Source organism: Capricornis sumatraensis, chromosome 22, assembly GCF_032405125.1.
Source record: "Capricornis sumatraensis isolate serow.1 chromosome 22, serow.2, whole genome shotgun sequence".
In the NCBI taxonomy this organism is placed as follows: domain Eukaryota; kingdom Metazoa; phylum Chordata; class Mammalia; order Artiodactyla; family Bovidae; genus Capricornis; species Capricornis sumatraensis.
This window is the reverse complement of record NC_091090.1, coordinates 53,051,967-53,124,055: the sequence shown is the minus strand read 5'-3', so window position 1 is coordinate 53,124,055 and position 72,089 is coordinate 53,051,967.

The following is a 72,089-nucleotide window of genomic DNA, read 5'->3' as shown; positions in this document are numbered from 1 at the left end:
TTGAATTTAGATTGTCCAGATTTTAAATTTTTCAGTTATTTATTTAAATTATAATTTACGATAATTACAGTTGTGACTTGTTTGAAGACTAAAGAATAAACTGAGAAAATATACTATAACATCAGAGGTTCCATTCGGTAGTTACCTGAACTATACCTTTGGCACACTGTTCAGACTTATCAACATCGATTTGTTACAGAATATTTTTAAAGGATTTCTGTGACTATTTCCATATCTGCCAGTTCACATGAAAGGAAGATTTGAAATTGAAATTAACAAAAATATTTTCAACCGATCATTAGAGAAGATGGATTTTAAAATGCGGCTACACTATCTTGAACATCGGTATACTGAAATCAGTTTGGACAGGCATTGACAAATCTGTGGAAGGACTGAAAACGGGTGGTGGGAAAGGGTGGTCTTTCCTACAAATGATGCCTCCCCTGTCGGAGCACGTTTGCCTGCCCGCCCCCCTTTGTGCCTAGAACTTACCACCTCCCAACACTCCAGATAATGGGCTCGTTATAGTCACTGTTGGCTGCCTTAACTCCCCCATGAGAATGTGATCTTTCTCTCCGAAGGCAGGCGTCTTAGTCCACGTGGTTCACCTGTGTGTCCTGAACACCTGGAACAGGGCTTGGCACTGTGTAAGGCCTCAGTGAATGCCTTTGACACAAATGAGCGAGCGAGCGGATGAGTCGTGAGTGTGAGACAAGCTGTAGGGCAGTCCTGTGAGGCCCCAGTTGAGAGCTGTTTGTGCGGAGTCCTGTGAGACGAGGAGTCCCTTTGAGCAGGGGACCAGGTCTCGAGAACTCTGGCCACGAAGTGACTGCATCCACGCTGGGCCACCGCTGAGCCATGAAGTGCCTTCTGAGTGAATTAGAAAGTGCGGCCCTTCTTCCCAGCTGTGCGCTGTTGAGGGGTCGTAAAATGGTGTAGCTGCGGTGGAAAACGGTATGGCCGGCCCTCAAAACATTAAAAACAGGATTACCTTGCGATCCAGCGGGTCCACTTCCAGATGTACAGCTGAAAACTCTGGACGCAGGGTCCCGGAGAGGTGTTTGCACACCCGAGTCCGCAGCAGCATTATTCCCAGTAGCCCAGAGGGGTCCCCCAACAAACGAACGGACAGACAAAGCGTGCGCAGCGCACGCCGTGAAGCATTGCATTGCAGCCCTTAAAGAGGAAGGAAATTCTCAACACAGAGAAGCCTTGAAGACACAATGCTCAGTGAAACAGGTCAGTCTCAAAAGGACACATACAGCGTGATTCCGCTTACAGGAGGCTGCTAGAATATTCAGATCCTTGGACAGAAGGCAGAATGGGGCTGGCAGGGGCTGAGGGGAGTGAGGAGTTCATGCTGAGGGGAGTGAGGAGTTCATGTCTAATGAGGATGGAGTCTGGGTTTGAGAAGATGGAAGAGGGTGATGGACGGTGGGGATGGCTGCAGAGTGAGATGCACGTCACTACTGAGCTGCCTTAAAAAAAGTTGAGATGGATAATTTCATGGTATGTGTAGTTTACCAGAACAAAACAAAACCGGAGCGAAAATGACCCTCTGACTGAAAGAAGACAGCTCTGGCCTGGGAGAAAAGGGAGGTGAGTGCACTCCAGTTTGGCTTCATTTTGATGAGAAGCAAATATTTTCAAAACCTAGTCTTCAGTGTCACAAAGAGGTGAAGAAACCCAAGGCCGGCAGTGTGTCCGCTGTGATTTCCTTCCTGGAGGACAGCTAGGAGATCCTGATGAAAGGCGTCTCACACGAGCATGCCCTCGGATACGATAATTGCACTTTTAGGCATTTCACCTCAAGAAATAATCCTAGGTATTCACTAGATGTATCTGTAAGGATGAGCATTTGTTTACAATATCAAACGACTAGAAATCACTTAAAAAGCGAGGCACAGTAAAACAAACGAGCGTGTTGCACTGTCCCTACAATTAATAAAAACCCTGCTGCCAAAGAATGGCTAGTGGCATGGGGAAATGCTCTCAATAAACCACTAAATGTGAAAAGTTTACGGAACAGTAAGACCGCTATGCATATACTTTTGCTGAAAAACTTTACTCAAGACAGGTAAAGAGGAAGCGTTATAGCACGGCTGATTTGTCTTCATCTTTCCACTTTTATTTATTTTCTAAATTCTTCATACTGTACGTGTATTCTTTATGTGACTGGAGATAAAAACGCTGTGTAAATATTTTCAAGTTAAATCTGAGTCTCTTTGTTTCTAATTGGTTAACACTGGGACCAATTTGGAACTGTGGTGCTGGAGAAGACTCTTGAGAGTCCCTTGGACTTCAAGGAGATCCAAGCAGTCCATTCTAAAGGAGGTCAGTCCTGGGTGTTCTTTGGAAGGACTGATGCTAAAGCTGAAACTCCAATACTTTGACCACCTCATGCGAAGAGTTGACTCATTGGAAAAGGCTCTGATGCTGGGAGGGATTGGGGGCAGGAGGAGAAGGGGGAAACAGCTGAGATGGCTGGATGGCATCACCGACTCGATGGACGTGAGTCTGAGTGAACTCTGGGAGTTGGTGATGGACAGGGAGGCCTGGCGTGCTGCGATTCATGGGGTCACAAAGAGTCGGACACGACTGAGCAACTGAAATGAACTGAACTGGACTGGACTGGACTGGACTGAACTGGACTGGGACCAATTTAGGTTGAAATTTACCTTTGTCAGATGAGAAAGAAAAGGAGAAAAAGAATGCCTCCTTTTTTTTTTTTTTATTGCCCTGTGTCAGGTTTTACTGTCAAAAACCAGACTGTAAAAGAAGGTTTAAAATATTTAAGGGAATAAATTCTGTAATCACTCAAAAAGCACCTGTTTGCGTGAAATCCATTGGTATGCAAATCGCCAATCACTCCTGTCTTATTCATCAAAACCAGTCACCCAAGTCTCTTACCAATCAATAACTGATGGGGGTGGGGAGGGCAGAGGGGGAGAGAAAGGCGAGGCTCCAGAACCTGGACGTAGAGCTCCGCTTCTTCTACACCAGCCCTGTGCCTGAGACTTTCAGATTCTCACTTCCACGATTCCATCATCCACGGTGTTCACACCGTAGCTTTTCCGAAGTCATCTGTTTGGACGTCTGCTGGTGCTATGCGTTTTTTTCTTCTAATTTCTATTGGAGTTTAGTTGCTTTACCATGTTGTGTTAGTTTCTCTGTGCAGTAAAGAGAAAGCCTCACACACACCTACATCGCCTCTTTTTGGGATTTCCTTCCCATCGAGGTCACCACAGCGCTTAAGCGGAGTTTCCTATGGTAAACAGTAGGTGCTCATCAGCTGTCTATTTTACGCGTAGTATCAGTAATGTATAGCGTCAGTGCCAGCCTCCCAACTCATCCCACACACCCCACCTCCCCCCGGGTAACTTTGTTTTCTACCTCTGTGTCTCTATTTCTGCTTTGCAAATAAAGCCATCCGTACCGTTCCTCTAGAGTCCACGTATAGGCACTAATGTGTATTTGCTTCTCTCTTTTCTAGCTTCCTTCGCTCTGTGACGGTCCATGTCTCTGCAAAGGGCACGGTTCCATCCGTGGATGACTAAGTAATATTCCGTTGCACAGACGCCCCACTTCTTTACCCACCCCTCTGTTGCTTCTTCCCCCCCGCCTCTGTTGCTGGATGCCTAGGTCACTCCTGTGCCCCGGCTATTGTGGACAGTGCTGTAGTGAACACAGGGTGCACTGGGCATGTTCCATTTGTCACAACCCCAGTGTGGACTGGATCTGGGAGCTTCATTCCACTGCGCCTTGCCAGACAGTACCTGGATGTTGAACTTCGGTCCCTGCAAGAGGGACGAGGCAGAGAGGAGGCACAGAGACTCAGCGACGCTTTGCAGCTGAAGGCATACTGTCACTGACTCCATTACCCAATTTTGAAGAATTTCAGTCTTTCTGTCTTCCAGTGTATCCAACTTAATGGATTTAGGTTTGTAAAGGAACAAGCCTTGATAAGGCCGTGTTCTTTCAGGGGCTTTGCTTCATCTGTTCTGTGCAGCCTGGGCTCCAGAATTTTGTCAGAAGTTGTCCCTTAGACACAGCCTGACCAGGTATCCATGCTTAACAACATCCAGAAAGGTCCAGCTATGAGTTGAATTATGTTCCCCCAAATTCATGTGTTGGTCCTAACCCCATCACTTCAAACTGTAACAGGAGACGAGATCTTTAGAGGAGTCCTTAAGCCACAGTGAGGTCAGCTGGGCTGTGTCCTCATAAGAGAGGAAATAGGACGCACACACAGAGGGACAGCCCCATGACGACACAGCCCGGAGGCCGAGTCTGCAGGCCGAGGAGGAAGACCTCGGGAGAAGCCAGCCCTGAGACACCTGGTGTGACCTCAGCCTCAGACCGGGAGAACGCCCGCGTCTGCGGTCTAAACTCCCAGCCTGTGGTCTGTCCAGCAGCTCGAGCAGACCAATACAGTTTCTCTCCCAAAATAAATCACTGAGGGGTGATTGAATCTATGCAGGAGAAGCAGGAGAAAAGCATGCGATTGACTAAGCATAATTTTTCACCTATCGAGCCACGATGCACACACAGGAGTTCTGTGACCGATTGCTAATGTTCCTCTCTGGGAAACTGGACCCGGCTGGGGTAGACACCTCTGCCTTGGTTTGGCTCAGATACATCAATCCTTTCCTACTGTCTGGCGTTTCTCACAGTCGGGATTCCTAACAACTGTCACAGGGCACCTTTCGTTTCATCGTCTACCATGCTTCAAAGCTCTGGTTTTAAGGGCCCAGTTTCCATCACTATCCGTCTAGGTTCTGGTGAAAGCAAGACCCATGCGATGTTGAAATGCCCAATGTGCTGAGATCGCTTCTCCTCCTTCAAGGGGTCGGATCCTCCCCGATGTAACCAACGCAGTCACAGCTGCTTGTTCCCTGGGAGACTGAGCCTCTATTCACATGCTTTGCTTGGTCCTGTGATTTGGGGGTGGGGTGGGTGTTGATATCCGACTCCTGAGTTTTGGTGGGAAGGAAGAAACGTCCCCTTTGGTTTCTGTCGCTGACAACTAGACAACTTCCCACCGTACCCCAGGCTTCCTTGACTCAGTCGTGTGTCTTGCTTGTCACCTCACTCCGCCTCCAGTCTGCTCCCCCGCTGGGGTGTTTAACTGTTTACACCCCCTCTGCGCAGGCTGCGGGGACTTTGCCAGACCATCCTTGCTGCTTGTTTTAGAATCAAAGCATTTGAAGAAGAAAAGAAGGAGAATTCGGTGAAGGAGGGTGGGGGAGCCTGGCACAGCTGTTGAGGGGTGGTCTGCAACAGTGACCAGACACCCCCACCTGCCTCCTGCACAAAGCCTGGAGCTCTCACTCATCAATGAGGGGGACGTCGTTTAAATAAAAGGGTCATAATTACCAAAAAGAATACATTAGAAAGATAAGAATATATTTTGTTTATAAAATAAACTGTCATGGATAAAAATCTACAAAGTTCAAAAAGTAATAACTGGATAGCTTCCCCGGTGCCTCAGAGGAAAAGAATCCGCCTGCAGCGCAGGTGACTCAGGAGATGTGGGTTCTATCCCTGGGTTGGGAAGATCCCCTGGAGAAGGAAATGGTAACCCATCCCAGTATTCTTGCCTGGAGAATCCCATGGACAGAGGAGCCTGGCGAGCTATGGTCCATGGGGCTTCAAAGAGTCGGACAGGACTGAAGTGACTCAGCTGCATATGCTGAAGCATCTTCTCCAAAGGATAAAACAGAGTAATTTCATCCTTTTAGATACAATGTTTGCTTAAGGAGGAAGAAGTGGCAAATACAAGACAAGGGGGGCACCCAAGGGCCTGGGGCTGGAAAAACCCCTCCTGGGGGACCCGAGGGGCTGCCTCCCTGGGACATGTCTGAGGCCCAGACGCCCAAAGGCAGCAGCAGCATCCAAGGGGCATCATCCCCGTGGGCTGAGGAGTCTGGTGAGCCCGGGGCTGTTCCAAAAGCTTTCCCTGGGGCCCAGCTTGCATGCCAATCCGACACGCCATTGGCAGGCAGGATGCTTCCTCCGCACACAGACAGGACTCCCACCCGAAAGGGGTGAGCCCCCCGAGGGGCTCACGGGGGAGCTGTAAAATCTGCTGTCGGGGCTGGTCCAGGAGAGAGACACGTGGACGGTCCGGGAGCAGGGACAGGCCTGTGATTCGGGAAGCACTCAGGCTTCAGGAAGCAGGGCTCACGGCCGCGGGTCTGGGCAGGCTTCTGGTCCAGCGCTGTCCCTGGCCGTGGAGCTCTGGGAACCCCGCTGCTGCCTGTGTGTCGCCGTGTCCTCTAAGACTGAGGGTGAACCATGGGGCTCTGAGCTCACCCCTGAGTGCCCTGGTGTCGGGCCACTCCAAGTGCTTTCCTCTGGTCCGGGCCACCCCCATGCAGAGCAGGCCTGCGTCCCGCCCTTGGGCCCCGGTCCCTCGCAGAGCAAAGCCCAGAGCCTGTCCAGTCCGCCCAGCGGGGCAGCCTCACCGCCGGCACCAAGGAGCGAGGCAGGATCCGCAGCAGCTGAGGTCAAGTCCCCGGAGGAGGCGGTGGGAAGGCCCAGACCTGGCCAAGGAGGCCAAGCAGAAAGGAGCTTGGGTGGGACTCAGCAAGGAACCTGCGGGGCCAGGCCGAGGATGGGGTCTGGAGGTGAGGCTGTGCTCAGGAATGGGCGGGCCCTGCGAGGGACAGGGCGCTTCCAGAGATGCCGTGGACTGGATCGGGCCGTCGGGGCCCCGGCTGCAGGATGAACCCTGCACGCACACTCTGACCTGGGTGCCCCTGGACATGATCACCGCCGCCGAGAAGCCTGCCTGGCCCTCCCTTTGAAGAAGGACGTGCCGCTGGGCGGGCGGGCACTGGGTCGGCGGAAAGGCCTCCCCGACCCTCAGCCTGTCGGCAGCTTCAGGGCTGGTCCTGAGGCTGACCCAGCCCGGCTGTCGGTCAGCCCGGGACACAGGGCAACCCTGAGGGCAACAGGCTCCTCCCTCCGCCCAGCACGGCCTCCCCACCTGCTCCGCCCCTGTGTCCTGAGAACCCGCTCTGCCTCTGAACGGCCCCCAGCTAGCGGGCTGCATCGCCTGGGACCCCCTCCACGAGAGGTCTCAGACAGAGATGAGCTTCAGCCTGCGCACACCCGCTCTCCAGCCGCATTTCTTCCAACTCTGCTCTGTGATGGAGGCTGGGAGCCTGGCAGTGGTGGTGGGAGCAATCACACGGTGGAAGCTGGCAAACACTGCAGATCAGGGCTCTCTCTTTTTTTTTGTTTCTGGAAAGCTGGTTGTTAACCATTCAGCAGCACACCACTACTCTTGAATAATAGCAGGGCTAGACTCTTCACGGGCTTCCCTGGTGGCCGAGACAGTAAAGAATCTGCTTGCAATGCAAGAGACCCGGGTTAGGTCCCTGGATTGGGAAGATCTCCTGGAGAAAGAAATGGGAACCCACTCCAGCATTCATGCCTGGGGAATCCCACGGACAGAGGGAGCTTGCGGGCTAGAGTCCACGGTACAGAGACTCACATTACTCCATGGCGTGACGGGCGGAGAGCGGAAAGGGGCACTAGAGGAGACGCCGGAGAAAGCTGCAGATGAGTTCCTCCAAGAGCTGACTTTCTGAGGGGCACCCCTGCGTGCCCGGTTCTTATGGGGGTGGTGCTGATCTGGCAGCAGGTCGGAGCCCCGAATGTGGTATGTCCGCCACCTAGAAGAAGTCTGTCCAGGTTCCTGGCATCCTGAGTGCAGCCGGGCAAGACTGACTCTGGCTCGGAGGACTGAAGACCCCAGCGCAAACCTCAAAGGTCGCTTGCGAGACCGTGTCCCCAGCGCAGAGCCAGCCAGCCGCCAGCACACTGAACACCCTTCTGCTGTCTTGCGAATCACCGTCTGGCCTCCCCATCCTGCTAGAAGGTGGACACACTGGCTCCTTCCCGGTTTTCCAATCCCTAGCAGTTTCAGGAGTCCTTCCTGTGTGACTAGGGAAGCTGGGTCTCCAACTTGACATCTTATTTGTAAAGTGTTGCTGACCTAATATACTCTAATATGAGCGTGCTGAGCACAACTTGTAGAAAGAAAGTCAATCTTTTTAAAGTCTTTTCAGTGAGGAATACATGTTTATTTGACACATATATATCCAGTGCCCACTGCAAGGCATTTTCGCTAACACACATTATGTGAAGGGTGATGAGAGCTGGCCTACGGAGGGCTCTAACTGGCTGGGTCCAGATGCACAGAAGACAATGAACCTCTGGGCACTGGCCAAAGGGCAGATATTTGCACATACATTTGCTGTCCTTTAAATAACTGTGGAAGTGAAGTGAAGTGAAGTCACTTAGTCGTGTCCGACTCTTTGCGACCCCGTGGACTGTAGCCCGCCAGGCTCCTCTGTCCATGGGATTCTCCAGGCAAGAATACTGGAGTGGGTTTCCATTTCCTTCTCCAGAGGATCTTCCCAACCCAGGGATAGAACCCGGGTCTCCCACATTGCAGGCAGACACTTTATCCTCTGAGCCACCAAGAGTTGGCCCATAAATAAGGCTGAGAGCCGAAGAACTGATGCTTCCAAATCGTGGTGCTGGAGAAGACTCCTGAGAGTCCCTTGGACTGCAAGGAGATCCAACCAGTCCATCCTAAAGGAAATCAGTCCTGAATATTCACTGGACAGACTGATGCCGAAGGTGAAGCTCCAATACTTTGGCCACCAGATGCGAAGAGCCGACTCATTGTACAAGACCCTGATGCTGGGAAAAACTGAAGACAGGAGAAGGGGTGACGGGGGGTGCGATCATTGGACAGCATCACTGACTCAATGGACATAAGCTTGAGCAAACTGAGGAGACAACGAAGGACAGGGAAGCCTGGTGTGCTGCAGCCCACGGGCTGCAAAGAGTTGGATATGATTTACTGAGCTCAAATGGTAAAGGCTACCCACTCCAGTATTCTGGCCTAGAGAATTCCATGGGCTGTATAGTCCATGGGGTTGCAAAGAGTTGGACACGACTGAGTGACTTTCAGTTTCACTATCAACTGAACAACAAGAAGAAGAACAACGTGGTCGTGTGGCACAGTGTAGCAGGTGAGTGCACAGGCTCTGGGGCCAGGTAACCTGGGCTGGAGCCTGGTCTGTGCCATTAGGACCTATGAGAGCTTGGGCAGGTGGAGGGGCTTCTCTGAGCCTCAGTTCTCTTATCTTCAAAATGAGGATAATAATAGTACCTTCTGCAAGCTTCGTTTGTGTTAAGTGAGTAAATATTTGCAAAATGCCAGGTCCAGAGCAAGGGCTACCTACTGCTGCTGCTGCGTCGCGTCAGTCGTGTCCAACTCTGTGCAGCCCCATAGACGGCAGCCCAACAGGCTCCTCCGTCCCTGGGATTCTCCAGGCAAGAACACTGGAGTGGGTTGCCATTGCCTTCTCCGAGGGCTACCTAAGTTCTAGATTAAGATACGTACATAAGACACAGGGCTTTCCCTCATGGCCAAGTCATCCCACCCTGTCCACCATGAGCAGTCTAGTAGCCATCTGTATCTTTGGTCCAGACTTTCCCCAGAGCCCAGCTGTTTGTTTCCAACTGTCTGTCAGTTACCTTGACTTGTCCCACCAACGCCTCAAGCACAGTACGTCCAAAACTAAACCACCCGGCCCCACCAGTCTGCTTCTCGCCTGTGCTTCCTTCTTGGCCATGAGCATCACTGTCCGCCCCAAGAGAAGCCCGGAGGTCAGAGCCCATGTTTCACCAAACCTCCCCAGCCCCCAGCTCCCTGGGTGTTGGTAACCAGGTAACCCGAGTTGCAGGTCCTCTGACACACAGCTCCCCCTCCCAGCAAGACCAAACCTTGACTACCCTTCCCGCTTCTGCACCACCCTCTGCTTTCCACCTCCTCCACCACTCACTGCCTGGGTCCCAGCCCTCTTCGAGTTCCTCAGGAAGGACGAGGTGAGGCTGGACGCTAAGTGAGCAGTAACAGTGTGCACTGAGGCGCAGTGCAAACACGTCCCGTCACGGAAAACAAACAGCTCTCAGCCCAGCAACCGCATCCAACCGACGGCAGGCCTCTTGCATCGTCTTTCCCTCGATGCGAAGCACAGCTCCTTGGTGCTGGAGCCAAAGGACGACGTAGTCTGACTGCTGAGAAAAGACGGATAAAATAAACAGCCGCCGTGAGCAGACTATGGGAACGAGGCTTTTGGAGTCGGGCCCGGGGCTTACGTCAGGGCAGGGTAAATTTATTCTGAAATCACCACCTATCTCAGTCCCCCTTCTGTTTGCTCTTTCCCATATAATGATTCGAGTTAAAATGTATGTCAGTTTAAAGTGCTAAAGATGTCAACAAATTCCTATATCAAAGTGACAGATTTTTCACTCCCACCAAAATCTTGACAGATTCAAGTTTCTCCAAACCTGAGCCAACACTGGGTATCACTGGACTTAAAAATCTTGCCAATCTGATATGTATAATTGGCACACTTTTTTGTTTTGATTTGCATTTCTTTAATTGCAAATAAAGTTGAACACCTTTTTGTACAGTTAAGTCATTTTCACTTTTTCTATGAATGCTTATTTACGCCTTCTGTCCACTTTCACTCGTTGAATTGGTTGATCTCTTTCTTACTGATTTGTAAGAGCTCTTTGTATATTGAGACAATTAACTCTTTGTAATATGAATTGCAAATATTTTTTTTCATCTTGTCTCTCCGCCCCGCCTACCTTTTTTGTGGTAGATTTTTCCAGAGAATACTTTTTTGCTCCTTTGTTATAAAATATAGTAATTTCTTCTTTACAGTGCATTGGTTTTATGTTTTACTTGCTGAGGGCTTTGAAGATCTGAAGAATTAAAGTCTGTCATCTGCTGACTCAGTTGGTAAAGAATCCGCCTGCAATGCAAGAGACCCAGCTTTGATCCCTGGGTCGGGAAGATCTCCTGGAGAAGGGAATGGATACCCACTCCTGGAGAATCCCATGGACAGAGGAGCCTGGGGGGCCACAGTCCATGGGATCCAAGAGTTCACACGACTGAGTGACTGAACCAGCATCACAGAGAACGGAGCTGTAACAGCTGCCCTTCCGGCTCCCCTGCCCGCCCCAGCAGGCTGGCTCCCATCCCCGTGATCCGCACTTCCTCCAGCAGGGCTGACACTCCGCTGAGGTCCTGGGTGATTATTCCTGGGAATTCCCTGGCAGCTCAGTGGTTAGGACTCCATGCTCTCACTGGCAGCGGCCTGGGTTCGATTCGTGGTCAGGGAACTCAGAGTCTGCAAGCCACACAGTACAGCTAACAGAGAGAGAGAGTATTCCTTTGTCGTAAACTGAGAGTCTGTCAAATGCCAGGTAATTTTTGACTCGGACAGGATAGGAAGATTCAGAGATGAGTTACAACTCTGTGGTGTTGTTTTCGAATTGGAGGCAGTGTGAACTCATGGAGACTGATATAGATTCAGAGAAAAATACAGATAAAGATGTGAGCATAGAAGTTCAATAAATACAGATATAAATTCAGGTATACAATCCACGGTCGGGGAACTAGATCCCACGTGCCACAGCTAAGACCCAGTGCAGCCGAATAAATACTTTAAAAACAGTATCGGAAACAGAATATTTTAAAGAGATACTTACCTGCACATTGTTTGCAGTAGCAGGAAGCTGGTCTCCCGGGCATCCTTCTCTAAGGGAGTCCATGAGTTCGTTTTTATAAATACATACTGTGGAATACAATGCTGTCCATCAGAAGCAACTTACTGATGTGCATAGAACTAGGATAAATCCTTACAATACAGCATAAAGGGGAAGATAAATGTTATAGCACAATGCCATTAAAATATGTATTAAAGCACATACATATATATTCATATACACATACATGTACATGGAGAGGGCAATGGCACCCCACTCCAGCACTCTTGCCTGGAAAATCCCATGGACGGAGGAGCCTGGTGGGCTGCCGTCCATGGGGTCACGAAGAGTTGGACACGACTGAACGACTTCTCTTTCACTTTTCACTTTTATGCATTGGAGAAGGAAATGGCAACCCACTCCAGTGTTCTTGCCTGGAGAATCCCAGGGACGGGGGAGCCTGGTGGGCTGCCGTCTTTGGGTCGCACAGGGTCAGACACGACTGAAGCGACTTAGCAGCAGCAGGAGCATACACCCCAGGATACAGCCCTCGCTCTGCCCGCTGAGAGAATCTAGAAGCTATGACACCCAGCAGCAGTAAGAGTACTTAGCATCCAGATCTCGATCCTAAATATCATTCTGGACTAAACAGAACCAGGGATTCTTGGAGAAATGGCCAATTCAATGACCCAAGCAGAGAAAGAATAATATGAGTCTGGAACATCTTATTCTATCAGAAAGTAAGAAAGTACCCCCGAGTTAGGAGACATTTCAAAAAGATACAGAAAATAAATTAAAGGGGTTCCTACTGACCAAACCAGGGATAATCTGATCATCAAAACAAACAACGATAGTTACGGATCACAGGGGATTGCGAAAAACAGAAATTCATGACTTCATATTGATATACATATACAGATAAATAACTATTAAAATTTTGATGACGTGGTATATAATCACACTGTCTCAATATTCTTCCTACAAAATACTTATTCATTACAAAAGAAAGTAAAGTACCTCCGCGGCAGCAAAGTCTGGCAGACACAACTTTAATCCAGTGATCAAAATAAACACCTCCAATGATTAAACAAACAGAGACCACGCAGCCGGTGACCGGGCAGATGAAGAGACCAGCACCGCAGCCGTGCGATGCTCATCAAGGACGCAAGGCCTGAATCCAACGAGGAGACGCCGAAGAAACCCAGGGTGAGGCGCCTCCTGTAAAACGCTGGTCTGTTCACTTTGAAAATGTCAAAGTCAAAAAAGTCAGGAATTCTACAAAGGACATTATTGGGACTAATAGCAAAACCTGGATAGAGTCTGTGCATGAGAATTTGCAGGACAGCGTGTTTGTTCATAGGAAATATACACTAAATTATTCTGGTGAATGGAACCTCAGGGTTTGTTTGTTTTTTTCCTGTATTTATTTAGCTCTCCTATAACTTTTTTAAAAATTAAAATTTTAATTTTGAGATAAGTATAAATTCATACGCAGTTGTAAGAAATAATGCAGAAAGACCCTGTGTTCCCTTTATCCAGTTCCTCCCAATGGAGCATTTTGCAAAGCTATCACACAGCATCACTCTCAGGATACCGGCATGGATACAGTCGAGACACAGAACATTTCCATCACCACAAGGACCCTTGTGTTGCCAATTTATAAACACCCCCACCCCCAACCTTCTCTTCCTTCCCTCCCTCTCTCTCTTCTTTTTTCTTGGAGTTGATTCACAGTGTTGTGTTCATTTCTGCTGTACAGCAAAGTGATTCAGTTATACATCTAGGGGCTTCCCAGGTGGCGCTAGTGGTAAAGAATCCGCCAGCCAGCGCCGGGGACTCAAGAGACGCGGGTTTGATCCCTGGGTCAGGAAGATCCCCTGGAGGAGGAAATGGTAACCCACTCCAGCATTCTTGCCCGGTAAATCCCACGGACAGGAGAGCCTGGCGGGTTATAGTCTGTGGGGTCGCAAAGAGTCAGACACGACTTAGGGCTAAACCACCACCAGTTCAAAGAAGAAAAGGGTTTTATACTGTTTGTTTGGTTTTTTTTTTGCAGATTTTCGGAGAGTCTGTTTGTTTCAAAACAAACAAAGAAAAAAAGAAGTATAAGGAAAGAAATAAAAGTTTCTTTCTTAAGATACTAGGAGACAGGAAACCTTCAGTAAAGTTCTCTCGTCTCCTGCGGAGATTCTGGAAAACAGTTTTCTCTCTCTTCTGGGCTCTGTGCGGCATTGAGGTGGGATCCCGAGCAGCGTGGTCATGTCCGCACGAGGCTGAGAGGAAGCAGAGCCCAGAGGATCGCACGCCCATGGGCCGGAGCCCCTGCATTAAGTCAGCCTGGGACCCTGCCTCCCTCTGACCTCCCAGCTGCAGGCGTCGTTACAATTCCTCGTTAGTCTTAAGCTAGTCACGCTGGGTTTTCAATTATTTGCCACCAAAAGCTTCCTGAATGATTCAGTCATTGAAAAAGGATACCAGGGCCCTCTCACAATGAATCCCACTCCAAGCATAACAAATGTTATTGCTCCTGGGTGAACAAAATGTCTCTTGTTTACCAGCATGGACTGTGGGGAAATACACACACGCGGTGTCTTCTAGAGATGGTTCACTGTGACCTTCAGATTCCAGGTAAAAGGCTGACCAGGGAGTGAAGGAATGTGCTCAGTTTATCACAGAGGGAGCCCAGTAGGCCAGGAACCAGAGGCGAGAGAGCAATTGTGCAACAAAGTCCCGATTCAAGAGAGCTTTTATGAGTCTGCAAAAATTACCCCTGGTCTTCCCTTTTCTACCTAAAATCGTATGTATTTCTATTTACGTTTCGATTAGTTTTTCTCTTCTGGTTAAATCTTATTCTTTCCTCAGTGACCTTGAATAACTCAACAGTACCTGAAAGAGAAGTCTTTCATCTCATCCTAATACTCAAGGTGCTTCCTTGGCAGAACCACCGTGCACGTCTGTGCTGTCTCTCAACATACCGCGTTCTCCAGCCTTACTGTCCCCCCGGGGCTATGCTGCAGGCTGAGGGTCTGTGTCCCCCACCCAACCCTAAGATGCATGTGCCGAAGCCCAATCCCCAGCGTGACAGGCTCGGGAAGTGGGCCTTTGGGGGTGATTAGGTCATGAGGGTGGAGCCCCCATGCAGGGGTTGAAGCTCTTATAAAAGAGGTCCCACGTGTAAAGCTCCTCACTCCCTTTTGCCATGCGGGGACCTGGTGGCATGACTGTCTGTGAACCAGGAAGTGAGCTCTCAGCAGACCCCGAATTGCGCCGGTGCCCTGAGCTTGGACTTCCAGCCTCTGGGACAGTGGGAAATAGACATCTTGCCGATCAGCCGCCCAGAGTGGTGTAACCACCGCGCAGGTGGTGGTGTGACAGCAGCCGGAACAGACCAAACAGACTCCATCGCACCGCTGCAGAAGGGAGTCACGAATACACTGAGCCCTGAGGGGCTGGTTGGGATCGGAAGACAGGAGCAAACGTGACGATTTCAGAACGTGCAGATGGACAGACACAGAGGCGCAGACGTGAATGCAGGGCTCCGTCAGGAGCCCCTCCCCGTCCACTGAGGGACCGAGAGGCAGTGATCCTCCAGCCGTCGAGAGAACACCTCCTTCACAGGCGGCCTCTACTCTCGGGCGCTTCTCTGTGCCTAACCATAGTTTCCTACCTTAAAGCCTCTTCATCATGCTCTATCAGAACTCCCCTGACACGGAATCACGGCATGTAAGCACCACGTGTCTATCATCACAGGACAAGGACGAGGCATAGCACGCAGGACTCAAACGCCTTGTGGGTGAACCAAGTCTGAATATAGACATAATGATGTCCAAAAGTGAGAATGAATGTCGCTCAGTCGTGTCTGGTTCTTTGTGACCCCATGGACTATACAGTCCATGGAATTCTCCAGGCGAGAATACTGGAGTGGGTAGCCTATCCCTTCTCCAGGGGATCTTTCCAACCCAGGGATCGAACCCAGGTCTCCCGCATTGCAGGCGGATTCTTTACCAGCTGAGCCACCAGGAAGCCCCTGATGCCAAGGTCGGGCTCAGATGTCGTCTCTCCCGTGAAGCCTCCTGGGATGTGCGGCAGAGAAACACCCCGTCTCTGCACGGGGGGATCTTCCACACCTTCCCGTAGCACTGGTTCATCCTTCCTTCCTCTCGGGCTCATCTCCCTACTCCACTGTGAATATCTGTGGGCAGGATCTGACTGTTTTTCTTGGTCCCCAGCCCTCGGTTAAGGCATTTTGGATTTGATGGCGTCTCTCCATGGACCACACCGGCCTGCCTGCAGAGCTAATCCCTGCCATTGGCATCGTCGGCTCTAGGCTCCGCCGGTGGAAGCCAACCATTCACAGGAAATCCAGGATGAAAGTAGCAGAGCCCTTTGTTCCAGCCCTATTTCTGCAGAAGACGGTTGCCCTTGGCTAAGCAGGAGGCAGTCTTCAGAGAGCTGACTCACCTGCTTGACAGGTCTGTCTCAGAAACGTTTGACTTGATGCTTTGCCCTTAGTGCGAAAGAAGCCCGGCTCTACTTTTCAGCGGGAGGTGGCAGGCTCATGAAATGAGTGTTTGCCTGTTTCTGACGGCTTCCCTGGAGGCTGGCTGGGCAAGCTCCCACGGGGCGATGAAATGGTGATGATCCGGTGCACCAGGAAGGCTGCAGAGCTCCCGACACGCTGCTCGAGGAGGCGCCCACGCTGGCAGAAAGCCGCTGCGAGAGAGACGGAAACCCCGAGCTGTAGGCTCAGAAGTTTCCTCACTAACCACGCAGACCGGGGCGAGCTACAGAGAGGCGCTTTGCCGCTGAGAAACTTGGATAGAACAGGAAGCAGCAGATCTTCCCAAAGGCTCCGACCTCGACAAAGCCCGGCGTTCGTTTTTATTGCTGCCAGGACAAATCACCGCACACTGAGTAGCTTGAAACCACACCATTCCTCATTTCACAGCTCTGCAGCTCGGCAGTCGGTGCGGCTCGGCTCCACTGGGCCCCCTTTCAGAGGCTGCGGGCTGGAATCAGCAAGGCTGCAGTCCCGATCAGGGCTCTGAGCGGAGAGTCTGCGGCCAAGCTCGCTCAGGCTGCTGGCCAGGTGGTTGTGCAAGTGGGGGCCTGCTCTATTGCTGGCTGTCAGCTGGGGGCAGCCTTAGCTCCCAGAGGCCTCCCTGGAATCCTGGCACAAGGCTCTGACTTCTCAGAACCAGCAAAGGAGCCCTGAATCCCTCCCGGGACTCGAATCTCCCTGAGTCCCCTTTCTGCTGCCTTCCCTCTAACCCCATCCAGAGAAAGGTCCTTGCTTTTTTAAGGGCTCAGGTAATTAGATGGATAATCACGGCCTTCCCTGGTGACTCAGCCGGTAAAGAATCCGCCTGCAATGTGGGAGACCTGGGTTCGATCCCTGGATTGGGAAGGTCCCCTGGAAAAGGGAAAGGCTACCCACTCCAGTATTCTGGCCTGGAGAATTCCATGGACAGAGGAGCCTGGTGGGCTACGGTCCATGAGGTCACAACAAGTCGGACATGACTGAGCGACTAACACGTATATGGGCACTGTGGCCCAGCCAAAGTGACATATAAAATTAAATATCACAGCTTCTGATTAGGACGTCCTCTTTCCCGTCATTGTCAAAGGCTTCGGGACCCCTGGCTTTCCTCCTCTCTCTGTGACTGTCCCACTTCTTGGTCCATTCGAGCCCTTCCGCCCCCAGGCCTGGCTGAAGGAGGCCCAGGCTCCTCTGCTCGCTATGCTGAGCACAGACATTCAGGCTTACTTTGCAGGCATGGTTTTCCCAACCGATCATGACAGAAACAAACCAGGTGTAAGAAAAACTACAAATGAGAAAGTTCAAGGCTTAGAAAATTATGCTTTCTTCCCATCCAGCACCCAGGTACTGATCTCCTTTCTGAGATGGAAATTGGAAATGTCAGGCTCTTTTGTCTATATATATACTGTTGAAAGTAGATCTCACCCAACCCCTGGTCTTTGAACACCTGAAGTTCCAACAAAGCGAAATAGAAGGCTCTTGCAAAGGCCTTTAATCTGAAGAGGATTGTTTGCATTTCTGAGGAAGTTTTAACTCTCCGCTCTGGCCCTATTTTTCAAGAAGGAATATTCCCTTGGGCATAGCCTCCCTGGAGGCTTATCCCTAGAGAGGAATTTATAAGATCTTCAGAACACTGTGTAACCATTTCAAAAAGCCCAAGTGGTCAAGGTTTTTAACTGGGCAGGGAATAAAAAGTTATTATTTTTCCTCCTTCCTCCTCTTCTACCTCTCACTTCCCTGATGGTAAAGTGTCTGCCTACAATGTGGGAGGCCTGGGTTCGATCCCTGGGTCGGGAAGATCCCCTGGAGAAGGAAATGGCAACCCACTCCAATACCCTTGCTTGGAAAATCTCATGGACAGAGGAGCCTGGTAGGCTACAGTCCACAGGGTCACAAAGAGTCGGACACGACTGAGCGACTTCATCTTCCTCTTCTACCTCTCAGCCCGCATCAGAAAAACCGGGAAGCCCTGCCTTTTCCAAAGGAAAGAATCATGTGGCCGTGGTGCCAAGGCCCTGTCTGTGCCCTGGGCCAGCCTGCTCACCGGCCGCGGCCTGTGCCCCCAAAGCCCTGCCCCTCCTGACTTCCCACCAGCTACTCCACAGCCAAGCCGGGCGGTCAGAGGGGAGCTGCGGCCTTTTCTCTTCTACACTGTTTGGAAACTGTTAAGGACTTTTGCTATTGTTATTCTGGAGAAGGAAAATATTGGCCGAATCTTTTTTTAACTGTATATTCCGATTGTACTTTTTTTGGGGGGAGGGGAGGTGGCCTTAGTTACAGCACACAGGACCTTTGGTAGTGATGTGCAGGCTTCTCTCTGGTTGTGGCTTGCAGGCTCCAGAGCTTGGACGGGCTCAGCAGTTGCCCTGCACAGGCTGAGTTGCCCCAGCGGCATGCAGGATCTTAGCTCCCCAACCAGGGATCGAACCTGCATCCACTGTGTTGGAAGGCGGATTCTTAACCACTGGACCACCAGGAAAGTCCTTAGGCAGAATCTTAAGAATTACCAAGAGCATCAGAAGTGGCCACAAGGTGAAAATGTCTGTGGAGCATCTGTTTAATTCAATCCACCTGACCGTGCCCATCTCGGTGCCACCGGTGGCAGATGAGCCTAGAACTACATCGTCTGATGCCTTCACGACCCCGGTTGCCTCCTCGGTGGCCTGCATCTGACTTATAAATCCTGTACCCTTCAACCATCCTCCCTAGGGCTCTCAGGCTACTCCTTCCTAAAATACCCCCCTTCACACAGACACGTTCCCCCTTCGAAATGTTCGGTGGGTTCCCAGTTCTTGCCCAGACCCTCCACAATCTGAACATAACCTGCCATTCCCAAGACATCCACCCACTCCCCCATTCATTCACGCACCTGATGGACACACTGAGCATCTATTTCGTGCAGGCCCTAGAGACACAGGTCAGGCTGAGCTAACTTGGACAGTCTCTGCTCTCAGGGGCTCATCACCCACCTGGGGAACAGAAGCCTCGACAAGGCGTTCCAGTGAGCGTGACGAGATGAGGAGGAGGAAGACCCAGTGCCAGCGTGCCCGCCCACGTCCACCTGGGCCGACCCTCGGTTCCCACTTGCCGGCTTCCTCGCTGACCACGGAACACACATGTTCCCTCCCCCGCGCACTGGCTCAACCACCCTATGAAACTCCCCCCAGACCCCTCTGTCCTCCAAGGGCCCAGTCGTGTCCCGCCTTCCCTGTTTTCCTGATCCATGCAGCCTGTGAGGAACTTGCCCTTGTCTCCGCGACGGGGTCCCAGGCAGCATCTTCTAAGCCCTACCGACTCCGCCTTCTGCATTCGTTTGTCGTGAGAGGGATACTTGGCATCCTCTCAACCCTGGTAGCTCACATCAGGGACACAAGAGACCCCACAACCCCACCCGCCCCTCGTCCAGCCCTCAACACTCCAGCTCTGTGCAAATGCTGCCTGGGGTCTTCAGAGCTGCCCTGCGGGGATCTATCATCCCTGCTTTCATGGTGGGATGGTGGGATGGTGGGGGGCGGGGCGGGGCGGGTGGTACTAAGTCTGCCAGGGTAAGGTAACTTGCAGAGCTCACCAGGCAGTCTCTTGGCCTGCTGTAGGACGGGACCCCACCTGTCCCCCCGACCCCTCCCAGCAGCTCCCCTTCCTACTCGGCACCCCTGAGGGTTAGGGGCTGGTTCCCCTCCCGGGGCAGGAGCACAGGAGGATCCCAGGGCCCCAGCTTGCTGCCTCTCTCTCTGGCCTGTGAGAAGGCGCGGCTTTCAATGACCCCTCCAGCCCCTGGGCTGCAAGAGACAGGCCAGGTTCTCATGTCGGGAGGGTGAAGGCTCAGGACCGCTACTCAGGCTCCCCTGCCCCTGGGATCTAGCCTGCATTGTCACTTATCTCGATTCAGACACACGCAGCACAGCCTGGGGCATGGCCGCGGGGCCCCCAGAGGGTGAAAAGGAGCGGCGGCCCGGGGTGGACCAGGGCACAGGCCAGTGGGGATGTGGCACAAGGGTCAGGCTCGGGTTCCAGCCCGTCTCCTGCGTGCTAAGAGCCGCCCTGTACGAAGGGCTGGAGTGTCAGCGCTGAGCTCACCTCTTCACACGCCCTGCCTTGTTCAGTCCACTCGCCACTGGAGTCTGGCGTGAGATGAGGAAGCCGGCACCTCCAGCAACATCCTACTCCACCCGGGGCCTGGACGAGCATTTCTCAGCCTCCCTGCAGAGCCCCGGGATCAGGCCGCCAGGTGCCTGCCCAGCCCCAAGTCAAGGGAGAAGAAAAGACCGTCACTGAAGGTGAACTGCTGTCCAGGGGCTCCAACCCATGACAGAGGAATTCTCTCCTCCTCTTTCTAAAAATACACACGCGTGCCACCAACGTCGCCTGCGTCCTCCACTCGCTCTTACAGCTCCTTAGCTGCTTCCACATCTTCTTCCTTATTCTGCAAGGCCCCGGAGAAGGTGGGGATTCCACCCTATGTCTACACGTGCACAGGCATCACGTGGACGCACACGCGCACACACACAGTTCATCTCTCAGAACAGCAGAATGGGCACACCGGTGGGACCTTTAGAGACGCTCTAATGGGAGCCACACCAAAACACTCTTCCTATCAAGAAGTATTTCTCCTGGACACTGAGTAAGTAGTAAGTAAGTAAAGTCGCTCAGTCGTGTCCAACTCTTTGCGACCCCATGGACTGTAGCCTTCCAGGCTCCTCCCTCCATGGGATTCTCCAGGCAAGAGTACTAGCGTGGGTTGCCATTTCCTTCTCCAGGGGATCTTCCCAACCCAGGGATCGAACCCGGGTCTCCCGCATTCCAGGCAGACGCTTTAACCTCTGAGCCACCATCTGCAAAAATAAAACTGGGAGTTTGCACTGGCCTGCCCTAAGGCTGTCTCTCCTACACTATAATCTCTATCTCCCAGCGAGTCTCTGAAGGCGGGACAATGGTTTCTGCTTCTTGCTAAAGCGTTCTAATCTGGGCTTCCCTAGTGGTCCAGTGGTTGAGAGTCCACCTGCCAGTGCAGGGGACGCGGGTTCAGTCCGTAGTCCAGGAAGATTCGGCACACTCTGGAGCAGCTGAGTCAGCGCGCCTCCCTGAGAGGTGCAACCGCTGAAAGCCTCCCGCCCTGGAGCCTGTCCTCTGCAACGAGGAGCCTCCACAGCGAGAAGCGCAAGTGCCGCACAAGGGTAGTTCCCAGTCGTCGCAGTTAGAGAGAGCCCAGGCACGCAGCCGAAATAAATACATTTTTAAAAAGCGGTGTAATCTACTTTTCACACCCGTCATCTAACGCTCGAGGACTAGCCCGGCCCAGGAGGGCTTCGCCAGTGGAAGGTGGGTCCGGGGGGGACGGGAAGCCCACCCCAGGTACCGCCCTGCCTCTCGCTGCCTCTGGATTCAGGATCGGCTTTTACTTTTTCCAGTTTTATTGAGATGTAAGTCACAAATAAAATTGTATATTTATTGTACACAGTACATTGTGACATGATCACCCCGGTTAAGACGCCTGACACATCTATCAGGTCACACAGTCCCCATTGTTTGTGTGTCTGGGGGTGATGATGCTTCAACTCTACTCTGCTCGGTTCAGTTCAGCTCAGTCACTCAGCCGTGTCCGACTCTTGCAACCCCACAGACGGCAGCACATCCGGCTTCCCTGTCCATCACCAACTCCCAGAGTTTACTCAGACTCATATCCATTGAGTTGGTGATGCCATCCAACCATCTCATCCTCTGTCATCCCCTTCTCCTCCTGCCTTCAGTCTTTCTCAGCATCAGGGTCTTTTCCAATGAGTCAGTTCTTCTCATCAAGTGGTCAAAGTACTGGAGTTTCAGCTTCAGCATCAGTCCTTCCAATGAACACTTAGGACTGATCTCCTTTAGGATGGACTGGTTGGATCTCCTTGCAGTCCAAGGGACTCTCAAGAGCCTTCTCCAACACCACAGTTCACAAGCATCAATTCTTTGGTGCTTATCTTTCTTTATGGTCCAACTCTCACATCCATACATGACCACTGGAAAAACCATAGCCCAAGAATACTGGAGTGGGTAGCCTATCCTTTCTCCAGGGCATCTTCTCAATTCAGGAATCAAACTGGCGTCTCCTGCATTGCAGGCAGATTCTTTACCAGCTGAACTACCAGGGAAACCCATAGCTTTGACTAGACAGATCCTTGTTGGCAAAGTAACGTCTTTGCTTTTAAATATGCTATCTAGGTTGGTTATAACTTTTCTTCCAAGGAGCAAGTATCTTTTAATTTCATGGCTGCAATCACCATCTGCAGTGATTTTGGAGCCAAGAAAATAAAGTCTGACACTGTCTCCATTGTTTCCCCATTTATTTGCCATGAAGTGATGGGACCTGATGCTGTGATCTTCGTTTTCAGAGTTGAGTTTTAAGCCAGCTTTTTCACTCTCCTCTCTCACTTTCATCAGGAGGCTCTTCAGTTCTTCACTTTCTGCCATAAGGGTGGTGTCATCTGCATATCTGAGGTTATTGATATTTCTCCTGGCAATCTTGATTCCAGGTTATGCGTCATCCAGCCCAGCATTTCACATGATGTACTCTGCATGTAAGTTAAATAAGCGGGGTGACAATATACAGCCTTGACGCACTCCTTTCCCAGTTTGGCTCCAGTCTGTTGTTCCATGTCCGGTTCTAACTGTTGCTTCTTGACCTGCATACAGATTTCTGCATACAGGAGACAGGTGAGGTGGTCTGGTATTCCCACCTCTTTAAGAATTTTCCACAGCTTGCTGTGATCCACACAGGCAAAGGCTTTGGTGTCTCTATGAAACAGAAGCAGCAAATCTCGAATGCCCAACAGTGCTGTTAGCTACAGTCACCATGCTGTCCATCAGATCCCAGAACTCACTCGTTTCGTAGCTACAGTTTGTACAGGTTGAGCAACATCTCCCCATTTTCACCCCCTAGCTCCTGTCAATCTTCATGCTACTATTTCTACAACCTTGACATTTTTATTAATAAATTTATTTTTAACTGGAGGATGATTGCTTCTCAATATTGTGTTGGTCTCTGCCATACACCAGCATGAATCAGCCATAGGTACACACATGTCCCCTCCCTCTAACCCTCCCTCCCACCCCCACCCACCCCAGCCCTCTAGGTTGTCAGAGAGCACCGGGGTTGAGCTCCCGGCGTCATACAGCAAATCCCCACTGGCCGTCTGTCTCACAAGCAGTAACGTACGTGTTTCAGTGCTGCCCTCTCAATCCGTTCCAGCCTCTCCTTCCTCCACTGTCTCCACGGTCTGTTCTCTATGTCTGTGTCTCCTTTGTTGCCTGCAAATAGGTTTCTAGATGCCATATATATGCATTAATATACAGTATTGGTTTTCCTCTGACTCACTTCACTCTGTATAATAGGCTCTAGGCTCTTCCACCTCATTAAAACGGACTCATATGTGTTCCTTTCTCACGGCTGAGTAACATTCCATTGTATGTACGTACCACAACTTCTTCATCCATTCACCTGTCAGATGGTTCCCATGTCCCATCTACTGTAAATAATGCTGCAATGAACATCGGGGTACATGTGTCTTTTTCAGTTACAATTTCCTTAGGGGATATGCCCGGTAGTGGGGCAGTTGGGTCTACAGCCTCAACTTTTTTCAGTTCAGTTCAGTCACTCAGTCAGGTCTGACTCTTTGCAACCCCATGGACTATAGCACGCCAGACTTCCCTGTCCATCACCAACTCTCGGAACGTGCTCAAACTCATGTCCATCGAGTCGGTGACGACAACTTTTTTAGAAAGTCTATATAATTATTTATTTGGCGGCAGGTGGGGTCTCCGTGGCGGTGCACCGATTCTCCAGTTGTGGCGAGTGGGCTCGCGGACTCAGGAGTCGCAGCTCGGGGGCTTTTACTTTCCCGGAGGCAAGTGGGATCCTAGTTCCCCAAGCAGGGATTGGCCTGGTGTTCCCTGCATTTCAAGGCAGATTCTTAGCCACTGGACCAGCAGGGAAGTCCTTAAACTCCAACTTTTTTTAAGATTCCACATGTAAGTGAGATGCTACAGTGTTTGCCTGGCTTACTTCACTGAGCACATCGACCTCCAGGTTGTAGACTGTGTCAGAACCTCTTCCTCTTGCGTGCTGAATAGCACCCCATTGTGCGCACACACCACTTGTTTCCATTCATCCTTCGATGGGCGTTGGGGTTGTTGCCACCTGTGGGCTGTTGTGAATACTGCTGCTGTGGACTTTGCTATGCAATTGTCTAAAATTCTGCTTACAAATCTTTTGGGTGTACAGCCAGAAGTGGAATTTCTGGATCCTGTGATACTTGTATGTTTCATTTTTTCAAGCATGCCATACTTTGGTATTTGGTTTTCATATGAAGATTGTATAATTTCAGAAAACCTGTAAGCCCCCAGTCGTGTGTGCCATACTGTTCCTTGGGTTCCTTAGAAACTGGTCTCAGATCCTAGAGGGACCTGATGCCAAGCAGGGAAAGGCCCTGGAGGGTACCAGGCCCCTCACCTCACTGCATGGCCCAGAGGGGACATGCGACTTGCCTACAGGCATGGCCTCTCAGGAAGACAGCCTGGGCAGAGCCTGGACCCAGACAGTACAGCTGAGGAAGGGTTCCGAAGCCTCCATCATCACCAGGGGTGTGGAGCCCCGTGGAAGGCCACGCTTTGCATTGAGCCTGCCTCACCCAGCCCGGCTGCAAGGCTAAGGTCTCGCCCCTTGCACAAGTCAGCTTCCCAAGGCCTGGGTGCTCTGCCCCATCAGGCACACACCCAGGGCCACCCGAAACGCCTGGTACCAGCCAGCCCGTCCACCCGAGGAGCCAGCCCAGCTCGAACCTGTTTCCTTGTTTTCCTTCTGGGCGTCTCCTGCCTTGCCGGCGGGTCTGTGTTATTCTTGTTGGTGGCCCATCCTCCTGCCGAGTTGGGAGCAGGCACACGGGGGCTGGCGGATGGTTTGCTGTTCTTCACCACCCATCTTGGGGCTGGCTGAGCTGGCTTCTGGCAAAACTTAGGAGAAGTGAAGCCTGCCTTTCCCACCTGGTGGTCTCTCCTCTGCACTCACCTACCCTCTCCAGATTCCCACGCCCCGGGCTCGCCCTCACGACCCCAGTAGCTTCACTGCAGCACTTTTCTCCTCCAAACTCTGCCCCTCACCGCCCGCCCGCTGCAGGAGAGGAAAGCAGGCCCACACGTTTTCCTCCAGGAACAGGAATGAAACTGCTCACACCGTGTCAAATGGGCTTCTCTGTACAAAAATCGACTTCTCGCCTGTCATTGCCAATGATCCCAACCGCAGTCCTGTAGAATTACTTGGGGAAAAGATGGAAGTCTTCGCTTCTTTGATGAGAACACTGATCCTCGGGAAGGTGAGTGACCTTCCCAAGGGCATACAAAGTGCAAGTCCAGACCTCAGAGCACATTCTCGCTTTACCTGGGGGCTCTGCAAGCGGTCCTATGCAAAGTTTAAAGTTCACGGCCAGAAAAGGGACACTGAGAAATCTGGGGTGCAGTGCCTTCAAAACACTGCTCCTCCAAAGCAGCCGCACCAGAAGCGTCTCTGCTCCATCCGTTTGGGGACCAGTCTCCAGCAGTTCATAAGAGCACCTCACAATCAGAAGGGAGACAGCAGATAGCACTACCCCGTTCTGTCTGCTGCTGCAGAAGCATGTGGTCCTGTGTCCCTGCAGGGTGGCGGACCCTCCTGCCTGCAGCCCCCACTTGGAGCCCTTCCACCCCAGGGGGAGGCACGGCCCGACTTCACTCCAGATGGTGGGAAGCCTGGCGAGTGGCGCGAGGCTCCGGCTTCCGCTGAGCCGGGAAAATGAATGACCCTAATGTGAGTCTCTTTAGCCACTTGGCTCTCTGCCCCTTCCTTCATTCTTGACGTCCGGCCAAGATACCCTCCTGACTCTCCAACCATCCTTCTGTAACAGCCTAGGAAGTCAGCTGTCTCTCACTCACCAGAGCGCATGCAAGTTTATGCCTGATGAGTGGAAATGAGTGCTGATTTCATTCCCTTTTCAGGGAAAATGTGCAGGAATGAGGAGCCAGTTAGACCTGCTGAAAACCCTTGCAGGCTGGTCATTTCTGAGTCATACGTACCTGACACAGAATTGCCTGGTTGGGGTTTAATTGCACAGTTTGGCCTGCAGCCTCTACAGTTGGCTCCGTTTGATGATGGAGGCCACGAAAATAATGATCAGTAGCCACTGGAGATCAGACCCAGGGGCAGCAACACGAAGGGGAAAGCAAGCGGCCACGGTAATCACCAAAATGGCCAGCTTGATGCTGTGTGGGAAACGCAACCTGTAGAAAATCCGGGAGATCGACTCGCTTGAAACACAAAATTGTTCATATTTGACTGCTTGACACTCTTTAAAAATGGAGCGTTTGCATCGTTCAACCTCACAGCTCCGTCTCCTCGATCGTCACGTCATCACTCGCTGGACTTCTCAGGACTGCTCGGCTGGGAGTCAGGAGAAGGAACCAGTCTGTCTCTTACCGTGGTCCTGACATGTTCTTCTTCTCAAGTACAGTTTAGAGGAAAAAACACTTTGGACTAGGAGTCGGGAGACCTATATTTCAGCCCCAGTTGACTTCGATATGGCCATGAACAAGCCTTTCTCCTCTAAGCCTCATTCTTGCCAACTGAAGCTATCCCATAAACATCCTCATGACACCCAAACGAGCTGATGGATGGGAACACGGTTTTTTTAACGTGAAAATTACGCCATAGATCATTTATAAAGGCTGCACATACTAACCCTATTGATATGTGTGTGTGCACTCCCTCCAGAGAGAATACATTTTGAAGGCAATCGTAGCCGATCACCCTGTTGCTCCAGTGTCATTTCTGATCGCAAACAATGCCAAGATGGTAACAGCTTGCCATTGTATTTTCCATTAGTCATCAGAGTGTAAGGATTTGATTAATAGTGAGAAAACCCACGGACTCTCGGGGAGGGGGGAAATCTGAGTTATTGACAGCAGCAAATTACGTTTCTTTGAAAAGGACGGTGTCACAGTTCTTAGGGATTATTTGCTTGACATGAGGAGACCCCGAGCGGCTTCTGGAGGCCCCGCCTGCAAGATGAGCTACCCGGCGTCCCCTCCTGTCCCCTGGTTCCAGTGTTTGACGACACAGCTGGGCAGCTCCTTGGGATGGTCTGGGCCAGTGTTGGGGGGCAGGAGAGGAGGTTCAGGGTGTTGGCTCCGCGTCCTCCGCTCCTGCCCCCGATTCTTCGTCTCTGCAGCTGCCTCCGGTCCTCCCGCTGTGGAGACAGCCCGGGCAGATGGCCCCTCGGAGCGGCTGCCAGCCCCACTCCACTGGCAGCTGCTGCACAGCCCCGGGGGAGCGGCGTGACCACGGGCACCCACCCGTGAGCAGACACATGTGCGGCACGTCCTGCCCCTGGCGCCAGGCCTGCGGGTGCAGCTCCCTGCCATCCGGAGGCCTCCAGCTGGCTCAGCGTAACACGGCCCCCTCCCTTCACCAGGGAGACGTGGGCCTGCGAGCATCCAGCTCTTAGATGTCCGTCTCTGTGGTGAGCAATGCAGTGTTGCGCAGATACATACGTGTCTTTAAAACATCCATATTAGAGAATACGTTTTAAAATTCTCTTGAGGACCTTTCCAAAGCTTAAGCAGATTAACCCTCAGATGTTAAGAGGAAATGTTATTTTAAAGATGGAATAAAAGGATACCAAATCTTTGAGGACATCACGCTCGGTGGAATAAACCGGTCACTAAGAGAGAAGCAAGGGGTGACTCCGCCTCCGTGAGGCTCCTGCGGTTGGAGACGGAAGGTAGACAGTGTCTGCCCGGGGCTGGGGAAGGCAGGGGGGGCTTTCATCTTACAAGAGATAAGAGTTCTGGAAACTGGTTACACAACAATGTAAATACGCCTGACTCTACTGCACTGCACACTTAGAAATAGTTAATGTGGCCAATTTCATGCACATGATTCAATTTCTAAAAAACTTTTTACAGAATCCTAATGCTAAAGCTGAAACTCCAGTACTTTGGCCACCTCATGAGAAGAATTGACTCATTGGAAAAGTCTCTGATGTTGGGAGGGATTGGGGGCAGGAGGAGAAGGGGACGACAGAGGATGAGATGGCTGGATGGCATCACTGACTCGATGGACGTGAGTCTGAGTGAACTCCGGGAGTTGGTGATGGACAGGGAGGCCTGGCGTGCTGCAATTCAAGGGGTCGCAAAGAGTCGGACACAATTGAGCGACTGAACTGAACTGAACTGACATGTGAAGCAATGAAGTTCTCGGAGTTACATATCCCAGAATGGCTAGAATCCACAAGATGTAAAAAATAAATAAAAACAAAACCTTCAAATAGAAATGTCCATTATCATCCACAATAAGAAGTTCCATTGTTACCCACTGGAAATTTTTTCTAGGAAATCTGCTATTTCTAATTGCATTAATAAAAACTGTTATAAATACACAAAGTCAAAAAGTAGGTGGATGTGGGACTTCCCGGGTGGTCCAGTGGAATTAAGCATTCGCCTTGCAGTGCAGGGATGCGGGTTCGATCCCTGGCTGGGGAACTAAGATCTCACGTGCTGTACCGAGCCCACGCCACAACAAAAGATCCGCCACAATGCATTGAAGGTTCTGCACGCCACGAGTAAGACCCGACGCAGCCAAACAAATATTAAAAAAAAAAAAAAAACCAGTAAGTAGATGCCGTGGTCTGAATGCTCGTTGCGTGTGGAAATCCTAACCCTCAGAGATGACGGCGTTGGCAGGCAGAGACTCTGGGAAGTGATGAGGTCATGGGAGTGAAGGCCTGGTGGTGGGATTAGCGTCCTTATTAAAGAGACCTCCCCAGGGCCCACAGCTGCTCCACCAAGTGAGGACACTGACCCCACAGGGGCCCCCCAGGCTCAGAATTCCCACCTGCAGAGCTGTGGGAAGTGTCTGTCGCTCACAAGCTCTCAGTAGCAGCCCAGACAGCCTAAGAAGGCATCTCCTTCCATCAGCGGACACCTGGAAGGGGAAGCACTGGTCTCTTCTCCACGGCTGCTTCTCCTCCTTTCGCGGGGCGCAGATTAAGAGATGGGCTCCAGGAGTCTGACTCTCGATCATTGTTCAACTTGTACCAGGAAGCAGCTCCTCAGTCACAGGCCAGATTAAAGGGGGGCCTCGCTTCTCATCTAGCTCTGCTTCCCTCGGGATCAAAATTACAGCTCTTCTCAATGCTGGGTCCAGTCCTTTCATCTCAGTCTTGACCAAAATGGAAACCAGGATCACGAGAATTCCTCAGGGCCAGTGTTGAAAGGAATTTCCCCTGCTCTTCTTGCCAGAGTCTCGAGGGGGGCACCCTTCCCTGGGTGAGTAATCGCAATTCCACGTGACGGAACAAACAGCATCTCCTCTTCAAAAGGGAAGGACATGCAAGGAAATCAGCCAAAGGAAGTGGAGATGAAAGCCCGTCTGGACGCAGCATCCGGATGAGATGTTGCCTCTCCGACATGCAGCGCTCTCTCAGAAGTGACTCCAAAGCCGCGAGTCCCCTCGGAAGTTAGGAGGACTTCTCTGAATCCACGCTCCAGGAAACAAACTAAACAAAACCCCAGGAAAGGCTCAGACTCCACCCAGACGAGTGCCGGGCCTTTGCTGTAAACTCCTCACCGAGCTAAGCCCTGTCCAGGGCCCAGCTGCCGCCCCTGGTGACCTGTGTTTCCAGATGCCTCTGCCCGGCAGTGAGAGCACGTGGGGCCGCCTAACCGGGCCAGGAGGCCGCTCTGTGTCCACGAGTCTTCCTGGAGGACCGGACACTTCTCTGCCTGCTTCTGCTCCTCTCCACCCCCGCAGACCTCCACGGCCCTCACTTTGGCCCACGACCAGCTCTGTGCCCGACCGCACGCCATCTCTGGAACCCGGCAATCAGGCTTCCATATTTCCAGACTCAATCCTCCCCCTGCCTTTTCTGAAGCCCCTGCCTTGCTATGATGGACTTGGTCCCGATTCTATGGACTAACTGAAAATATGGCTCATGGCTTCATGTCACACAGAGACAAGAAAAATGAAGAGAGAGGAAAGAGAAGAGAAAGAGGCCCCGCGACCAAGTGTTTCTCCAAATCCACAGCTCCTGTTGGAAGCTACTATGTGCAAACAGAGAAGGAGCAACCAAGACTTAGTTCCAACGAGCCACACCCCTCATCCCGCCCCTGCAGTGAGCATCACCCAGAGCTCCCAGCCACACTGCGCTCTTGTCCCGTGATCACCGGTTAACCGTCGGGCTCTGCAGTCCTCCCGATCAACCACCTCCTGGTGAGCCCAGCATTTCCGCAGAAGGTGACACGGAGGAGCCGTTCATCCAACACTTGTCAGCACGGCTGCCGCGGGCAGACCGCGGGCCCAGGACATGTCAATGCCGAGCTGCTTCCATCAGAGCAGGGCCTCGGGGTCCCGCATCCTAGACCATGAGTCCAGGCCACCGGCAGATTTTGCAGCCACCGTTTTCTAGTGAACAGACCGAGTGCCTGCCTGCCGTCCTCTTCCTCTCTGATCTCACCCCACACTCGCTCCGTTCTGCCCGCGTTCACTGTGTTAACTCAAGAGGATGGTTTATAAAGTGGGATTCTTCTCCAAGCACAGAGCAGACTCTGGGCCTGTTGCTTCGATGAATGTCATTCATGAAACACTCCTTGGGTCACACTGTCTGATGAGAGGAGACCATTAGCTGCTAGACGGGGCTGTTCAGACTCACAGGGGAGGCTCGCGATGTAATCAGTCCCTGATAAACGACCACGCTGCTCGACACCCTCTGCAAGAGGAAGCCACCCGCATAGAGTCAGGGATGGTGAGAGGCAGGGGGCTGAGGCCCTTTCCCCTGTTCTTTCCATTGTGAACACTCACTTTCAGAAGTTTTCTGTTCATCCAGGTTGGGGTTTTGGAGGCAGTGCGTTGTTCATCCGCTTTAGCGATCTCTTGCACAGGACCGGGCGTTTTCACAGCCCCGCTCTGGGGGTGCAATGGAAGGCGGGGGTGGGGGTTGTGGCTTAGATGCTGCCATGGGCTAAAGCGCATCTCCTTTCTTTCAGAAGGAGCTGCCAGAGGAAGGAGGACTCAGAAAAGGAACTGTGACCTCGTAGTGACGGCATCTTAGAATCATCGCTCTAGAGAACACGGAGGGAGCACATAACTTCTCATGGATTTTGTACCCCATGCAAATGAGTACTCGGATCACCTGCTCAGTGACCCTGAGACCTCCCACGGTGGACTTCTCATGGACTGCACCCCACGCAAATGAGTACTCGGATCACCTGCTCGGTGACCCTGAGACCTCCCACGGTGGACTTCTCATGGGTTGCACCCCATGCAAATGAGTACTCGGATCACCTGCTCAGTGACCCTGAGACCTCCCACGGTGGACTTCTCATGGATTGATTGCACCCCACGCAAATGAGTACTCGGATCACCTGCTCAGTGACCCTGAGACCTCCCACGGTGGACTTCTCATGGATTGCACCCCACGCAAATGAGTACTCGGATCACCTGCTCAGTGACCCTGAGACCTCCCACGGTGGACTTCTCATGGATTGCACCCCACGCAAATGAGTACTCGGATCACCTGCTCAGTGACCCTGAGACCTCCCACGGTGGACTTCTCATGGACTGCACCCCACGCAAATGAGTACTCGGATCACCTGCTCAGTGACCCTGAGACCTCCCACGGTGGAGCGCAGGAGTGAGTCGGCATCGCAGTGAACACGGACTCACCATCTGAGTTCAAGTCCTCCAGGCACTTTCTGCAGACTCACCACCTAAGCCAGGCAACCAGCTGGAAAACACTGTGGCACCACAAACGTGCATCCCGAAGCTCCACCCTCTGCGGCTCAGCGCAGGGCATCCAGCTGAGTCAGAAAGACGCAGGAAGGCTCGGGGCTGTGGAGCCCTGTCTTCCCAGAACGGAGCCTCTGCCCAGCAGACAGCAGAGCAGCCAGTGCTCCCCCCACAGCCACGAGCTGGCCCCCTGCTGGGAATCTCGGCCTGACCTGAAGCTTATCTCCCTCTCCTCCCCCGTCACCCAAACCGTGGCCCAATGCCTCTCTCATTCTTCCTGTGGCTGCCCTAGAATGCTGATGTTTGAATCCAAGCAGAGCAAGGTACCTGCCAAGAATCAGCTTCGGGGGCAAGGGATGGATGCCCAGCAATGCTTAGTCCCGGGCCCAGTCTCGAGGGCAGGCTCTGGGTTGTGGTCACATCCCCTGGCTTCAGGGAGTGGCACTGTGGGGACACCAAGGCTTGTGCGCATTTTGTTAAAATTCCGGTTCCATGGTGTTTCCCCCACGGTTGCTGTTCACTCACTCAGGTATGTCTGACTCTTTGCGACCCCATGGACTATAGCACACCAGGCTTCCCGGTCCTGCTTGGTCTCCCACAGTTTGCTCAAACTCACATCCATCGAGTCGATGATGCCATCCAACCTTCTCATCCTCTGTCGTCCCCTTCTCCTCCTGCCTTCAATCTTTCCCAGCATCAAGGTCTTTTCCAAAGAGTCAGCTCTTAGCATCAGGTGGCCAAAGTATTGGAGCTTCAGCTTCAGCATCAGTCCTTCCAATGAATCTTCAGGGCTAATTTCCTTTAGGATGGACTGGTTGGATCTTGCTGTCCAAGGGACTCTCATTAGTACTCTACAGCACCACGGTTTGAAGGCATCACTATCCCCTTATCCTAGAATGTTCTGAAAATGGAGTCCTTGACTGATTACCTTAGGGGCATGGGGTCACAAAGAGTCAGACACAACTGTGTGACTGAACTGAACTGAAAGACAGTCTTCAGGGAAGACGTTCTGTGTCCAGAAAGCATTAAATCATGCCAAAATCTAGTAATGCTGGGCTGGATGAAGCACAAGCTGGAATCAAGATTGCCAGGAGAAATATCAATAACCTCAGATATGCAGATGACACCACCCTTATGGCAGAAAGCAAAAAAGAACTAAAGAGCCTCTTGATAAATGTGAAAGAGGAGAGTGAAAAAGTTGGCTTAAAGCTCAACATTCAGAAAACTAAGATCATGGCATCTGGTCCCATCACTTCATGGGAAATAGATGGGTAAATAATGGAAACCGTGACATACTTTATTTTTAGGGCCTCCAAAATCATTGTAGATGGTGAGTACAGATGTAAAATTAAAAGACACTTGCTCCTTGGAAGAAAAGCTATGACCAACTTAGACAGCATATTCAAAAGCAGAGACATTACTTTGCCAACAAAGGTACATCTAGTCAAGGCTATGGTTTTTCCAGTGGTCAGGTATGGATGTGAGAGTTGGACCATAAAGAAAACTGAGCACTGAAGAACTGATGCTTTTGAACTGTGGTGTTGGAGAAGACTCCTGAGAGTCCCTTGGACTGCAAGGAGGTCCAACCAGTCCATCCTAAAGGAAATCAGTCATGAATATTCATTGGAAGGACTGATGCTGAAGCTGAAACTCCAATACTTTGGCCACCTGATGCAAAGAGCTGACTCACTTGAAAAGACCTTGATGTTGGGAAAGATTGAGGGCAGGAGGAGAAGGGGACGACAGAGGATGAGGTGGTTGAATGGCATCACCGACTCAACAGACACGAGTTTGAGTAAACTCTGAGAGATAGTGGAGGACAGGTAACCTGGCATGCTGCAGTCCATGGGGTTGCAAAGTGTCAGACATGACTGAGCGACTGAACTGAACTGAATTGAATTCTGCCATAACAAAGCACCACAGACCAAATGGCTTAAACATGAGAAACTTTACTGTCTCACAGTTTGGGAGGCTAGAAGTCCAAGATCAAGGTGTTTGTACGGTCAGTTTCTCCCAAGGGCTACAAGGGAAAACCTATTCCCTGCTCCCTCCTGGGCCCTAACGGTTTGCTGGCGGTCTTGGCATTCCTCGGTTTGCAGGTGCATCTCTGTGATCACTCTTCTTCTTCACATGACGTTCCCTGTGCATGTCCGTGTCCAAATCTTTCCCTTTTATAAGAACACCAGTCATATTGGATTAGGGCCCACCCCACTCCAGTATCAACTCATCTCAACTGATTACTTCTGCAATCACTCTGTTTCTGAATAAGGTAGCATTCCGAAGTCCTTCGAGTTAGGTCTTCAACACGTGAGTTTGGAGGAGACGCAATTAACAGCCCACCCTCTGCATAATTAATGCACATCCTTCTCACAGGCAAAATATATTCACTTCATCCCCAGATTTTGAGAAGTCTTAAATCATTACAGCATCAACTTGAAGTCCAAAATCTCATCTAAATACCATCTGAATCAGATACGGGTGAACCAGTGGGATGTGAGTCACCCTGGGGCAAAACTCCCTTTATCTGTGAACCCATGAAACAGGCAAGGCATCTACTTGCAGAATACAACCGTGAGGTAGGCCGAGGATAGACATTCTCATTCTGAAAAGGAAAAACAGACAGAAAAAAGAATCATGGGTCCCAAGAAAGTCTGAAACCTAGCAGAGTGAATTCCATTAAATTTTACAGCTTGAGAATAATCCCCTTCGGCTTGATGCTCTGTGGTTGATCCCAATACTGAGCAAGGCCGTTTCCCTTAACAACACACTCTGTTAACCTATCAGGAAAATCTCAGGTTTTCCAAGCATTCACAGATCTTTTGTTGGGCAGCTGAGGAATCTCAACATATAACCAATGCTTTTGACACTTCCAGAGAATTCTTTCTTTCACCTCCAGAATCAGAGTGGGAACACTGGCCTTCTGAAGAAGCAGGTTACTATTTTTTTTTTTTTAATTACCTTTATTCTTTGAAACCACTGGATCGCCGGGGAAGCCCCATTTACTATTTTAAATGGTGTGAAGTAGATCTGTGCTCTGCTTCTCTTAAACTCACATTCAAAGATGTCAGGGCCTCTCTGAGATGAAATGGATGCATTTCCACGGACATAACATCCCGCTCTACACTGATCACCGAGCCCGATAACTGTGGTTCAGAAGCAGCTGAATGTACTGACCGTATGCTGCCAAGTGGAAGGGGAAACCGTTCATCCCCTGCTGGTCTAGCCTGGAGTTACCAAAGCGTGTTCCACGAAACAGCTGCAGCAGAATCTCCTGAGCCACACACGAACTAGTGGAAAGTGTTCATCACTCGGTCGTGTCTGACTCTTTGCAACTCCACAGACTGTAGCCTACCAGGCTCCTCTGTCCACAGAATTTCCCAGGCAAGAACACTAGAATTGTCTGCCATTTCCTTCTCCAGGGGATGTTCCCAACCCAGGGAGCAAATACAGGTCTTCTGTGTTGCCAGGCAGATTCTTTACCGTCTGAGCTACCAGGGAAGCCCAACTGCATATGGAAAATGCATATTCCCAGGCCCTCCCCCAGATCAACTGGAGCAGAATCTCTAGAGTCAGTGCCCATTTTAAACCAGTTCCCAAACAACTAGAGAGCTCATGCTAAGTCGCTTTCAGTCATGTCTGACTCTTTGCAACCCCATGGACTATAACCCACCAGGCTCCTCTGTCCTTGGGATTCTCCAGGCAAAAACAGTGGAGTGGGCTGCCGTTTCCATCTCCAGGGGATCTTCCCGACCCAGCGATCAAACCCCCGTCTCTCATGTCTCCTACATTGGCAGGTGGGTTCTTTACCACTATTGCCACCTGGGATGCCACCTGGGATGCCCTAAATACCTAAATAAAATAAACTAGCTCCCACTGACTGGTGATCCTTATGGGTAAATCAGCTTGAGAACCACGGGTCTTTTAACAGTCCAGCCTTTAGTATCAAACCAGCTGAGGCCTCTGAACCAGCTCTGCCTGTAAGTAACTATATACCCTTGAGAAAATTATGTAACATTTGCAAGCTTCAAGTTTTTTTCAGCTGAAAAACAGGAATAATAATATGTGGCCCAGAATTCTCAAGACAGTTAAATGAGATAATGCATGTGAATGATAAAGAAATACGTTGTCAAGAGCATCTGAGAGTCATCAGACCATGGTTTTATAGACTGTTTCACAGGGCTGTTTTCAGAAAGGGAGATGAGGCGCGTGCAGCATTTCAGGGCTGCAGGGATGGAGTTTTGCAGAACCTATCCCAGGGGACTGTTCCGAGAAGTAAGCGAGGCACGGCCGGCAGAGCTCTGACGCAGCACCTGGCACACTCTTAGGTGACACTGGCTCGGTCGTGTCCAACTCTGTGCGACCCCATGGACTGTAGCCCGCCAGGCTCCTCTCTCCACGGGATTCTCCAGCAGGAATACTGGAGTGGGTTGCCATTTCCTTCTCCGGGGAAAGTTAGCTGTCGGTGCTCCAGCTGCCAGCACTGTGAGGCCAGGACACCAGCGAGGGCCCTGCGGGGGCAGAGGCAGCTTGGCCACGCATGGGGCGGGCCAGACCAGGAGACTGCAGGCCAGGCGTGGCGAGTGCAACAGGGCCCGACCCGGAGGAGGCTAGGAGATCATCGTGAGAGTGTTCGGAATCCACTGGCGTTTTTGAGCATAGGAATGATGAGATTAATCTGGCAGAAGGAGATATGAGGAAAAACTCCGAGGTAGAAAAGCTAGGCTAGGAGACCGGTGTATAAGCCAGAGAAGTTTGGAGCTAAGCAGTCAGTCCAGGCACAGCTGGACACCCGTGTATGAACTCAGAAAAAGACTGCCCCCTCCAGGTGACGTCCCCTGGAGGTGTGCAGGCCATGCTAAGCACAGGGCCTGGAAAGGACAGCAAAGCTGAGCCTCTGCCCAGCTGCCCTGCTGGCCAGGGCCCTACTGCAGCGATGAACAAACATGACTACACAGTGCGGCCTCAGCGCTAGAAAGACCAGAGCGAAGGAGCAAGCAAGTATTATCATGCTGATCCATAAGCCCTTCACTCTTACACTCCCAGAGCTACCAGAACTGCCTCAGGGACCTCCCTGGGGGTCCAGTGGCTAAGAACTCTATGCTCCCAAGGCAGGTGGCCCTGGTTCAATCCCCGATCAGGGAACCACATGCTGCTACTAAGCGTTCAAATGCCGCAGCTAAAGATCCTGCTCCTGCAATGGAGACCCCGAGCAGCCAAATAAATAAATATTTTAAAACGTGTCTTAAATTCTCATCTTCAGCTCTGGCATACTGACATACAAACTCTGACATTTTAAATGACTGGACGTTGTCCTCCAGAGGAATATGCATGAACTAGCTCCTTCCTAAGGAGCCTGACACACTGTAAGGGCGCTCCCCTAGCATAAGATGAAGTTAGCCAATCAACAAGCACTGTATTTCCCCAGTTATAAGTAACCACCTTTCACATCCTGCACAAGGACACAGAATACTCATGAAGCTCCTGCCGTGGCTCTAATGTGCCGGATGCTACAAATTCATTGCGGGTGGGAGGCGAGAGCCCCTGCCTTCAGGCTTGCAGGGAAGACAGTGAGCAAAACCATCAGTAACCACAGAAGTGCAGGAGCCAGGCAGACACCTGGTGGGAGAGTCGCTGTGCCGTGGGCTGTATGGCCGCCAAAGCCGAAGGTCTTTACTCCCTGTCCCCTACGGGAAAAGTGTGCCCACCCCTGATTTAGAGGGTACCTTTTCTTGGAGAAAGTTGGTAATTAATTAGCCATCTGTCTTCCATGTGCTTTAGGTAGACAGCAAACTTTACCAAAAGGACATAGTTTGGAAGGTTGACTTTTTTCCCTCCCTGTGACAAGGTCATTGTTACATGCAGATATACAACGGATCCATCGGATACTACTTAATACAAGTTTTCCCATTTCTAAGCAAATTATTTGCAAATATTCACATGCAAATACATAAATGATTCCACTTGGAATACATTTAAGATTTCTAATCATGGCTTCCATGTCTCAGCAAGACTCACTCTTCTCTTATTAGTTCATCCATTGATTACAGGAGTCAGCCTTCTGGTTTCTTGACTCTCAGACTCCTGCGTGCTTTCTGACTTCTGAATCTGCTGTTCCCTTTCCCTGGACTGCTTCCTCATCAAGCCCTTTAATGATCGACTCCCTTTTATCATGCAAAATTCAACTCAAGGGTCATCTCCTTAGAGAAACCTTCACTGATCATGGTAGGTAGAGAGGTTGACTTTTTAAAAAATGAATATGTGAAAGCAAAGTGTAGTATATGCATACAATGGAACATTCAGTTCAGTTCAGCCGCTAAGTCGTGTCTGACTCTTTGCGACCCCATGAATCGCAGCACGCCAGGCCTTATTGTCCATCACCATCTCCCAGAGTTCACCCAAACTCATGTCCATTGAGTTGGTGATGCCATCCAGCCATCTCATCCTCTGTTATCCCCTTCTCCTCCTGCCCCCAATCCCTCCCAGCATCAGAGTCTTTTCCAATGAGTCAGCTCTTCGCATGAGGTGGCCAAAGTACTGGAGTTTCAGCTTTAGCATCAGTCCTTCCAAAGAACACCCAGGACTGATCTCCTTTAGAATGGACTGGTTGGATCTCCTTGCAGTCCAAGGGACTCTCAGGAGTCTTCTCCAACACCACAGTTCAAAAGCATCAATTCTTCGGTGCTCAGCTTTCTTCACAGTCCAACTTTCACATCCATACATGACCACAGGAAAAACCATAGCCTTGACTAGACGAACCTTTGTTGGCAAAGTAATGTCTCTGCTTTTGAATATGCTATCTAGGTTGGTCATAACTTTCCTTCCAAGGAGTAAGCATCTTTTAATTTCATGGCTGCAATTATTCAGCCTTAAAAAGGAAGGAAGTCTTGGGGAAATGGAGCAGGACCCTGTGGTCCTTGCCCCCTCAGTGTCCTCTGCTTGCCTTTTGCTGTTGAAAACTTTCAAGAGTAAGTTTAATCGGAGAAATGTGAAGGGCAGAAACAAAGGAAAACACTCAAAGGAGACCAAATAATAAAGTAGTCATTGAGCATAGTCAAGGACCTTCAGTTCCTCCGCCAGGACTACAGATAATACTCTGAGCCAAAACCTATGGGCTGCCGTGTAGGTGCCACCCCAGGTGGAAGAAGAGACGGCCAGACCGTGCCCAAGATATGAGCTGCCCCGTTCCCGAGAACCAGCCTCAAAGAAATGGAACAAATGGACCCTGGAACTGAAGACTAACTGTCCCTAAAGCAAGATGATGCTGGTCAGACCACTGATGATCAGTCTGAAGACGACTGTCAGAGCTGGCTGTGCTGTGAGCTCCTGCCCACTGGTTGCCAGTGGAGAGAGTTGGCCTTTGGACAGATGTCCACCCCACCACTCCCCGCCAGTTGCCCAGATCTGAAATAAAGTAAACTTCCCTTTCCACCAGCCTGGCCTGTTTTTTGGCTGTTGAGCAGCGAGCAGCCAGTACCCACGCCTACAGCACAGACGAACTCTGAGGACTTCAAGCTGAGCGCAGTCAGTCACAGAACAAGAAATATCTGATTCCACTAACTTGATGAGCCCAAAGTGGTTCAATTCATAGAGACAGAAAGCGAAATGGTGGTTTCCAGGGGCTCGGGGAGGGGAACTTTGGGAGTTGTTGTTTAAGAGGGATAGTTTCAGTTTTGCAAGATGAAAAAGCTCTGGGGATTTGTCTTGCTGCAATGTGAAAGTACTTACTGCTGAGCTGTGCACTTTAAAATGGTTACGACAGTAATTTTTAAAAAGATTATTTTAGCAAGACCAAAAGCAGGTATGGTGATGTACTGAAAAGGCACGGGACTACGGATTTGGGGGTTTCCTTTCCAGTCTTGGCTTTGCCGCTTATTTGCTAGAAATGAGGGTGTCAGCTAAGGTCTGGGAAACACCAGGGGTGGGACCAGGACAACTGACCTCAGATCACCTGTGCACCCTCCCCTTCTCCCTTCTTCTGGTCTGTGTCTTCCAGAGTCGGGAAGGACAGAGGTTCAACTCTGCAATTGAGCGCATCGAGGTTCCCCTGTTAGAACCTCCCTAAAATCAGCAACTGAACGTGTTTTGCAACAGACTCTTCCCTGTTGCCATCTCCACAACAGTTGTGGCAAGCCTGTGGACAGCTGCCTGTTAGGTAAATGTTATATTTTGGGTTTGGGGTTTTTTTTTTTTAACCACCAATTTTTAAAAAATTGGTTTTAGTTTAAATGAATTTCTGGAACCTGGAGATAGGCTACTAAAACATTTAGGTTTGTTTAGTGTTTCTATGAAGCATCAAGCTGAGTTTGACGATTTCTTCTCTTTCTGGATAATTTATCATGAAAATTGGATGGAGAAATAGTAATTAGATTTCTCGATGCTCTCGCCAGAGATGCACACAGTTATTACAGAGTTGCATTAGCAATCATAATCTTCATTAGCAAACAACGCCTCGGTGTGACAACTTGCCCAGCTGTCCTGGACGAGACTGGCCGAGCACCACCAAGCCTCTCATGGATGCCATCTAAGTTCAGGCCTCCCCGCAAAGGGCTCCCTTCTGCTCCTGGCCCCGTGACCCACACCCTCCCAGGTTTCCACCTGTCCACCTGTCCACCTGTCCACCTGTCCTCTCAGCCTCCTTCAGTTGTTGGTGCTTCTTAAACCCAGACATTAAGCGTGTGGTCCCCCGACAGTCCACCCTGACCCCTCCTCTCCCTCTGGACGGTCTCCTCCACACTCTTTCCTTATTCCTACCTGTTAAGAATTCTCAACCTTGGAACCTCCCTGGTGGTGCAGTGGGTGAGAAGCTACAACGCAAACAACGCAGGTTCAATCTGGTCGGGGAGCTGAGATCTTGATCTCACGAGCCACGGGCCGACAAAGGCCGTGCAGCAACTGCTGAGCCGGGCGTCCCGGCGAGAGGATTCACAGGCGTGGACAAAACCCCACGTGCTACCACGGAGACCCGACATGCCAAACTAAAGATAAGTAAATACATTTAGAAAAAACAAGAATTCTCACACTCCTGCTACTTATCCAGGCTTTCCTCTGAGCCCTAGAGTCACGAGTCCAAATGTGCACGTGACATCTCCCCACGGATATCAGGTGAACTAAGACACAGAGAGACCCCACGAGGCCATATCTTTACAGAGGTGTAGCTCTCCCTCACATCAAGATGACAGGCAGGCAACCTGAGGGAGGCTCAGCCATCCCCCTCGTGAGGCTCCCAGCTCTGGGCCCAAGATGGTCGTTCCTGCCCCATCACCGGGCCAGCAGGAAGGGCCCCAGGGCGTGGATTCCCCTCAAGGGCCGGGCCTCAGAAGCTGTGCACAGAGCCTCCACTGGCCAGAAGTCAGGCTTACGGGCACACCCAGGGGCAAGGAGCTCTGGGGAGTGCTTTCTCCAACAGCAGCTTCACCCTGCACCTGGTGAGATTCGGGAGGGCTTCTGACTAATAAGCGGCCACGGCCGTGAGTTACCCGGCCCTGCTCCACACACTTTAAGGACTTCGGGTCTGACGTCCCCGAAACCAGAGCCATGATCGCCGGCCTGCTTGGGGTGGGCTCTGTCGGTGCGCCCCCGGGGTGAATGGCCCTGGCGTCTACCCGGCCCGCTCCAGAAACCCCCACAGGGGCCTGCCCCCTCCTGCCCTCACCCCGAGACCCAGCCCACCATGCAGCCCGGCCAGCTGTGAACCGGGAAGCCTCCTGAGCCCCTCTCTCCTGCCATCCCAAAGCGAGGGACTGCGGCCTCTCACCTGGACCGAGGCCCAGCCTCCTGGACGGGCGCCTCTCCATCACCCTGGCGGCCTCCCCTCCTCTGCGGATGCTGCGGCTGGTGTGGGGGCCTTCCTCGCTGCCGGTGGTAATCCAGTCTCCCCGCTGAAACCTTCCATTGGTCTCAGTGTTTATAACACAACCTACAAAACCCTGCGCGGGGCCTCTCCCCGTGGGGCAGCCCGCCCGCCCCGCCCTGAGTCACACCCAGCTGCTCGCCCCTCTCGGGGGCCGGCTGCTCCCAGCGCAGTCCCTGGAACCCACCCCGCCTCTGCTGGTCAACGCCCAGCTTCCCTCAGGGCGCAGGGCACCGGCCACTCTGGAGGGAGGCCTCTGCCACCCTCCCCACTGGACCAGCGCCCCTGCGAGGCTCTCGCGAAGCCACAGGCCACTGCCTGCAGCGCTTCCTCTGCGCTGCTTGTACTGGGGGCCTGGGGGCCTGAAGCCTGCTGTTCCTGTAGCCCCGTCCACCACGTGGGGCCAGACGCTGAGCCTCCCCCTCTCTCCTTCTTACCATTCCACTCCCAGGCACAGAGCCCAGTACTTGGCAAATAGCACATTCTCAAAAATACTCATGAATGAAAGCAAAAATTCAGCCCGACCGGAAGACAGTGGGTCTGAACTGCCTCATCTGCGTCTCAGCATTTATGGAGTTCAGCAGCGGTATGCTGACGAGTACAGGCTCCTGAGTTGACGACACGGGGCTACACGAACTGCTTCTGTGTGCTCAGAGCTGCCGAAATACTGGAGTCCGGGAGGGGAATGGGAAGGGGAAACACTTGGTCTCTGTTCCCCACCGGGACTCCACGTGATTCACAGAGCAGTTACAGCAGAAAGCGAAAACAAAACTCATAAAATGGTAATTTCCAAAAGACAGTGCATGACTCAGAGAAACGCTCACAGAGTCTAGTGGAGTTCAGAGGCAAGAAAGGTCAGCACAGCCCAGAAGATCCGGGAAGCCTGTGAACAAGGTCATGACCCGCAGTGGACCGTGAAGGGCAGGGAGGGGGTTAGGGTGATGGCATCCGAGGCACTGGGCAGGAGCGGGCCGGGCAGCTGTGTGGGGGGAACTCGGTCCTTGGCGGGCGTGATGACTGCCTCGTTTTCAGGGAGGGCGCAGTGGGAGCTGAGCTGGGGACCAGGCTCTAAAGTCCCGTGAAGCACGTTTGTTCTTTATCCAGAGGACGGTGAGAAACTGCTAACATTTGGGAGTGAAGTGGCTGAAGAGAAAGTTTGAGAAGGACTGGTCCGGAACGTGCAACGCGAGCTGGAGGCTGTCACCTGGGGTTTCTCAGCTGAGAACTGTCACCCAGAGAAGAGGCATTGTGCCAGGCCGGCCTGCTCTGCAGGGTTGTGTATCCAAGGGCAGGGAAACCCCGCCAGGACCTGTGCTCTGGCTCAGAAGGGAGGGCTGTGTCTTCCCCAGAGCTTGGGGGTGGCACTGGCATCACTGACTCAATGAACATGAGTTTGAGTAAACTCTGGAAGTTGGCGATGGACAGGGAGGCCTGGCGTGCTGCAGTCCATGGGGTCACAAAGAGTCAGACATGACTGAGTGACTGAACTGAACTGACCTGGGGGTGGCAGGAGGGGTCATTTATGCTACCGGTGTCCACCTTCCAAGCACTGACCCCTAGAGCTGAGCCTGGGCGCTAAGACCTGGGTTTCTGGGTGATTCTTCAATGGACGGGAGAGACCTGCCCTCCTTCTCACCGGACAGGGTCCTGGCTCACAATCTCCGGCCAGTTTGACGCACAGAACATCTGAAACGCAAGCCCTTACTTCCTCCAATCCTGGGATGCAGCTGTGTCCCACGGGGACTTCTGTAGATGGACAATTCTTTTTTTGTATCTCCACCAAATGTGCAACCATTTATTATCAGTCACGTGCTGGCTGATCATGACGCTCCAGGGGGTCTGGCCTCTGGCCTCCTGCCTTCCTACCAGAAGCTGCCACGGACGGAGCCAGTTCCGGGGGAGGACAGCTCCCGTTGACTCCGGAAAGGCACAAAGAACTCCATCAGCAGCTTCTCTTTAAATCAACAGCGAAGCAAACAGAGACACAACTTTTCTTTCTAGATGAACGATTCTTGAGGAAGAAACGGTCAGGGTTCTGTATTGAGCATGAGGACACTTTGTGAAGAAATCAGCCCTATTAATGAAGATTTTCGGGAGTCCGTGTGTGTGTGTGCTAAGTCGTTTCACTTGGGTCTAACTCTTTGCGACCAATATTGACTGTAGCCCGCCAGGCTCCTCTGTCCGTGGGATTCTCCAGGCAAGAATATTGGAGAGGGTTGCCCCTCCTCCAGGGGATCTTCCCGACCCAGGGATGGAACCCCTGTCTCTCACCTCTCCTGTATTGGCAGGTGGGCTCTTTACCGCTAGTACCACCTGCAAAGCCCCTTCAGGAGCCCACCAGCCTCCAACTGAAACACGAAAAAGGATTAGCCAGGGCTTACAGTTACAGAAGCACAGGAAATACTCGGGATGAATAACTGAGACTTGATTCTATCTTTAATGAATAGAATTTCTTCCTAGGCACATAGGAGCGACTCCAGTCTGGCACAGGCGCCATGTGGCAAGGTGCTTCTTAGCAAAGAAACCGATAAACTACACTTAAGCAACTAAGCCACTGAACACAGTGTTTGATTTCTATAACCTTATTTGTATATTTTCATCTTTAGGTGAAGGCATGTCTGAATCATAAGAAATTTATGTAAAGTCAGAAAGCAAGAACTTCCCTTCTGATAACTCTTGAAAGTTTATAAATCTCCAAGAGACTTTACTTTTAAAGGGTGCTAGGGCTTGGAGGTTATTTCAGAGAAGTTCATTCAATGACTACACTATGTTTCTTAAATCATCGGATAGGTGAGAAGGTAACTAAAGCAATTTTCTAATAGGACAATAGGCAAAACACAATGCCTGCTAAGGCATCGATAGGGAAATTAAGTCTTTTAAAGAAAAAAAAAACAACCCCATAGGAAATCTGGCAAAGGATACAAACAAGTGATTTACGGAAGAGACAAAAGTACCCCCAAAACAGGACGCTCAACACCTACCGTAGCAAGAGAAATGCAGATTTAAAGGTGATATCATTTTTTTACTGGCAAAAGAGTGATAATATTCAGTGCTGATCATGGTGCAGGAAAAAGATATTCTTGTTTATTACTGGCAAGACCATAGGGTATCTGAGCAGGGCTGTCCAATAAGATCAGCTATCTTTAGCTTATGAAAGATGAATTAATCACCAAATTTAGAATAACCAAATGTCTGTAAGCAAAAGCCCTTGGGACACGTGTGTTATTTCTGCCAACAGTCTCTGGGCACCCATCATGGGCAGACACCAGGCTTCTGAGCCAGGCACTCCATACAGGGCACAGCGGGCTTAGGGATGGACGTGCTGTGACCTGTCCTTAAGGACGCACTGAGGGGCTTCCTTGGTGGCCCAGGGGGCTAGGGCTCCGAGCTCCCAAAGCAGGGGCCCGGGTTCGATCCCTGGTCAGGGGACTAGATTCCACAGGCCACAACAAAAGATCTCACGTGCCACAACTGAGCCCCACGCGGCAGCCAGATAAATACGTAAATATTAAATAATGATAACTTTTAAAGAAAGAGCACACCGAGCTGGGGAGAGAGACTGGGCCCTGTCTAAGGCTGCTTGAGCTGCAGCGGCAAAATACCGCAGGCCGCGCAGCTTAAAAGACAGACCCATTTCTCACAGTTCTGGAGGGGAAGCCCGTACGTAGGTACCCCAGATTTCGTTCTTAGGGAGGGCCCACTTCCTGACTTGCAGGGGGCCCCCTGCCCACTGAGTCCTTTCTCGGTAGAAGCGGGTGAGAGTGAGCCGGTTGATTCCTCCCCTCTTACGAGGGCTCTAATGCCCCCCAGGAGCGCCACACTCAACAACTTTTTCTAACTCTACCTCCCAAAGGCCCCACCTCTTAACACCATCACGGTGAGGGTGAGGGGTTGAACAGAGGGATTTGAGAGGACACAAACATCCAGCCCATAAGCGTTCAGTCAGCTGTGGTCACTAGCTAATAAGCGGATAATCTCAGATACATCGTCTGCATTAAAGGGTACTCCTCAAATGTTTAAGCACTCTTCCCAACTCTTACCTACTCTATTAATTTATGTCACAAACCCTTTCTCAGCAAATAATGCAAACAGAGAACTCAGCAAGAATAAGTGAAGTCTAAATTAAAGCAAGTTTCTTCCATCAATTTTTATTTCCATTTTTTCAGATAAGGCAACAGAGAGTCATATGCAAGAGTGTGGCCGTGAATAAAATCAGCTGAAGAACTAACCGTCCCTGATTTTCTTGAAAACAAAATATGGAAATATCCCCATTTGTGGAGACATAAGTGTAGGATCCTCAGAAGAAAATAATCAATTAGAAACTCACTTAATATTGATTGAGGGTTTGATATGTGCCAGATGCTATGCTAAGGCAGCCTTCGTGTACTATCTCATTTAATCATCGCAAAACACGAGGCTTTATTACAAGGCCCACTTTACATATGTGGGCACCAAAGCTCAGAGAGGTTAAATAACTTGTCCAAGGTTACCCAGCTAAATACCGAAAGAGTAAAGGTTAAATAAAACTCAGGTCTGAAAGCTCATGCTCTTAATCAAATGGATAAGAATAAGAATATAAATACAGCTATCACTTATTGAGTGCTCACCATATGCCAGGAGCTGTGCTAAGAATCTCATAATAAATGAGTCACTATCTTCTTCAAAGTTCTCTGACATTTACTCACTTGAGCCTCTCCGTTAAATCTGAGAACGACAAAAGGAGTGAGTCCAGGAGGACAGGAAATCCGCGGACAGGAACCCTTGGTTTGATTTGGTTATGGGACTTTAGGGCATTTTGTCTTATTTGCTACTTTAACCGCACATCTTTCCGTTAAGGGGCATTCTGTTACAGAAAAGAGCAGGAGTTTCATCCTACAAACCACGAAATGAATAATCAACAGCAAAGGGTCCCCGACCTCTCTGAGCCTCAGCTTCTTCATCTGTAAATTGGTGCGACAAAAACAGCCCCACCACTTCCCTCATGGGTGTATTGTAAAAATCAAGCACGACAAAGCCTGCAAAAGCACTTTATACCTTTTTAAAGCCCTCCGTTTAAGGGACTTCCTGGTGGTACAGTGGATAGGGATCTGCCTGCCAGTGCAGGGCACACGGGTTCGATCCCTGGCCCGGGAAGATCCCACCTGCCGTGGGCCACAGCTACTGAGCCCGGGAGCTGCGGCTGCTGAAGCCCGCAGGCCCAGACCCCGCGCTCCACAACAGGCGAAGCCGCCGCAGTGAGAAGCCCGCCACCACCAAACAGAGGAGGCCCCACTCTCTGCAACTATAGACACCCCACGCGAGCAACAAAGGCCCAGCACAGCTGTAAATAAACAAACAGCTACAAGTTTAGGCCAAGGCCCCAAACTGACTCATCATACTGTGATATGTGCCTGAGCTTGGCCACTCAGAGGCCATAAACACCACGTAAAAGAGTGACATTGCTAATTAAAGCCGCTTGGTGCTGGCATGAGAATACAGAATACATACATAGATGGAGGGATAGAGGCTGGAAACAGACCACCCACATATGGGAATTTGGTGGATGATAAAGCAGAATTCAAACCGCTGGGGGAATGAGATACTTCAGTGAGTATGTCAGAACAACTGGGCATCCAAATGGAAAAATCGTGAGTGTGATGCTGACTTTATCACTTACTCTAGCAGAATTTCCAGATGTTCCAAAGATTTAAACATGAAAATAATCAAACTGCAAATTCCTAGGAGAAAACACAGGAGAGTTTACTTATTTTTAGAAATGGCTATCTTTCCAAGTAAGACACAAAGGTACAAAAACTATAAAAGAGAAAAGATTTCCAAATTTGACTGTATAAAAATTAAAATCTCCTGCAAAGGAAATAAATACCACAAACAATTTCAAAAAGCAGATGAGAAGCTGGGAGAGAATACGGCAACATGTATGACAGACGAGGGACTAAATCCCTCAGTAATTAATTAATAAGCTGGCAGACGTTTAATGAGCGACTCTTACATGCCAGGCATCATTCTAAGCTTTGGGGGATTCAAACCAATCAAAAGTTCCTGCCTCTTTGGAGCTCACATTCTGTGGGAAAGTCCACAAAGGGATCTTGGATATTAGTAGAAAAAGAATCAAAAATGAGCAAAGAGTTGATTTGCACAGTTGATTATACAAATGGTATTTAAACATATAAAGTGTTTACTCATTCTCATAACAAATGAGATACCGGTTAAATTTCAGTAGGGTACCATTTCATCCACTGGACTTTCCAAAATGAAAAATGTGATAATTTACGTGTTGACAAGGGCACAGAGAAATAGGCATTTTCTTCTTTTCGGTGGCGGCGTGAGTGGAGCAAGGTCTTTGGAAAGCACTTTGTCATCGTACGTGATCATCTGGGCCAGGGGTGTGGGTGTTTAGTCATTGACTCTTGGCGACCCCATGGACTGTGGCCCGCCAGGCTCCTCTGTCCATGGGGTTTCCCAGGCAAGAATGCTGGAGTGGGTTGCCATTTCCTTCTCCAGGGCATCTTCCCAACCCAGGGATCAAACTCACGTCTCCTGCACTGGCAGGCGGGTTCTTTACCATTGTGCCATCTGGGAAGACTGATTTGCCGTCATCGATCAAGATTACAAACGCACCCACTCTTTAGCCCAGCAATTCTGCTTCTAAAAGCTGAGGCTACGGTATATTTGCGTGTGCTTGCCGCGGCATGTGTATGAGAACGTTCGCTATAGCATTGCTTCTAATAGTGAAACTCACAGCCTAGATACCCATCAACAGGACCGTGGTTAAACAAACATTAAGTGAAACTGAAAGTCACTCAGTCATGTCCCCCTCTTGCGACCCCACGGACTGTAGCCTGCCAGGCTTCTCTGTCCATGGAGTTTTCCAGGCAAGAATGCTGGAGTGGGTTTTGCCATCTCCTACTCCAGGATAAACAAACATGGAACACATCTAAAACAGTACAAATTGTTTAAAAGAACATAGTCTTGGGAATTCCCTGGCAGTCCTGTGGTTAAGACTCTGCTTTTACTGTCTGGGGCCTGGGTTCAGTCCCTGGCTGGGGAACTAAGATCCTGCAAGTTGCAAGACTTGTCCAAAAAAAAAAGAATATAGCTGCTGAAAATAATGTATGAAAGATTCTTCAAAATACATTGTGAATAAAAGTAAGGTTCTAAACAGTTATATGCAATGCTGAGCTGATAAATGTTTAATAATGTAAAAAAACTGTATGTTTATATTACATAATTACAAATTATACTAAATAAAGGATTTTCATGTACAGATAATAAATAATAGAATAAACAATATTCTTCATTGTAAATTCCATCCTTTAACATCAATGAGATGTGCTATTTCTTATAAAATCTATTGTCAGTTTTATAAATTTATCGCCAACAATTATGTCACAAAATTGAACCATGAAAGCTTGCGAACTATTCGATCAGCAAAGAAATCGCTCAGATTGATACTGTGTTCAAACATGAAGGTCAATTGATAGCTCAGTTTTATTCGTGAGGAAAACAGACAGAAAACAAGCATGTGTGTTGGAACCTCACCATCTATCAGCGACCTGGGCTGCTTGGCCCAATCAGGTCACGGTTTCTGAAAACCAAAGAATATTTCCTGGGGCTTCCCTGGTGGTCCAGTGGCTAAGACTCCACGCTCCCAACGCAGGGGGCCCGAGATCGATCCCTGGCCAAGGAACTAGATCCCATATGCCACAGCTAAGACCCAGAGCAGACAAATCAATTAAACAAACAAATGAACATTTTTTTAAAAAAGAATATTTCCTCACCTTTCTGTTCTTCACAACATAGCAGAGTCAGACCCAGCACTCTTACACTGAACCTGTATCTCTTCCATATTCCCCACGGCCATCTCACGTCTCGAACAGGAGTCAGCCAAATCCCTGAGCCACATCCAGCAGCCGTCCGGTCTGTAAATGCAGTTTGGAGCCCAGCCCCTCTGCCTCTGCGTCCCTCTAAGGCTGTTTGCGTGCTCCAACAGCAGAGTTGACCATTGCAACAGATGCCGTGTTGCCGCAAATGCTCGGATATTTACTATCCAGTCCTTCAAGAGAGCGTGTGCAGACCCCTGGTCTAGAGCTCCGGCAGAGCAACAAATAACACTCGGATTTGCCGTGTTTGCTCATTTCCAGGGTGTAAATATTCCCACCATGACCAGTTCCGAGGCACCAATGCATCCTCACAAAAGGCAGAGTTGGGAGAGTATGCGTGGCTTTTCCACTCTACAGATAACGACAGGTGTCAATGACCTCAGGAAGGCAGGTAACAGTAATACGTAGTAAAATAATTAGAAGCCATGAGTTGTAAGTATTTGTTCTAATATGATTTCCTTAATAATCAGGTCATGCAATTTACTTTTCAATGATGGCTGTGTGTGACAACCAGCTCACCAAATTCCCCTGTGAGCCGACAGGGCTGCCTCCAGCACACCGCTGGACGTGGTGCACAAATGTGTGAAAACGTGTGAGCAAGGGCGCGGCCTCCTGTCCTCATATGCTTCTATGTGCACAGAATACCTGAAGATGCGTGAGAAGCTGAGGTGGACCACAGGTCCAGGAGATGGAGTAACATGGAGATTTATTTTTTTACTGTAGCTTCTTTTTGAATTTTTAGGCCTATGTGACCCATAAAAGCCCAATTTGTTATTGTTTTTCGGCAGGCTATTAAATCCCTATTTCCTGCGTCTCCCTTCGACCCTTGAGTTGGCACGGCTGGTGGAGCCCTCGGGCATGGCCGCACCCCCTCTGGGACCAGAGGGCGGCCTCCCCAGGTCCGAGTGCACCAGGGCGAGGAGCCCTGGAGGCCGCGTGGCAGCCTGTGAATCAGCACGTTTCCCAGATGAAAACCCTGCCGGAAAGCCATCTCAAGAGCACCGGCCCCACTGCGCTGCCCTGATTTCTCTGTCTCGGTTTGTTCATCTTTCCTGGAAAAAAATAAGCAAGCTTTTCCCCATCACCAATTTCCCCCGGCGTTTTGCAAGGCGGGGCACGGTGCCCTGCCTGCCAGCTCCACCCCACATGGCACAGCATCCTGCCTGTATTTACCCCATGCTCCAGTGCCCTGGGCTGTGTCTGCGCCCACAGATGAGCGGGCGGGGGCAGCTGCCAGCCCAGGTCCGCCCTCCTAGCTGGGGACCTCCGGGCATCTCTGCTGGGAAGATCAGCCTGGCGGTGCCCGGAGCTGCGTCCTCAGGAACCAGCTAGAAGACTCAGCCAAGAAGAAGAGAGGTTGCCTCAGCCCACGGGGCCCCTGAGGGGCTCTCACGAGCTTTGCCAGCTTCCTGAGTCCACCTTGAGCTGGCCCCTGGTGCTAGTCGCCGGTTCCTTTTCGTTCTCTGGCTTATGAACCTCTTTCCGCCTCACTTGGTCCTCACCTGGACACCGGCCTCGTGGCAGAACTCCTCCCATGAATCCCACGTGGACGGACCGTCTCCTCCCAGAGGCCCACCTCGGCTCCTCGCAGTCCCTGCCACGTCCTCCGCCCCCTCGGTCCTGGCTCCCTCTCTCCCTTGACTCCATAATCAGGTCGCCTCACTCGCCAGCCTACTGTCTCGGGGCCAAGGACACACCCAGGTTTGTTTCCCAGGGGAAGAATTGCTCCGAATGACATGCCAGGCAGCGACAAGTGTGACGACGCTCTCCCTTCTAGCTCCTGGAGATCCCTCCTCCCGGACCCAACATCCAGGCTAGATGAGGCTGGGGGTGTCTTAGTCAGGCTCCCCCGAGGCTGTGTGTGTGACTGGGGTTTACTGGGCTGTGTTCCCCAGAGACGTTGGTGGGAGAACGAGAACGGAAGGAGGCCAAGCCAAGCAGGGATGCAGGGCTCTGCGTTCCGGGTTTCTGTCGCTGAGGGACAGGCATCCAGCTCAGTGGCGGAGATCAGCTGCTCCTCCCTCGTGCCCACAGACTCCGCGGGTCAGGAATGTGGACACGCCAAACGGGACAGCAGCTGGTTTCTGTCCTACGTGTCTCGGGCCTCAGGTGGCAACACTCGAAGGCTGGATGGCCCACTGAACAGGGACTGGGGCCATCTAGAAGCTGCCTGACTTGCAAGTATGGCTGAACTGGGATGTGTCAGCCCAGGGGGTCTACACGTGGCCTTTCACGTGGCTTTGGGCTTCTCCCTGCGCACCTGCTGGGTTTCGGGAGCAAGTCTTCCAGGAGGCGAAGTCCAGGAGGAGAAGAGCTGCAAGAGATCACGGCAAACGCTGCAAGGCTTGTTCTGACCCGGTTCCGAAGTCAGCAGCAAAGTCCTGCTGACTCAGCTGCATTCCGCTGGTCACAGGTTATCGCTCAGGCCAGTCCAGATGCATGGAGAAGGGACTTGTGTCTAAGCATCAGTGAGTGTTAGACCAGACCACACTGCAGAAGAACACGGGATGGGAGGCACTGCTGTGCTCATCTTTGAAACGGCCATCTCCCACGCACTCTGCGGGTGCCTCTGCTTGATCCCATGTGAGGAGCTCCGGAGAGACTGCAGGTCACATCTCGGGGTCGCCCAGTCTGGGGCTGGGGACCTAGACTGTCTATACCCACGCCACAGGCCACCCTTGGAACAGCACAAATTTCCAGACACTTCTGTCTCTCTCTGAACAGACGGAGCAGACTCTGGCAGGCTGCGGGCAGGCCCCGTGGCCGTGTGTGTGACGGAGACGCAGGCACTGGCCTTGGCATTGAGAGCAGTGTGGGAACAGATGAGCATAAACTGGAAAGGGATCCCCGGTGGTGGTGGGGGGGGCGGGCAGGCTCCATCCTTTCAGCTGCTGTAACAAAGGACCCTGCACGGCGGAGGCAGGAGGGAGCTTATAACAGCAGAGATGTCTCGGAGTCCTGGGGGCTGGGAGCCCGAGGTCAGGGTGCCAGCGCCGTCAGGCCGCGGTGAATCCTCTGCCAGGGGCAGACGACCATCTTCTGGTGGTCCCTCACACGGCCCAGCACAGAGGGGACACACCCTCACTGGTGATGCCCGTCCGGCACAAATCCCCTCCAAGGGCTCTGCCTCGCAACCTCATCAGATCCGAGTCAGCTCCCAAGGAATTCCGCTTCAAACACCAGCCCCGCGGAGGGTGGGGCTTCCACGCCGCCACCAAGGGCCAGCTGTGCTGGGGCCTCGGTGCAGACCCTGCGCTCAGGAAGCGGTGCGGAGTGGTGGCGCGCTGGTGTTTAGAGTTAGACGGCTCCAGGCGCCACTACGACCACTGTGCAAGCCCTTTGGGAACACAGGGGTAACAAGCGTGCTCACTGCACAGGGCGGTGGTAAAGATGAAACGACGTTGCGCGGCAGAACCGTGAACGCAGGGCTCCCGGCACCCGGCGAGGGCTGAAAGCGCAGACTGTTGGTCCTGTTATTTTGGTAAAGGCACAAGAAAGGGAGCTGTCCACCCAGCGGGGAGTGGAGCAGGGCCAGACCGTGGTCCCTTCACGAAGATCTGACAGAGCTGCGGTGTGACGGCGACGAGGCGCTGCTCCCTGGGGTGCTGACGAGGTGTCTGCGCCTAACGTGGGGCGCGGAGCCCCCCGCGAGGGAGCCCCCCGCCGGCGGACGCGGGTCGTCCACATCCGCGCCCTTCCAGCTCAGCGCAGCCGGCCACCCTCTGGGTTTCTCCGGTCAGTCCTGCCTTTTCTTCTTTTTTTTATCTATTTTTTAATCGGTGGGAAATTGCTTTACGATTTTGCGTTGGTTTCTGCCATACAACAAATCAGTCATAATTATACATATATAATTATATAATATTTAATATACATGATATATAAAAGTAAGGTGTGTGTGTGTGTGTGTGTATATATATATATATATATATATATATATATATATATATATGTTTATAAGCAGCAGCTCTCTCTGGGTCCCATTCATTTCCCAGCTGCCAGGAAACGTAACACTTGCATTTCTTTCTATTTATCTGGTCACAGTTGTTTCGGTTTTTTGTTTTAATAAAATAGTTCCTAAATACCAAAAATGTGTACGTGTGTACATAACACAGATTTATAGGTTTTCAAATAATAAAATTAACATACAGGTGCTTGATACCAAATTTAAAATAAATAAGCAAATCACCACCAGCATCTTTAAGGTACGCCTGCTCCCCTGCCTAATTTCTTCTTGTCTCCACCCAAGAGGTCACCATCATCCTGAAACGTACACCGATCATTCTCTCGCTTTTTTTCTATAGTATCCTGTATTAGTTATCTACTGCTGTGAAGTGAATTATTCCCAAACTTAGCAACTGAAAACAACACGCGTTTATTACTTCTTTGGTTTTGTGGTCAGGAATTTGAGAGAAACTTCACTGGTGGTTCTGGATTCAGATCTCTCGTGAGGTTGCCATCAAGACTTCAGCCAGGGAAGGGGCCACAGCCATCTGAAGGCCTGGCTGGGGCTGCACACACATTACCAAGACGGCACACTGGCAAGGCTGTTGGCAAGAGGTCCTCGCCACGGGAGCTGCTTGAGCGTCAGGGCACCTGGCTTCCCCAGAGCTATTGCTGCAGGCAAGGGCATGGGGGAAGCCACACAGTCTTTCATGACCTAGTATCCAACGTCACACACTATCACTTCGGCTTTATTCTGCTCATTAGATGTAAGCCGTTGAGTCCAGCCCATATTCAGGCAGAGGGAAATTAAGCTCCATCTTTCCAAGGAGTGTCAGTGTAAGAATTCGGTGTGTCTGTGTCTGAATGTACCTGTGTTCCTAAACGACATATGTCTTTTTTTTTTTTTTTAAATTTTTACCTAAATGGAATCACACTGTCAGTGTTCTGTGATTTGCAAGTTTATCCGACCGTATATTTTTGATACCCATTCGTATTGGCATTGTCTTAGTCCACCAGGCTGCCGTATGAAAGCGCCATAGCCTGGGTGACGTACACAGCTGGATTTGCTTTCTCAGAGCTTTGGCGGCTGGAAGTCCGAGGTCCGGTGCCAGCGGGGCTGGTCTCCTCTGCGGCCTCTCTTCCTGGCTTGTTGACAGTTGCTGTTCCTGCGTCTCCACGTGGTCATCCTTCTTCACATGTTTGTGTCCTAATTTCCTCTTCTTGCCAGGGCATGGGTCACACTGGAGTAAGACCCACCCTCATGATCTCATTTTAGCTTAGTTTCCTCTTTAAAGACTCTATATCCAAATACTGTCACACTCTGAGATACGGGGCCTTACAACTTGAACGTATGAATTTTATGGAGCACAATTCAAACCATAGCATACATAGAGTTGCTGTTTGCTCATTTTCACTGCTCTATAGTATTCCATTACATAAATAGACAGAAATTTTTTTTCTATTCTATTACTGATAGATATTTTAATTCCATTTTTTGTTATTATAAACTATACTGCCCCACACCTTCTGGCACCCTTGAAAATATAAGACAATACATCTTCACATTCACTAAGGTAATGCCAATATTCTTTCCCAAAGCTTGCACTAATTTATGTTCCCATATTAGGGTATAGAGTTCTTACTGTCCCCATTCTTTCCAATATTTGATATTGTCTCTAAATTTCCTAGTTTCATGGATGAGAAATGATATCTTTTGTGGCTCTATTTAGCATTTCTCAGATCACCAACGGGGTTGAGGACCTTTTCATTTGTTTATGAAATGCTTTTTCCCTCCTTTTGTCCATGTATCCATTGGAGGGGTGTTAACTTTTACTGTATTGATTTGTCAAAGTTCTTCACATATTAGCGCTAGACCTAGTGGCTCAGACAGAAAAGAATTTGCCCGCAGTACGGTTTGGTCCCTGGGTCGGGAAGATCCCTTGGAGAAGGGAATGGCTACCCAGTATTTTTGCCTAGAGAATCCCATGGACAGAGGAGCCTGGTGGGTACAGTCCACGGGAATGCACAGAGTTGGACATATTGGTAACGTACGTATTTTCTGCCAGCTATGGCGTGTCTTTTTACTAATGTTTTCTCTTACCAAATTGCATAAGTCTGGGCTCTTCTTTTACTTGTCTCTTGCTTGTCTTTCTCTCAGGTCCTCTTCTCTCCTTGTTCTACATACTGTCCTTAGTTAATCATCCAAGGAATGAACTTGTCAGCTACAAATGCCACTGAATCCTAAACTGCGTCTTCAGATAGCTCTGCTGAACATTGTAAAGTTCACTGAACACTGCATGCTTTTTCTAACTTGTGAGCTCTTGCACATGCTTGCACTCAGCGGAATAACAGCTGCCACCTTCACCTGCATTCCTCCATACACTTTTTTCACTAACTCTTACTAACCTTCAAGTCTCAGGTTTCAGCTTAAGGCTCTTCTCACTGCGCCCCCATAGGTGCCATACAGTGGTCCTGCCATCACACTTAGTGCCCGGTATTACAGTTGATCTTTTTACTTCACTGTCTCCTGGACCGGACTATGAATCCTTATGACACTGTACCTGGTACTTATTTTCTGTTCATAACTGACATGCAATAAATACTGTTAAACTAATTAGTAATTTTCATCCATTTTCATGCTCAATAATACAACTGACATAAGTATGAAGAATCATTTATTATTAAAATATGAACAGAAATTTTACACATTAATCATAATAATAAAGCTAAAATAATCCCTGAACCTTGGTCCCTCCCACCAAATAAAAGTACTATAAACATGTACAGCAATTGCTTAGCTTGATCAACAGCTTCTGTTCATCCAAGACCATAACCATGGCAAGAAAATCCAGGTTTTCAGGATCCCTCAAGATTTCACCATGGCCCTCTGTCCCTCCCTAACCTTGGCCAAACTAGCTGCATTTCCTCCAAAGAGAATTGGGAACTACAAGGAATGCCTAACCTGGTCACACCTGGGAAGGTGGGAACTCGTCACACACCCAGGGAAAAATTAAACAAGTTACCCAGATGACGGTGCTTCTTAGCAAGGATTCAGTGGCGTGCCTTCCCTGAAGTCATTTGTTTGGCACTGATAACCTTGCATAGTCGTCTGTGTATCCTTGCCACCTCTTCTTAATATCTTCTGCTTCTGCTAGGTCCATACCATTTCTGTCCTTTATTGTGCCCATCTTTGCATGAAATGTTTCCTTGGCACCTCTAATTTTCTTGACGAGATCTCTAGTCTTTTCCATTCTATTGTTTCCCTCTATTTCTTTGCATTGATCACTGAGGAAGGCTTTCACATCTCTCCTTGCTATTCTAATGTCGCCCTGCCTTTTGCCCTCTTCTCACATAAGGGCTGCTCAGTCAATAGATGATTTTAATAAACAGAAGGCATAAGCCTATTGAGCTGAATATCTAGAAATGATTCTCTTCTAAATTTGGCCTTTGTGCACACTGATCATTTTACAGCCCTGCTCAAAAGTGGGGAGTGATTCCCATCAACAGAAAGGTCACATTCCTAAGCCACCTATTTCAGGAGCCCCACAACCTGGGTTTGGAAACTTTGGGAGAATTACGCTAAGCGGAGACAGAGGCTGGACATTCTAGGAGAGATGGCATTGGCAAAGGTGGTGATGAAAAGGGGGAGAGACGTTTCCATGGGTGCATGGACCACGGCGACTGGAGGGGAGAGTTTCTACCCAGGAGCATCCGAAGATTCACTTTAGCAAAGACCCACTCACACCACTCTGGGGACCCTTCCCTGATCTCACCAACCCGCATGGCTGTGCCTGCCTCTGGCTTTCTGCCAACTTGTGTTCCCATCTCTAGCATCACAGTTAACTAACACTGCTTCCTACTGCTAACCCCTGTCATTTGTGTATAGTATCTATAATGTATTGTTTCACTTCAGTGGTGAATCCCTAAAGAACAGTAACAGTATCTAGGGCAAACGTGTACACAGAGCAGAGGCTTGGAAAGTTTAAGTTGAAACAACTGGTTCCTTAGAAAACAGGGAGGGGTTGCCCACATTAGATAGTTGGGTTATGCTCACCTCTGGCATGAAAAAGTTTGGCTAAACTTAGTTGGAAGTCACTTATGCTGATTAGCAGCCAAGGAAATAATATAGAAGTTTATCAGCCTTACTCAAAATTTAATTTAAAAACCATTCCATCATCCAATTAATTTAACAGTCTGGTGGCATTGGAGTAGTTTTCACACTAAGTGGGAAAAAAAACAACAACAACAACAACATTCCTTTTTTTCGGTGGAGAAGAAAAGACCAGACAAACGCCTGCAAGTGGTCACGCGCGCGTCACCGTCTGAATCCAGGTCTCGCTCTGGATTAGAGCCGATGTCATTTCACCCGGGCCCCGACCCGTCACATTCCACACAGAACAACATGTGTCTGGGCTCCTTACTTTGCAATCTCACAATGACCTTTGAAATAGCCTCTTATTATTAGATGAAAGCTGCTTTGAAGCAAGGGAAGCTGATTGTAAACGCCACGTTTAGGAACCAGGCCAAGTTCGTCTTCACGAAAGTTCTACCATATTGTTGACAAACACGAAATATCGCTGCACCTTGGCTGCTCCAAACCAGCCGCTCAGCTGCACCCGCATCCGCAGGGCGGGGCGGGGGGCCTGCGAGGTCAGAGAGCCCCACCCTGCGGGACAGCCCCTGCCACTGCGCCCATTCCAGCACTCTCCTCTGAACTCCTCGCGGCGTCTCCAACCTCATTACCTCCGGGTTGGATTCCTTCACCTGCAAGAGGCTCTCTTCACAACTGTGGACCGCGAGACGTTTGAAAGTGAGCCAGTCTTCCTTTAGAACATTTAAATGTTTTTTTAAAAAAACAAAGGAATGTAACTGTTTACTTTCTCAAACAATTAACCAAAAATGGCAAGTGAAAGAAATAATAAAGGGGAGATTAAAGAAAATCGGTTGAAAAGTTTAGGTGGACAATGACACTCATTCTTCCCTTAGTTTGTTTTTATGCCAAACACAGATTTGAGGCATTTTACAACAAAAAATGTTACTAGAAAGTAAACTTTAAAATGGGCCTCCCTGGTGCCTCGGTGGTAAAGAATCCACCTGCCAGTGTTGCACACACGGGAGACGTAGGCTTGATCCCCTGGATCAAGGGAAGATCCCCTGGAGGAGGAAATGGCAGCCCACTCCAGCATTCCTGCCTGGAGAATCCCATGGACAGAGGAGCCTTCCAGACTGCGGTCCACAGGTTGCAAAAAGGCGGACCTGACTTAGTGACTAAATGACAACAACAAATTAAAGAACAAGAGATGCGGCATGAAAAGGGAGGAAAAATTCTATCAAAACCCTAAGTAAAAGGAAGCATCTTAGCCCGTGGCGGTTGCCAAAAGAGAACGCCACAGACTGGGACGCTTGTAAACAACAGAATTTTATTTCTCACAGTTCTGGAGCTGGAAGTCCAAGCTCAAGGCACCTACCTCAAGCCTCAGCGTCTGTTGAGAACCCACTTTCCCCTTGCTGAGTCCACGCCTGGTGGACGGAGGGAGAGAGCTCTGGAGACTCTTATAAAGATAAAAATCCCATTCATAGGGTCTTCGCCCTCACGGCCTATCGCCTCCCGCAGACCCCATCTCCTAAATCCATCACATTAGGTATTAGGCTTCAACATTTGAATCACGGGGCACAAACATTCAGTCCACAGCGGGGAGCTGTATCTGACCGTGAATCTCAGCTTGGTGAGGCCAAAGGATCTGGGCACCCGGGGAAGGTACAGAGCCCCAGGAGAGGCCCCTGAGTGCCCTGTGCTGCAGATTCACAGAGGGAGGGGCACTTCCAACACAGTTATCTGACCCTCCCCGCACTTACTGAGTCAGAGTCCCCGGGCAGGAAGCCCAGATGCCCGTCTAATAGAAGGAAGCATGAAGAAAGACAGCCTTTTTCTTCGCTCTGAGACTATCCATGACAGATGGTTCCTCTGAAGGCCACGGGACAATGAAATGCACAGCGTGGATCGCATGGCTGTTCCTCACGCTGACCTTCAGCAGAGGTTGAGACGTAGCCTGAACACAGCAGGTGAAAGATCCAGGTGCAACTCACCAGCGCGCCCCCTGGACCAGCAGAGAAATGGTCCACTCGGGTACATGGCCTCTCCTTCAGGGGGCAGTGAGGAGCCGGTAGGGCCATGCACGTGTGAGTGTGTGTGCCGGCTCAGTCGTGTCTGACTCTTTGGGACCCCAGGATATAGTCCCCCCAAGCTCCTCTGTCCATGGGACTTGCCAGGCAAGAACACTGGAGTGGGTTGCCATTTCCTTCTCCACGGGATCTTCCTGACACAGGGCTCAAACCTGGGTCTCTTGCATTCCAGGGGATTCTTTACCCTTAGTGATCCCTGGGAAGCCGTGCACGGAGCCGGTCCCCAAAAATGAATGTTAGCAGTTTTTACGGTTATCCTCAAAGGTCAGTGTTCTTACTGGACTCTGGCAGGGGCTGAAAATGTCAGATAACCAACAAGAAGCAGCAACAAAAACCACCCCTGCTCTCACTACACCTCCTTCGTAGCACTGTCGCCTGCAAAGCCTATTACTAACTCCTGGGGAAATGAAGAGAGAATCTGGGTAATAAAGGCAAAGCTTCTTTTCTCTCCCTCTGTGCTGAGTGTAGCTTCACTGGCTCACAGCGGGGCACGTGCAGAGGCCTTGCAGCGGGGGCCTCAGACCAGGGTTCCAGGTGGGGAATGCCAGTGTCCACACCTCAACTCAGGGCTTCCCAGGTGGCTCAGTGGTAAAGCAATGCAGGAGATGCAGGTTCAATCCCTGGGTTGGGAAGATCCCCGGGAGAAGAAGTGGCATCCCACTCCAGTATCCTTGCCTGGAGAATCCCATGGACAGAGGAGCCTGGTGGGCTACAGTCTATGGGGTTGCAGAGTTGGACACGACTGAGCGACTGGACAACAACAAATTGGCAAGCGTATGCACAGGTCTCACCCTGACATTTGCCTGGAAGACTTTAGGAACAGGATTTGTCACGCATCCACATCTACAAGGCAGAAACCGCCAGAAACCCTCAGCTGATTCCCCGCAATCAGAGTCATTGGGTAACCTCATCAACTTTCCCCTTTGTTCAGAACATGGCCAGTGACATTCTTTTTTGAAATTTTCTCAACTCTTTCTAAAGGGCAGTCACCCCTGAAGTCATTTGTTTTAAAGTTTCACATTCAAGCCTGCATAAAAGTGGAGAATGAAATGCTGTATGGATCTCGTGAACTTGAATCCAGATAGTGAGAGCTCATAAACTCCCAGTGGGGGTGACCCAGGCTCCCAGGGGTCAAGGGCGGGGGCGGTGCGTCCTAGCCTGGCCCCCAGAGCACAGCCAGCTTCTTGTTGGGTTCCTGAACCATCACCAAGAGCCAAACACTCGCGAAGGAGGCAGCGGTGTCGGTTAGCGCATCACCTTAAGAAGAGTACGTGCCCAGGGACCCATCAGTCACCGGGGAGCATCTAGAAGAACCGACACCCCCTGGACATCCTCCCGTTTGGAGAGCTTGTCAACTTGGAGAAGGATGACATTTTAAGACCGTGGTAAGGTGAGATCTGAAAGCATTTCAAACTCTAGGACCCTCGGAGCAGCTGCCGGACACCGAACTCGAAAGCCCTCGGAAGAAGCAAGCTGCCTGGGGACGCAGGAAGCCACGCTGCTCCTCCCACAGCTGTTGGAGCCAAAGCCGGCCTCTCCCCACCCCCTCCCAGCTCCGGGAAGAGCAGGAGCTCCAGAAAGAACGGAAAAGGCGAAAACACGGAGAGACGGAGCTCAGGAAGGGAGCCTCGGATAGACCCGGATGGACCAGCAAGGATCGGAAAGGGTAAAACTGAGTCCAGCGTTGGCTTTGGAAATAACTCTTAGGCATAACGAAAGGCAAAGTTCAAATGCCATCTTGGGCTGTGAGATAACAGTCAAGTCCCTTTTGAATCTCTGTTTACAAATACGTTTAATTAAAACGGTTTTGACAGCAATAATGTCCTCAGGAGGTCGTGTTCAAGGCTGGAAAGACTGGCAGCGAAACCTCACCTTTAAAAGGAGCACACTTGCTCTCATCCTAAAATGTGTTGGCTCCCAGGCCTGGAGAGAAGGAAGGGACACAGCGCTATGGAAACCAGATGCAAATTCTAGGACACAAGTGGCTGACTGGTGCTTATAGAAATTCCGGATCTAGAGACCACTCCACTGATGTCAGTGCCGGGAAGACTGCAGGGCATTTGGGAAGAGATGGTCTCGAGGAGCCGGCGTGGTGCAAGTCACATCAAACTTTCTTCAATCATATTCTTTTTTTCAGATTATGAAAGTAGCATCGTCTCACTGTTTTTTATTTTTTAATTGGAGTTTAATTGCTTTACGACGCTGTGTTACCTTCTGCTACACAGCAGCGTGACTCGGCTGTATGTGTACAGGCATCCTGTGTCCCCTGAGCCTTCCCCGCTCTCCTCCCATCCCACCCCTCTAGGTCACCATCATTATTTCTTTTTAAGCACTAAAACAAACAAACAAACAGGTGAATGGCCCCACCGTTATCCCAACCCTCAGAGATGACTACCATTAACTGATTTATCCACGTTTTTCTCTGCATTTATACTGCTGTTCAAAAAACAGGACTTACACAGATGTAGCTCGACTCTCACAAGATTCCTGTTCCTGGAAAGGTGACCTCCAAAAGCAAACTAACACTTACAACAATTTCAGTTTAACTTTGACATTCACCTGTCCATGCTTCATTTGTGAAACGGAGTAGGAAGGCTTCATATCTTCCTTTTGATAGTGGGTCAAGATTGCTGTTCCCACATACAGAGTGTGAATCAGTAAATAGTTTCAGTTATTTGCATAGTTAACGAAAATGACCATACTATTAAGCAACATCCAGTTACTGTTCAAGCATTTTCTGTATGTTCACTCTTAAGAAAACCCTGTGAGGAAGGTAATCATATCTTATTTCAGGTGGAGAAAAGGAGGCTCAGATAAATTAATGTTCCCAAGGTCAGGCAGCAAGCAATTGTGATATGACTTGTTCAAACCTGTTCAAACCAAAGTCAGTGTATGTTCCATCCTACTGCCTACCATCCAGGTAATTGGGTCATGGTTACGCATATATGTGCGTCAATAAATCAACATGCTCAAAGTTGTTTTGTGATGTGACTGTGCATATTATGGAATAATTAGTAGAGGTAGTAAGTTTGGAGTCCATTCTCTGGCACTGAGCACCGGCCTGACCTTGAGCAAATCTTTTAACCTAAACTCGGCGACAAACTGAAGATCCTATCCAAAGTAATAATGGCCTCACAAGGCTCTCAGGTCAGGATGGAAGAGGGAAAATGCCATAGATCCTACAAACATTTTTAAAAATTAGTAAGGAAAGAGTATGAGCAAGAATATGTCTCCCAAAAGGTAAATTAAACAGTCACATTCTTAAAAGATACAGATTACTAAGACGAACATGAGAAGAAATAAAATGTAAGAGTAAGTCCATATTATTAGACAAATGGAATTGTAATTCAAAACCTTCATAAACATACAGAGCCCGGTCTAGATGGCTTCTCTGACAAATTCCATCAAATATTTAAGAAGGAAATAACACAAATCCTACACAAATACTTTCAGAAAATATAGGAGGAAGAAAATTCTCATTTCATTTTACGAAATCAGCATCACTCCAACACCAAACAAAGTAAACTGCAGTAAAACCATGGCAAATATTCTTCATGAACTTAAAGGCTCAAAGTCCTACAAGAATATCGGCAAGACACACCAAACGATACTTTTTAAGTATACTACATCATGTTCAAGGGGGACATATTCAGGACTTCAAAGTGAGTTCGACATTTGATAATCAGTATACTTTCTGTAAGAAGGCAAAGAGTTGAACAAACACTTTAGAAAAATATGTTATACAAATGTTTACATGCACATGAAAAGATGCTGAACAAATCATTAATCACAGAAGCTTACGCTGAAAAGATGGACAACACCAAGTGTTGACAAGCATATGCAGCAGTTGGAACTTAAGCATTTTTGGTGGGCATGTAAAATGGTGTTCATTGCGGAAAACAATTTGGTAATTTCTTATAAAATTAAACATATACTTACTATGACCCATCAATTCTACTCCTATATATTTACCCAAAGGAAATGAAAACATATGTCCACATAAAAGTCATATTCATCAATGTCCATAGCAGACCTCTTCATAATTGCCCCAAACTGGAAACAGCCCAACTCTTCCTTCACTGCGTGACTAGATAAACAAACTGTGGTACATACATACAGTAGAACTCTTCAAAGCAATAAAAAGGATTGAATTGCTGGTGGATGAATCACAGAAACATTATGCCAAACAAAAGAAACAAGACCCAAAAGGCTATCTACAGGATGAGGCCGCTTATGTGAAATTCTAGAAAAATCAAAACCACAATGATAGGAAGCAGATCAGCATTTTCCCTGGAGGCTCAGACAGTAAAGAATTTGCCTGCAATGCGGGAGACCTGGGTTCAATCCCTGGGTGGGGAAGATCCCCTGGAGGGGGATATGGCAACCCACTCCAGTATTCTTGCCTGGAGAATCCCACGAACAGAGGAGCCTGGCGGGCCACAGTCCATGGTGTCACAAAGAGTGGGACACGACTGAGCAACTAAGCACAGCAGGGTGTAGAGAGAATTAACTGCAAAAGGGAACCGGAAACCTTAGGTGAGAACTGTTCTGTATCGCAATTACGGTGTCGATTACACGTCTATTTTCAAAGCCAGGCTTTGTCAGCCCTGGCTCTCCTGACGTTCTCGGCAGCACAGTTTTGGTTCTGAGGCATGGCCTGCCCATTCCTGGATGTTCAACAGCATCCCTGGCCTCTGTCGCACTTGCTCTGTATAGCTGCCCCACCCCTCAAGCTGTGACAACCTAAAGCATCTTCAGACATTGCCAGATACCTATACTGGGAGGCAAAACTGCCTCTGGTTGAGAACCACTAGTCAAAACCCATTGAGCAGTAGACTTAAAACTAGCTGATGCTTTTGTACATGAATTGCACCTCCTTGAAGCTGAGTTTAAAAGGTAGGTGGCAGTTTGGGACCAAAGGCCCTACACCCAGGAGATGTGACTTTATGTATTTTACATATCCTTCAATATAATCATTTGAATCTATCTTGCTGGAATATTTTTTCTCCAGATTTTTTGAAATGGTATCTAATATTCAACATTGTTACTGAAAAATCCAGTACAATCTTTTTTTTTTTTTCATCTTTTGGCCGCACCACACGGCCTGTGGGATCAAACCTGGCCCCCTGCGTTGACACTGCAGTTTTATCCCACTGGGCCATCAGGAACTCTGCAGGCGCAATCTCAATTCCTGAGCTTTTGTGATCTTTTCTATCTCTCGGAAAGTTTTTGGTAAAGCGTCTGTCTACAATGCGTGAGACCCAGGTTCGATCCCTGGGTCGGGAAGATTCCTGGAGAAGGAAACGGCAGCCCACTTCAGTACTATTGCCTGGAAAATCCCATGGATAGAGTAACGTGGTAGGCTACAGTCCATGGGGTCGCAAAGAGTCGGACACGACTGAGCGACTCCACTTTCATCAATCATTATGCTAGATTCTAATGGGTTATTCAAACTGGAAAATTATGTCCTTCAGTTCTAGAACGTTTCCTAGCAAGATGTATTTTTAAGATTCCTCCAGTCTGCTTTCTCTCGGAGAAGGCGATGGCACCCCACTCCAGTACTCTTGCCTGGGAAATCCCACGGGCGGAGGAGCCTGGTGGGCTGCAGTCCATGGGGTTGCTAGGAGTCGGACACGACTGAGCGACTTCCCTTTCACTTTTTCCTTTCATGCATTGGAGAAGGAAATGGCAACCCACTCCAGTGTTCTTGCCTGGAGAATCCCAGGGACGGGGGAGCCTGGTGGGCTGCCGTCTATGGGGTCACACAGAGTTGGACGTGACTGCAGCGACTTAGCAGCAGCAGTCTGCTTTCTCTATTTCTTTTCCTGAAGCTCCAGGAAGATACTGAACTTTCCAAATACAGACTTCAGGTTTCTCATCTTTTCTGTCGGCTGTTCATCCTTCTGTCCGTTCATTACTTTCTAAAAGACTCTTTATCTTGCAAGTCTTACTGGAAATTTTGTTTCCTTTTCAAGTTTTTTATTTCAAAGAGCTCTTTCTTGTTCTTAGATTGTTTCTCTTTTCTAAGGAAATTACTGAAATTCAACTATTTTTTCTTCCAATCTTTGCAATTGTGTCTCCTCTAGAGACAATACAAATTTCAGTCTCTGATAAACAGGCCGTCCTCAAATGTGTAGTCACCCTCCGCTGCGGGGCCATCAAACAACCACAGTTTTAATCCACCAAGAAGAGAGCAACGTCACATATACATGTCCATAATATATTTAGATGTAATTGTATAGAACAAGGGTTAATTTAGCAAGGTTTTTTCAGTTATTGATGGGTCAAAAAGAAAAAAAAAAACAGCTAGAGTATGGAAAGCAGGCCCCATTCAGTTAGATTTGTGACTCACTTAAATGACATCTAACTGTAGAGTTCTTCCGAACATAAAGAATATACATTTTTTTCTCAAGCACATCTGGAATATATACAAAAATCTGATCATGGATGGGCCATTTAGAAAGTCTCAATAAATTTCAGTCTCTCCTGTAAGCAGACTAGCAACTCTGCCCACAATGAAATTAAATTAGGAGTGTAAAATATAAGTTTAAAATGTCCACATATTTAGCAGTATTGCTAAATAACTCATGAATTAAAGGGGAAATATCAAAATAAAAAGACTTTAATATCTATAACTATATATTAAAAAATCTTATATTAAAAGTTCTGGGATGCAGCTAACGTATCCTCTGAGGAAAATTTACAGCTAAACATTGACATTAGAAGGGAAAACATCTCAGAATGAATGAGTTGAGCGTTCTTTAGAGCTTCAGGGAACAAAACAAAACAAACACAAGGGAATTAAAAGGAATTAGAAAGTAACAATAGAGACATGAATCAGCAAAACAGGAAACAAAAAAAACAAGAGAGGAGACCAAAAGGTAGACGTTGGTTCCTTGCTAAAACTAACAACATAAACGTCTCAAAGTTTATCAAATAAGGGAAAGGTTAAAACAAGCAATATTATGAATTAAAGAGAAAGTGAAAGTGAAAGCCGCTCAATCTTGTCCAACTCTTTGTGACCCCATGGACTATACGATACAGTCCATGGAATTCTCCAGGCCAGAATACTGGAGTGAGCAGCCCCAGGGGATCTTCCCAACCCAAGTCTCCCGTATTGCAATCAGATTCTTTACCATCTGAGCCACAAGGGAAGCCCGAGAATACTGGAGTGGGTAGCCTTTCCCTTCTCCAGTGGGTCTTCCCGATCCAGGAATCGAACTGGGGTGTCCCGCATTGCAGGCGGATTCTTTACCAACTGAGCTGTCAGGGAAGCCCTCATGAATTTCAGGGAAGAACACGTAAAGTGTGCATAATAAATAACCCAAATATGGTCAAAAATGATATGCCAACACTTTTGAAAACTTAGAGATTTCTACAAAAATATAACTTTCTAAAACTGACTCAAGCAAAATGTTTTAAATAGTTATGTGATTATCAAAGAAACTAGCACTCTGGCTAGAATTATTTCCCCCTAGACCGAAAGCACCTGGCCCAGACGGATTGACAGAGGAGGTCAGGCGTTCAAGGAACAGATCATCTCAAGTTGATGCAGACTCCTCCAGACAACCGAAGAGGATGGGCACTTCCTGGGAGGTCCGGTGCCCAAGACTCACTCCCAGCGCAGGGGCCATCGGTCTGACCCCTGGTTGGGGGCCTGAGATGTCACATGCTGGGCAACGTGGCCCACAAGGAAGGGAGAAAGAGACTCCGCGCTCGTCCTCCAGGGGAGACGGAGGAGGCGAGCGGGCCGTGTGCAAAGGGTGGGCGTGGGAGGGGCACGTGGTAAACGAGCGTGCTAGAGGATGGCAGCTGCTGAAGGGAGAAATAAACCAAGGGAGACGAACGGGAAACGGCTCGCACGCTTTAAAATCGGGTGGGCAGGTAGGCAGGCCGCCCGTGTGAAGACGACCTGAAGGAGGGAAGAAAAGGCTGACCGGGGGAGGCGTGGGGCGGTCAGGGAGCAGACGTGCAAAGGCCCGGGGATGGGAGCCTGGCGGCGGTGTCTGAGGGGAGCACGGGACGCAGAAACACCCCTAGGACTGGGGGGCCGAGGCGGAGGACAGGGGAAGATGAGGGCCCGGCCCAGGCTTCGCCTCCGAGCACTGGGGGAGAGAGAGAGAGTGAAGTTCAGGACACCTTTCTCGGGAGAGCAGCCCCCCAGAGTCACTCACGAGGCCCCGAGGGGCCGTTCGAGGCGACACAGAAGCAGCATTTTCAGGTGGGCGTGACGCAGCAAGTCAGCAGAGACTGCCCGCACGGCCAGAAAGCAAGGGAGTCGGGTTTGACGGCATCCATATTTTAATTCTGTTCACAGAGGTGGACTTGCAAGCTGCTCAGTGGGGCTGGCCAGGCGGGGCTGATCAGGCTAACTTATAGATGGGAGAAAGTGAGGTTCAGAGAGGCAACGTGACTGCCCCAAGGTCACACAGCTGGTGAGCGCAGAGCTGGGGCGAAGCCCAGATTTTCTGTCCAGGGCCGCACCCCCTCTGCGGTGCCCCCCGGGTCAGAGTCACGGGAAGCACCCCTCAGATAGTGCCTGTCTTCTTCCTGTGAATCAGCATTCTCCCTCACTTTTTCCCCCTCTTTGCAGTTTGTTTTCCCAGCCCCTGGTCTCGTGTTTGCTTTTATAAGTAGCCTCAGTTAACCTCCATAGCTATGCTTCCACTGACAATAAAAGAGCTTTACCCCATGGGCCTCTTTCAACCCTGTGAACCTTTATTTGTTCAAAATAACATCTTCAGCAACCCAACCCTCCTAACACAAAATAAACCACAGCCACTGCTACCTGGGTATTTGAGGGTCAGCCTGTGGAACTGGCCGTCTCTGGGGGAGCCCAGTCCCCGTGGGACAGGCAGGCACCCCCCACCCCCGACCCTGGGCAGAATCCTGGGAGGGAGGGAGCCCCCACTGAGCTGAGCTGGACGCTGTGCTGACTTTATAAATAGCCCTTCCTAGGAACAGGCTCTCAGATTAAGCTCCTGCCAACCTCCTCTTGGTGGCTGTATTTTATTTTTTCAACCTACAGCGGCCACCCTGAACTGACCCCCACCCCATCCTAGAAAAACTCCCATGTGGGACGCGTAGCCTCACAGCCCTTCCCCCACCACCACCCCAGCGGTCCCATCTTTCCTCCCGTGCGAGCTGGTCCAGCGGCCTTGCTGGGTGGGCACGGGATGCTGACCAAGAGGCCCCTTGTAGGGGGCATGGTGAGGGGCAGCTCCCAGCCCCTCCCCATCAGTTCTCCCCACCCCAGGCACATCCACCTTCTGCAGGAGGATCCCATCTCCCCACCCCACATCTGACGCCTGCTTCTGAAAGAGGAGGGGCCACGATTTCCACAAGAAAAGGTAACACCTGCGTTACAATATTCACGTTTATCCAGCTCACACGCAGGGCCTCTGCAGCCCCTGGGACAAGCCAGGCACCATCCTGGGCTCACCAGGGCCCTCGAAGGTCGGTCTTCCTCCCGAGTTCTGGCCAGGCCTCCACCGAGTGCTGTTGTGATGGGCAGTCCACCACTGCTTTGAGCAGCCTAATTCATCCGCAGACAGCGCTCCCTACCAGAAAGTTCTTTCAAGGAAGCTGAATCCTCAGACCTCATCTGGGCCCCTCAGGGGCTTCTGCCAAGCTTCAGGCTCCCCAGCCCTGCCACAGGGGCCCCTGGGTCTCAGAGGAGGACCAGCGGGCGCCCTGCTCCATCAAGCGTGTCTCCGGAGTCTGGGCTCTGAGCTTTGCACCAGGTGCTCTCTCCTATCTCCTTCTCCGTTTGTACCGAGTGAGCTCCTCCTCCGATTTGTTCCATCACGAGCTCCCGGCCATGGGCGTCTGCCCAGCCCGGAACCTGAGCACCTGCTTGTCCCGTGTACCCACACGGGGCTCCCACCAGCTCCGTCAGCAACGGGCTAACCGTCTCTCCACCCAACAGCCGACAGCCGAGGTGGGCAGAAGCTCCACAGTGAACCGGGCAGCCTGACAGCAGAGCCAGTGCCTGGCGCTGAGAAAGCCCAAGGATGTGAAAGAACCAGAAGTAGCAGCATCAGCAGCTACAGAAGGTGAACCTGAGCTCCGAGTTCCTAGCCAGTGGAGGTCATCAAGAGAGGCACGCAAGGAGTGGCCCTGGAGATGGAGTCAAGGATGCTTTGGATTCCAAGTGGATCCGGCAGGCTCCAGACGGAAGAGACAGAACCAGCAAAGGCACGTGGGGTGTGTCCTGGAGACATCTGCCATTTGGACAAAAATGCAGGAAAAGGATAAACCGGGAGATCGGGTTGGATGGAGGGTTCTTTGACAAATCCCCACAGAAGTCTTGCTGGGCTGGGCTCCCCCCCTGCCAAGGCCAAGGTCATGGGTTCCAGAGCTCTCAGGGGGTCTGGGGTAGCGAGCAGGTGATGGCTGGCTCCACACTGACTCACCCATCCTTGCTGCCCACTCGTCTGGCTGCCCGGGCAGGAGTCTCCTGTCCCACAGACTGGCAGCCCACCCAGGACATGCCACCCCTAGGAGCAGCCCAGCAGACTCCCTGGCACCAGCTCACACTTTTCATTTCCTCCTTTTTGCCTCAACTCAGATTAGTGCCAATGAAACCTCAGCCATGAATTGAACAGATACATGTGAACATTTTTAATGCTAAAATAATGTCTTCCTTGCATTTACATTCAAAATTGAGGGTCACAGACCAGCAATCAGCCAACTGGAAACACCATCCCTGCTTGACCTGTTGACAAAATAATTCACAAGCTGTCCTCAGGCCTCAGCCACAGAGCTCTGAACAAGCTCCCAGTTGCTGAATGAACCATGGCAGACGCCAGATAAAACCACTCATCTTAAAACCATCTCAGGACCCGGGAGTGCCTCTTAAAGCAAGTTCAAATGGCCACACGCTAGCACAAAAGGCCAATCCTAGAACACCACGTCTCTGCTTTACTGAGTTTTTATACTCTTTCAGCAAGGTGTCTAGGCCCTGCCATGTGGCTGAGAGTCTGGGAAGGCTGGTGAGGTGGGTCCACTGGGGCCCCAAGGAATGTCACCAGCCAGCGCTGCTGCCATGAAAAGTCCCTCCAAGTTCCTGTCTTGCTTTTTATGTAAGGATGCGGTTGCAATGCTTCAATTGCCTCCCAGGCCAGCAGGATTCGCTGTCTCTCACTTCTCCAGGACATGCTCTTTCGCATGTTCTGGAGATGCTGAGATGGTGAGATGCACCATCTCGCAGGTCAGCCACTCCATCCGGGCAGGTGCCCTGAGACTTCTCAGGACACACCTCCTGATTTGGGATGGTAGAACCCACCCTTTCTGCGGGGTGGAGTGAGCAAAGGTAACTGCGTGCTCTCTCTGCCCTGCATGTGTGTGCAGCCCACAGAGGGGGTTATGGAACGGTGACGACTTTCATACAAGCAGAGATAAAGAGTGACGGGGTCTGAGGCAAACAAATAACAGAAGGAGGGAAAGAATAATTGCAACTCAGGAGGGCTCCGTGGAAGAGGCACCCCTTCCCTGTGGCTTAGAGTGTAAGTGGGATTCCCGGAAGTAGGTAGGGGCTGGGAGAGGCGTGTTCCCGCTTGAGGGGGTGTGGCTGTGCCCGGCGCACCCAGGGACCGTAGGCAATGCTCCGCTGGGCCTCGGAGTCAACCACCAGGAAGACGGACCGGAAAAGGGGGCTGGGTTTCACTGTGCGAGGTCAATGCCGGGACCACCAGAGCCTGGAAAGCGTCTCCGTTCCCCCGTGACCCCGCTAGACCACCCCCCCGAGCCTCCCTCAGAGCCAAGTCCCGCCACGTGGCCCAGTTCTGCCGACAGCACCCGGAAGAAGGACGCAAGGTGCGCGGTCCAGGCCCGGCCCGAGTCCCGCCTCTTCCGGCCGTGGCCGGGCCTCCATCCTGCACGTCCGCGGGCTCGGCCTGTGTGCACGGCGGCGTCCGCGGCAACGCGGAGCCGCACCGTGGAGACGGCCGGGCCTCCGCCACCTCCCCTGCGCGCGACGGGGTCGTGACACCCCACCCGCCCCGCCTCTGTCCCCAGGGCTGGGTGAGAGGCTCCGGCTCGCGGCGCTGGCCCCCGGGGCCGGCTGCGTGGGCTCTGAAGCCAGCGTCTCTCCCGCGGAGAGGCCGGGCCTGGGGCGCGTGCTCCCCCTCGGCCCCGAGGGCTGGGCCTGAGGAAGGTGGCGGCGTGGGTGCTGCTGCGGACCCGAAAGGAAACCACGGCAGGCGCCCGGCTCGGCAGCTGCTGAAAGGCCGGCGCGGGTGACTGCAGGGGACGTCGTCCGCTGGCTTCCTCCTGTTCGCTGCTGTGCCGCCGTCTACGGGGGTGGCCTTGCACAGG